This window comes from Misgurnus anguillicaudatus, chromosome 24, assembly GCF_027580225.2.
Source record: "Misgurnus anguillicaudatus chromosome 24, ASM2758022v2, whole genome shotgun sequence".
In the NCBI taxonomy this organism is placed as follows: domain Eukaryota; kingdom Metazoa; phylum Chordata; class Actinopteri; order Cypriniformes; family Cobitidae; genus Misgurnus; species Misgurnus anguillicaudatus.
The window spans coordinates 27,490,368-27,562,456 of NC_073360.2; the positions used below are offsets into that span (position 1 = coordinate 27,490,368).

General features: G+C 37.9%; 1 protein-coding gene across 1 annotated transcript; it reads left to right on the forward strand.

Moving 5' to 3' along the window:
• Positions 1-14,771: 14,771 nt before the first annotated feature.
• On the forward strand, positions 14,772-48,294 carry LOC129438873 (NXPE family member 3-like). Its single transcript, XM_073863357.1, has 8 exons — positions 14,772-14,849; positions 17,789-17,968; positions 42,616-43,047; positions 43,146-43,561; positions 43,712-43,788; positions 45,855-46,058; positions 46,200-46,537; positions 47,754-48,294. Exons 1-8 carry the CDS (start codon positions 14,772-14,774, stop codon positions 47,946-47,948), a joined length of 1,920 nt encoding a protein of 639 aa, XP_073719458.1. The 3' UTR covers positions 47,949-48,294.
• The last annotated feature ends 23,795 nt before the right edge of the window (positions 48,295-72,089 follow it).

The following is a 72,089-nucleotide window of genomic DNA, read 5'->3' on the forward strand; positions in this document are numbered from 1 at the left end:
GTTTTGTGGCAGGGGAAGGAAAGGAGGGGCAGGTAAGGGAGGGGTTAGCCTTGCTCCTAGAGTAGTTTCATTATAGCCATTATCAATCAATCAATCAATTTATTTCTAGAGCACAATTAAACACAACTGCCATTGACAAATGTGCTGTACAAAACAAACATAAAACCAATATAGGATGACATAAAACCATATATCACAATTAAGAGCAGATAAAACACATTACCAAGGAATTGAGGTCGTAAAACAAAAAACACATAAAATATTACTAAGGCAATGAGGTCACTAGTCATGTAGCGTAAGCCAACTTAAATAAATAAGTTTTCAACTTAGATTTAAAAATAGGTAGTCTCTCCTTTCTTTTCCTCTCTTTTCTACCTTCCTTGTTGCCCTCTCACACTTTTATCATACCATTATTTTGCCTTTGCTTATTCTTTCTCTACCTTTCTTCTATTTCCTGTTTTGAAAGCTGCTTTCATTTCTAACATTTCCACCAATGACCTACATTTATCTACATTCAATTTCCCTGACCACTGATATTTCTTTTTCCATTTCTTACCATACTTCACATTTTCACTTTCTTTACCACACATATACTTCTCATCTCCTAAATCTTCCTTAGCACAAACACTTCAAATAAACACAAGAAATTCAACAACAAAAATTCAACAATTTTTTTCTTTTTTTTTCTTTTTCTTCAACTTTTCTTTCCCCGGGGAATTCTAAACACAACCTTCTGTTTGTTTACACAGTGTGCTTACTTCAGCGTTTAACTGGTTGGTTGTTTTGAACCTTCAGGGTTTCTCTCCCTGTCGCTGTTTCAGTACACCGGGTAAATTCACAGTATATATATATATATATATATATATATATATATATATATATATATATATATATATATATATATATATATATATATATATATATATATATACACACAACTATAATATAATATAATACAATTGCTTTAGCACATCAAACACAAAAACCCGCATAATATACAAAGCATACACCGAATACATTTTTGGTTTCTACACAAATATAGTAAATTCTTTCGGGCGATCCCCAGGATCCCCTTCAGCTACTGGAGGACTCGAACCCTCCATACGGCCGACTGACAGTTATTGGGGAACTCAAACCCACTCAATTCAACTGTCCAACAGACATTGGGGACTCGAACCCACAATTCTGTTCTTGGGCGACACTGTAGGACTCAAACCGATTCAGCTGTCCCCTTTTCTTATGGTAAATAACAAATCAAATTACCAATCAGCAACTCACCCGATTCACTGCGTCTGAGTCGTCTTCTTAGCTTCAGATTCCGTCAATCCCAAGATCACCAGCTGAGGAGACCTAAATGCCGGCACGGCAAGGAATTTTCACCACCCAGGACTTTCTTCGAATTCCTAGAACTCGGCCGTCGACGGGCTTCGGCGTGTCTCCTCCACTGTTGATCACTGGATGTGTTGGAATCCGGCTCGAAGGACCAAAATGTCAGGTTTAAAATATTTACGAACCTTAACAAAAATACGATGCAATCAGACCAGGAATGGGGTAGTAATACTGCAGGGAGAACCCAGATTGAGATGTCTCATCAGGAAACATTCAACTGTCTCTCGACTTGAGTCTTCCTGCGGGACTGTTTTTATTTAGGTTTTAATCACTGGTTAACTTCCTTCATTCCGAAGGTCGAACCTCACAGACTTTCACAATTGTAACAACATCACACATTTAATAGGATTAAATAGGATTGATTACATTTTACCAAAGCAAGATAGTAACTTGATGATGCAGCTTGATGATGCAGTTACCAAAGGTCATATGATAACAAAAGAACATTGTATGCACTATTTTACCGTGGCAGTTTTTCTAAGTAGCTAGTCGGACTTAATATGATTCTAAGCAAATTAGTATATATATTCATAAATCTAAACCATTGATTATACATTCATAAATGGTAACATAAAACATTCAAATATGTAATAAGAAATACATTTTTTCCAACAATGACCCGAAGCACACAGCCAGGGTAACCAAATAGTGGCCTTGCCAGTCTCCAGACCTAAACCCAATAGAGAATCTTTGGAGGGAGCTCATTTTTTTTTAGATTATGTCTCTCACAGTGGACATAGCAGGGTGTTCAAATACTTATTTTCCTCACTGTAGTTCAGAACTGGTCCTGAAAGGCTGTAAACTACAACAACATGAAATTAAGTAGAAGAGGTGATGTTAACAACATGGTAATTAACAGAGGTTTTTTGTGCATAGTGAAATAAGTGGAGTGTACTTCTAGCCTCTGGTCTATGTACCTATAGGCACGTATGGACCAGCATGACAATGTCACGCTTCGCCGCATTTGAGCGTGAGCATGTCAGGCTTTTCTGTTTGTGTCACTGTCACGTATTGGTTAATCAACTTTTTTGTCCTAATTTCTTACCAATGACGCTTCGGTTTAGGGTTAGATTTACATAAAATGACATCCCTACCCAAACCCAACTCGAACCCCAACGTCAGGCGACATTTGGTTAAAGTTTAGAAAATATAAAAGAATAAGTCTTGTATTTTTTTATAAACCAGTACTTAAAGTGACATACTAACGCAAGCACCAAATCTAACCCTAAATCAAAGTGACAATGGTTTGAAAATAGGACAAAAAAGTTGATTAACCAATACGTGACAGTGACACAAACAGAAAAGCGTGACATGCTCATGCTCAAAAGCGGCGAAACGTGACATTGTCACGCTGGTCCATACGTGCCTATAGGTACAAAATTTCGTGATATAAGGTTGCTCTGTAAGCTAAGGCATGAATGAAGTCGGATTTGTTGACAGCTGACTGGCAGTTGCAAAGTTCCTCAGAGAAAGACAGGGTGTAGGTGGTGAGATGTGGATGGGTCGCACAAGTCAGTGAGCTTGTCTTGACTTGCGTTGGGTCTAAGATATGGGCGTTGTCTGTTGTAGATGACAGGAATTTACTGGAAACACAATTTATTTGTAGAGTTGTAAACAGAGTTAGAAAGAAATAAAAGTATTATTAAGTCTAAAATACTCAATTCTAAAAATTAAATATAGTTCTGCCACTCTTAAATAATGATGGATCAAGTATTTTAGCTCTTCAAACATTTATAATTTTTGTTGTTGTTGTTGTTCAAACCTTAACTACTCATGAATTGACACCTTGAATAATGCATACCATCTGCTTATTCTGGTCATTCACCGTGACATTTTAATCTTCAGTGGAGAAAGTAACAAAGTTTTGTTCAGCTTGTTTTGGCACTCCCTCCTTTTAAATCATTTTAAAAACATATTTGATCTATAACGCAATATGAGAGCAACTTTTTAGGAGTATTTTAAGTGTCCATTACTGATTTAAAATTTTTATACTGTACAGCACTTTGGTGAACACCTGTGTTTTTTAATAAGTGCTCTATAAATAAATTTTTATTTAATTTGATCTGTCAGTCATTTTCTGATGACAATAATAAACAACACAAAAAAAGGCTTAAGCATGATTTGCACATAGGACCTACGTTATAGGCAATTAGCAGTGGACTTAGACATGCTCTGTGTAATAGCCTACAGTACCTGTATATAACGTAGATCCTATGTATAAATCACGCTTTAGCCTTATTTTTTGTGTTGTTAATCATTATCATCAAATCATACGCGTCTCTCTAGCCTGGGTGCCAGCCGATCTTAGCCCCGCCCACCACATTTTGAAGAGGGGAAGATTGGTCTGGGGTTTTTCTAGCCTGACGTTGTCATACTCAATTCTTGTCAGAATTTGAGTCTGATACCGCTCCATTGAGCTATAATTATGAGGCGTGTCTCAACCGAAAAATGCCTCTGCACTCAGTTGGATAGACCTACGACCAATCAGAGCAACAGAGTGTGTAACGTATGTTGAAATGTCGTCTTTTGTAGCCTGACCGAACTGCTAGTTATTTCGCTACAATGACACTAACATTGTGATTATACTAAGTCTGAGTTAGCAACGTACATCAACACCTACTATGTTTACAACATTTAGTTTATATCACAACATTAAGTATTTACTAAGTCATACAGTAAGACTATCTCTTCCGTTGAGGAGCTACTATGCGAGTCCCAAAGCTGGTCGAACCAATCAAATTGTGAGGGCGGGCCTTATACAATGATGGACAGATGTTTAACAGTAACGTAATGAACCGCGTCACCAAAGAGCGCGTGTGTTGAATCTGTTTACAATGAAATGGCTGCCGCTGGGAATTCAGATGTGTGGATTCTGACATTGAGTCTGTTCTAAAATATATCGACAGAGCAAGAGACGCGAGCAAGGCATTTGTTTATGTTTTTGCCGTCCTTCCTATGGGATTCGGCAAAAGTTGGGCGCACTTATGGAGGACAGTTAAAGAAGCAACTGAAATGAGTGTCACGGGGATGCAACTCGGCGTGCACGACGAGATGGATATAATTAGCAGTCATTGCCAGCTTCTTTTCGGAACCCCGGAATCGTGACTGCTGAATAAATGGAGGGACCTGCTAGGCTCCGATATTTTTCAAGCCAACGTAACGTTAAAGGACAAGTTCGGTATTTTACACTTAAAGCCCTGTTTTCAGATTGTTTATGATGAAATAGAACGGTTTTGACTGAAATTTCGACATTTGCGGCTGCCCCGAGAATTTTTGGGTGTTTGTGTTTCAGCTCCTACCTTTACAATGGGTTTAATGGTGCACTGGAACAATCCTTTCTAAAATGCATTAAACTTTCGTTTAAAAAGGCGTGAAACTTATCGAGTGGTCAGGGGTGTTCAATGATATGCTCACACAAAAATCGCGTTAAAAGATGCTTTCTAACAGCTGTTTTAGCATTCGTTGTTAACTTGTGGACCTATTTTTCCAAACACCCCACCCCCGTACATTCTTCCGCTTAGAGCTTGAATAATAGACACTCCAGCCCAGTTGGTGGCGCTAATCCACCATTGCCAATTGCAAGAATACAAACAAAGTTCCCGGCGCCGAGTAATACCGTACCTCACAGCACAACTAATACAAGTCAATGGAGTTGGCAAAAACTACGATAAAACCTGTTGGAATGCGTATTTTGCAGCGATTTTTGTGTGAGCATACCAGTGAGCACCCCTGACCACTCGGTGAGTTTCACGTCTTTGTAAACTAAAGTTTAATGCATTTTGGGAAGGATTGTTCCGGTGCACCGTTGAACCCATTGTAAAGGTAGGAGCTGAAACACAAACACCCAAAAATTCTCTGGGCAGCCGCATATGTCGAAATTTTAGTCAAAACCGTTCTATTTCATCATAAACAATCTGAAAACAGGGCTTTAAGTGTAAAATACCGAACTTGTCCTTTAATGGGTATCGTCGTGGATGAAGTTCACCTAACGTACAAATGGTAAGAGATAGTCGTACTGTATGACTTAGTAAATACTTAATGTTGTGATATAAATGAAATGTTATAAACATATTGTTGATGTACGTTGCTAACTCAGACTTAGCATAATCACAATGTTAGTGTCATTGTAGCGAAATAACTAGCAGTTCGGTCAGGCTACAAAAGACGACATTTCAACATACGTTACACACTCCTTTGCTCTGATTGGTCGTAGGTCTATCCAATTGAGTGCAGAGGCATTTTTTGGTTGAGACACGCCTCATAAATATAGCTCAATGGAGCGGTATCAGACTCAAATTCTGACTAGAATTGAGTATGACAACGTCAGGCTAGTGACTCTCCTAAAAACTCTCCTAAAATATAAAAACATGCGCCTCCTATGCTGACGCATGAATACTGGAGGAAATGAAGCCCTCTGGTTGGTTTGATTACAATTATCAAAATATCTTCCTTTGTATTCATCAAAACAAAGAAATGTCTACAGGTTTGTAACAACATGAGAGTGAGTAAATGATAACAGATTTTTATTTTTGAGTGAACTATCCCTTCAATCAGAAGTACCTAATCCTGCTTTGAGAAGCTACAGTGTAAAAAAATGGTGATTAAATAATGTTACCAAAGTCAATCTCTTTTTTAGGATAAACTACCTTTCTGTAATTCACTGTATTTGCATAACAGTGCATAACATTCAAATCAGTTTTACAGTTTTTATTTTTGGGTTACATAATATTTAGACTACAGTATATAGTTTACATGATCAAACTTCTCAACTCAAGCACAGATGGCATATTAACGTAGGGGAGAGTGGGGTAAAGTGAGACTTTTTTTTACATTTGCTCCCCTCTAAGCGTGCTAAAATGATATATCAGTCAAATTTACACATTTCCCATTAATTCAGGATGTTTCCTAGCTATGGAAATTACCAGAATGTATTCAGGACGAAGAGCAGTGAAAATATGATTGTTTTAAAAAAAAGTGGTCTTGTGTCTCACTTTACCCCAGCTTAGGGGTAAACTGAGACAGACCAGAAAAATCAAGGGGGTAAAGTGAACCAGCTCGGGGTAAACTGATCCACTTACTTTTTCCACTCTGAAACTACTATAACAGCACATATTGTAACAGATAAAATCCTGACGGCTAGCTTGACAACCACACATTCCAGAACTAATGTTTGACTAGTAACAGAATCAAGGGGATTGGTCAATTAAAAACATTATTTTTCTAAACACTTGAAAATACAGTAACTCTGAACCAAAATCAAATACAACATAATATAATTCAAAAGTTATATTTTTTGGCCAGTTTTTGCCTTTATTTAACAGTGAGTTTTGGAGAGGACAGGAAAAGACAGGGAGGAGAGAAGGGTATTGGATCGGCAAATGACCACGAGCCGGGACTCGAACTCGGGTCCCAGAAAGTGTGAAAGCACCACATGTCGGAGCGCTGCCCACTATACATCATTGGCTCCGACAATTCAAATTTTTTCAATTAACATGTAAATGACATATAGAACCAGTTAGATTAGAACGCAGTCTGGGGGTCAGAACAAAGGACCCTTAGAGCCAGCTAGTGTCTGCGGGTCAGCGCAAAAGACAATCAGAACCATCTATCAATATTTCTATCCCTTGCAGCTGCTCTTACTGTGGGTTCACACCAGACATGAGTTCAACGATTTCTGCAAGTAGATTACATTCAAAGTTAATGCAAAGACACGATCAGACGCATCCTCGCCTGGGGCGATGCGAATGACGCCATATGAGCGTAGCATTTGCCGCGAAAACATGCACTATTCACCTCAAACATGTCTTCGCCCAAGTTGAAAATATTTATCTCGAGCGAAAAATTTCCATGACACAATGTTAAATCCCGTGAGTAATCTAGAGTGAGTAATGCTACGTACACACCAAATGCGGGGCATCGCGTTACTTGATCTAGATTACTCGCAGGATTTAACATTGTGTAATGCAAATTTTTCGGTCGAGTTGAATATTTTCAAATTGGGCGAAGACGTGTTTGCGGCGAATAGCGGGTGTTTTCATGGCAAACGCGCCACCCATATTACGTCATTTGCATCGCCACACGCGAGGACGTGGTCTGATCGCGTCTTTGCATTGACTTTGTATGTAATCTACTTGCGCAAATTGTTGAACTTGTGTCTGGTGTGAACCCACAGTACCATGATGCCTCGCGTTTGGTGTGTACGTAGCATTAGAGACTTCTTTCCTTCCTTGACCTAAGCGGCTGCACTTTCCATCTCCTCAAGGGGTGTTTTTCCCCAGGCTGTCTTCCTGGTGTATTGACTAGGCATAATGGTTTTTCTGCAATGTTAATAACATTAAAAATAAAACATAAGTAATGTAATATTACATTAAAATATGTTTTTGACTAAACTGAACTTGTGCCTCATGTCTCACTTTACCCCACAGCATTTGTCTCACTTTACCCCACCGCCACATTTTGGAAAAAAACTCTCTCTCTTGGAAATTCAGTCTAATCTTCAGCTAGCATCAACACAAGGTTTTATATGTTGGTAGTTCATAAACATGTGTGACATAAGTTTTTCTACCTGAATCAATTTGCTTTGGCACAACAGTTGATTAAGTTGACAGCAAGAAAATTTACTTTTACAAGCAAAAAATATATTTTTGTGAAAAAAAAAACATGCTAACCACAGCAGCATGAGGTCCTGTCCTTCATGGCCAAGAGGAAATTTGAGGGGCTTAAAAACATAATAGTCATAGGACCACAAATGTGTTCCGTTGCCTAGATACAGGGGGTGTCTCACTTTACCCGATGTCTCACTTTACCCCACTCTCCCCTACTATTCACCTTATTTTTCACGACAACAGGGGCGGCGCCATTTCGCTCATTTTGTCAACATTCTTCCGGCCGCATAGACGATGAGCAGCTGAGGCAGTGACTGAAGGCGACGCGTTAAGCTTCAAAAGCTCACTCGAGCGCCTTTATGTTTCTTTCTTACCAATTTTAAGCCAACCGAGGAACACCCTTATCCCAAGTAATGGTTCGACTACGATGTTCCGGTAACTTTAAACCACGCCGGGTGTTGAAAAGGTGGACAGTTTCAGGTAAGCTATCTTAGCTAACTTTGTGCTCGTTCGCCTAAAGTTAGATTTGTGAAGTCCGTTCCACAAATACACTTAAGATCAGTAACGTTAGTTTATAAAATGCAACTATTTTAATGGTTTTAATTGTCCACCTATATTTTTATATTTACGATAGTACAACGAGATAGTACATTGCATTCTTACAGTAGCTCACGTGATTCCTACAAGTTACTGAGATTTCAGATGCTAGAATGTCAGTTCTTTTCTCATTCAGATATTGATAATGACCTATTAAACAACGTATTATTTAACACTGAAGTTAAAGGTTGTGTGTATAATGTTACTGTCTCTAATGCATCTCTCTCTTACACACTGTTCTGTTTAAGTATGGGTGCCATTTATATATTAATTATATATTAATTCTCATGATGCAAGTTTATTTTAACAACCTGATCTCACAAATTTCCGTGGCATAGTCACGGAATTTCTTGCTAATTTTTCCGTGACATTCTCACGGATCTCCGCATATTTCCGTGGCCCTGCCACGGACTTTCTTTTCCGTGGCATTCTCACGGATTGGTTACTCAACTGTTTTGTCCTATTTTCTTACCATTGTGGCTTCGGTTTAGGGTTAGATTTACATAAAATGACATCCCTACCCAAACCCAAATCTAACCCCAATGCCAGGTGACAATTGATTAAAGTTTAGAAAATAGAATACATCAGAAAAAATTGTATAAACCAATACTTACAGTGACAAAGTAACGCAAGCACCAAATCTAACCCTAAACCGAAGCGACAATGGTTTGAAAATAGGAAAAAGCAGTTGAGTAACCAATCCGTGAGAATGCCACAGAAAAGAAATTCCGTGGCAGGGCCACGGAAATATGCGGAGATCCGTGAGAATGTCACGGAAAAATGAGCAAAAAATTCCGTGACTATCCCACGGAACTTTGTGAGATCATGTTGTCAAGAAAGAGGAATGGATCAACAGAATGGAAACTACCAGAACACCCATGAGATCAACATGTGGTATCGTTATGCGAAGTACGTCGCACGGAGTGGAAACCAAACAAACTGCTAGGTTTGTTCAAAGATGCCCAAGTCAGGAACGAATCCGCATGTGGAACCAGAACCAGTATTGAATACCAACGATTTGTTTCCTGAGTGTTTGACATCTGCATATAAACCAGTACTTCTGAATGCCACTTTAAAGTATCGCCTGCCACCTCCAGTGGATTTAAACACAGTGACTTTTAAGAACCTTAAGAACCTGCCAGAAGATGTAACTGTTAGAATGCATGGTCCTATTCATGTTTCATCAAGAACAAAGTTCATCTGTTTTGAAAATAATCTAACATTGGGTGTTGTCAATGGCTACCTTGGAAGAGTTCCGGAGCAGAACTGTCACATCATGTACACCCCTTGTACAACGAACCACAAAGGAGATTTCAATGAGTCTGAGGCTAGGAAAGGATGCACATGTACCGAATAATTCACTGCACCCGACGCCATGGGGACTAATCCCCAAACCAACTTTGTCTGGCTATGTGGAGTGATCATATACCATTATCTACCGGTCGGGTGGACAGGAAGATGTGCTCCGGTACGGCCTACAGACCATTCATTTGTCATTACTGCTACAGAGGTACATCGTGGTAAGAGAGAAACTTTCACAAAACATGATTCCATACGGGGAACGGATGTCCCCAATGACCACAAGCTATGGACCAACGGACAGAAAGTGAGCCTCGCCTTGTTCCCTTGGCTGGGGACTGGAAAGCTCATGCTAAGGATGTAGACTTTTGATTACAGGTTTGAACAGTTTGTTAATTCTACTCAAGCTGCATTGAAAGGCATTCGTGAGGAACTGACAGCCCTACGTATGATGGAACTTCAAGACCGTATGGTGCTTGACCAGTTGACCGCCTCCCTCGGAGGTGTCGGCCGGATTATCGGAGCAAGTTGTTGCAGTTTCATTCCTGCGAATGATGCAGACGGGGCAATTATTGAACAGGCCATCAACAATCTCACAAAGTTGCGCGACACCATGGATAAAGACTATGCTACAACTGAGGATATGACGCAATGGTTGTTTGGAGGATATTGGTGGGAGAAACTGTTGAAAATATTCATTCCAATATTATCTGCTCTTTTGCTGATATGCATACGTTTGATTCATGAGATACAATGCGCGTAAAAATGGAAAAAAAAATTAATTCAATATGTACTCACTGATGCATACTTCTTGGGTAATACTGCAGATGAAGAAGACTATAAATTAATTGTTCGAAAAACTACTAAAACCCATGATGATAGTGTGTAGAAGAAATTTCATTTTGATGAAGGTTTAACCCTAAAGTGCCTAAGCAGGTAACGCGTTACAACCCGAAGTAAAAAGACATTATAAATGATAAACAGGAGGGAATGTTGGAAAAAATGTATTTCTTATTACATATTTGAATGTTTTATGTTACCATTTATGAATGTATAATCAATGGTTTAGATTTATGAATATATATACTAATTTGCTTAGAATCATATTAAGTCCGACTAGCTACTTAGAAAAACTGCCACGGTAAAATAGTGCATACAATGTTCTTTTGTTATCATATGACCTTTGGTAACTGCATCATCAAGCTGCCTCATCAAGTTACTATCTTGCTTTGGTAAAATGTAATCAATCCTATTTAATCCTATTAAATGTGTGATGTTGTTACAATTGTGAAAGTCTGTGAGGTTCGACCTTCGGAATGAAGGAAGTTAACCAGTGATTAAAACCTAAATAAAAACAGTCCCGCAGGAAGACTCAAGTCGAGAGACAGTTGAATGTTTCCTGATGAGACATCTCAATCTGGGTTCTCCCTGCAGTATAACTACCCCATTCGTGGTCTGAGTGCGTCGTATTTTTGTTAAGGTTCGTAAATATTTTAAACCTGACAGTCATTGTCATGTTGGAAGACCCAGCCTCAACCCATCTTCAATGCTCTAACTGAGGGAAGGAGGTTGTTCCCCAAAATCTTGCAATCATCCTCTCCTTAATACAGTGCAGTCACCCTGTCCCATGTGCAGAAAACACCCCTGCTTCACAGTAGGGATGGTGTTCTTGGCATGGAGGGAGGCGCATGCGCACGTGGTGACTCGCAGCTACAGGCATCAGTGTGCTCGTTTGTTTGTGCTTCGTCAGTGTTTTCTTGTTTTTTATGCGTCTTAAATAACTTTTTTCCATGGTATAAAAAGTTGGTATAAGCCTAATGGTGGGAAACAACCTGCGGAATTTGTACATTCTGATTGGGGAAGTTTTTCACCTGTTGCTGTTGAACAAAAACAAAATCGCTCTCGGCAAAAAGATTCTACTTTTAAAATTAGGAAAAAAGGATGGAAAGGAGGTGTTCGTCAGAAAATGATACACCAAATTCTTTCAAAAATTCATCTCCCTACAGTTTTGCCAGCGAATGTGCAGTCTCTACGGAAAAAGACAGACGAGCTTCAAGCTACGGTGAAATTCCAGCATGACTTCAGGAACGTTTGTGTGATGGCGTTCACGGAGACTTGGCTCTCCGAGAGGGATTCTGATTCGAGCATTCGACTGGATTATTTTGGAGTGCCCGTTCGTATGGATCGGGATGAGATGGCAACCGGTAAAGCTCAAGGAGGTAGTAGAGTATGTCTGTACATTCGAGAAAGCTGGTGCAAATCTATGAACGTTAAGGTGAGAGTGTGCACGAAGGACATTGAGTTACTGACTGTGGCACTAAGACCTGTGTATTTGCCCCGGGAGTTTCCTCAGCTGTTCATTACGGTTGTTCGTTACGGTCGTCTTAGTGTATTACTATAACCTTGGAAACGGTGGTCCCAGCTCTTTTCAGGTCATTGACCAGCTCCTCCCGTGTAGTTCTGGACTGATTTCTCACCTTTCTTAGGATCATTGAGACCCCATGAGATAAGATCTTTCATGAAGCCCCAGTCCAAGGGAGATTGACAGTCTATTTTCTAATGATTGCTCCAACAGTGGACCTTTCCAGCTACTTGGCAATTTCCCCATAGCCCTTTCCAGCCTTGTGGAGGTATACAATTTTGTCTCTAGTGTCTTTGGACAGCTTATTGGTCTTAAAAAAAACATACATTGTGATGTCTGGATTTTTTTAGATTATATCTCTCACAGTGGACATGCACCTACGATGACAATTTCAGACCCCTCCATGATTTCTAAGTGGAAAAACTTGCAAAATAGCAGGGTGTTCAAATACTTATTTTCCTCACTTTATATAGAAGAGCTGGATTTGCAGCTCTTCTCTTTTCCTGAGAATGGTAGCCCTCTTATAGTACTAGGGGACTTTAACATCCACCTGTAGAAGCCCTATGCTGCAGACTTCCACACACTCACCTTCTCATTTGACCTTACTCGCCTCACCACTGCTGCCACTCACAGGTCAGAAAACCAGTTTGATCTCATCTACACCCGCAGCTGCACTATGGACATCACCAAAGTCGTACCTCTCCATCTAACTTTCAACATGCCCCTTCTACATTCTACACACCCACACTGCCTCCAGTACATTTCAGGTGTAACCTTTGCTCTCTCTCCCTTTGTACCCTCTTCGCTGAGGTGGCACCTCCTATTCACGACCTAACCATTCAACTGGGCAACACAACCATTACTCCCTCCAAAACTGCCAAAAACCTCGGTGTAGCCTTTGATGTGCTTTACTGATTAAATTGCAAAGACAACACAATCATGTCAATTTGCATTATATAATATCAGAAAGATACGGCCATTCCTTACAGAGTATGCTGCACAACTCCTGATCCAGGACCTAGTAATCTCTAGACTACTGCAATGCTCTTCTCAAAATTCCAACCTCCGCCTCTTACTTTTGTGCTGGGTGTTTAACGTTGCCTTCCATTTAAAAAAGAACAAAACCATTCACATGTATATGCATGCAATACTATCAATACACATTTGACCTGGGTTACTGTAATAATACACATTGCTCTCACTCATTTATGACATTGTTGTCTGGGTTGCGTATGTGTGGGGCGGATCTATCAAAAGAAGGTCCAGATTCTATTGGGATATGTGGGTTTTTGTTTAGGTGATTTTAAATGTCAACATTGACGTCTATTTGACAAACATTTTTCATTTAGAATGTATATAAAACACTAGAGAGTATTCCAGATCTTTAGCAGACATCAGACGTACCTGTGTTGCTAGAAAGCCTCATATTGTCTGAGTTTTTGCTGGAAATCATCAGCTGTGTCTGGCAACCCTGTGGTGTCTTTGCCTAATGCAGCTAAAGACATTGAATTAATTCAGACATGATGCAAACTGTGAACATTCTCTTTACTTGTCTCTCTATATGTAATGATGCCATTATGAGAGGGAGAAGGGGAGCAGATTTTTCAGGCTTGACCTTTTACTGCGCCGAGTCGCAGGGGGATTGTATTCCACCCGATAGCCATTTTGAAACAAATTATATGTAGGATTATAGGCTTCAAAACAATATGATTAAAGTCACAGTTTTGTGACAGGTAGGATTTGTTTACAAAATTGTTTCCCTATGTGTATGTTCCATAGTTATGTTTAATTCCTGTGTTGTCTTAGGCACAATGTGTTATTTTAACACATCTGTTTTAATGGTGTAGGATGGTGCAAGAGGCTGCTATCTGATTGCATAAGAGAAATAGTTTTCTTAATTCATGTGTCACAGGTCGGAGCGGACCACAGATGTCGTGAGTCTCACCTCTCCCTAGTTTTCACCTCGAGGAGGTCCCAAGAGCACCCCAATGACCAGACACAGAGAGCGTAAGTAAATATTAAAACAAACTTTATTAAATTATTTAAAAAGGTATTGGGGAAGGGGAAAGGGAAAGGGAGGCTAAAATCCAACTCTCCGGTTGGAGAGGCACAGTCTCGAGTCTCTCAGACTCCGACGCAGAAATCTCAGGTAGGTCCTTCCTCTTCTTGACTCCTGGTTATGCGACGACAATCAGCTTATTCACAAGATTTATCTTTGTTCTAGCTTGCAGGGGACCAATCCGGGGCCCTCTCCTTTCCTGGACGCAAGGAGTACAGAGGGTAAGTATTGGAGGTTTTAAATGTCGAATGGGTACCTGTGTCCGCATGTGATGAGCTCCAGAACGGCCCAGCGGGTTGTACTCTTGTCCGTTCAGATACCGGTGAGGCTGCACCTCAGCTGCCGGGATCCAACTCCACCCATCCTGGTGGGTATATGGAAAGTTGCCACTGTAGATGTACCACTGGTCGACGGGTAAAGGTGCAGGTCGGCGCTTCGGGAAAGAACTGTTGGATCTACAATGGAGCAGACAGGTGAGTATAATAGGGCCGGGCACTCGGTAGGCCACGAGGCCACTGGATCTTCCCTGGGGTCACAGGTAAGTATACAACACAGTAGGTGGGTGATTCTCACGAAAACTTGGTTTTAAAAATGTCAAGCATGAAAATGTAAAAATTGCTTAAATTTACTTTTTTTCCCACCAGACATTGAAAAACAAAGTCTGGAGTAAATGGGAACATTAATTTAAAAACTTTTACTTATCATTTAACACTTTTTGTAACGTAATTAAAAAAATTAGTCCTAAAAAATCTCATTACCGCAACAGTCAGAAAACATCAACACTGACATATTTTCAAAATGACATGACAAACCTGAAAGAACATAATTTGGAGATTCTGCACATGCATTTAAAATCAAAGTATTATGCTTCTATTAATTAAATTAACATTTAATAAGCATATGTTGCGGTAATGATAATCAAAATGTCATGTAAGCATTCTGACAAGACAATATTTCAAATTAACTGTAAAAAATGATCTTACCTGGTAGCCATCTTGAAGTAACTGGTCCATGTGCTTGGTCACTCAAAATCAAACTTTATTAAAATTCTGTATGTGTGCTTAAACTGTTCTCAAAAAGTGTTGCGGAGGATGAGAACATTAGGCATGGACACATCATTTTCCTAATTTTTCTTCATTATTATTATACATGAATATTCAGTAAATATATTTTCTGTCATCTAAAGTAGTCTAGCAAAACATCCATTTATTTTTTTTCTTAATATTTTTGTGTTAATTTGATTAAATTACAACATAACGCATGTTCAAACACAGCCGGACACATTGCGGTAATGATAATTTCAGCAGAAAATGAGATAAAATTTACAATTACAAATTCTTATGTTGAAATCACACATTGTGCAAGGTAGAACACAGTATTGTGTTAATTCTGATGCTTTTTAATGTTACTGTATTACACATTTTAAAGCTAAAATCATTAGTGCCGTGGTGTTTCAATGGTTTCGTGAGAATCACCCAGGTATGTGAGACGGGCAACGGGGCTCCTTCAACTAACAAGCAATTGCCCAACACAATGTGATGACTTCAGTTTTCTTGGCACAAGGTAAGTACAATGCAGGTAACTGAGGCTTCACTTGGGCTTATGGACGTACAACACAATATGCTGGCTTTAGTTGTTAGCATAAGGTTAGTACAATGCAGGTAACTGGGGCTTCACTTGGGCTTACGGATGTACAACACAATATGCTGGCTTTAGTTGTTAGCATAAGGTAAGTAAAATGCAAGCTCACCACGCCCTTTTTACGATCTCACCACACACTTGGTACGAGCTTAGTTCGTCCCCTCTATCTCCGTTGGGATCTGCCCACTTTTCTTGCATTTTTCAAATATTGCCTGTGGGTGGAGTCAGGCTCTGACCAGGGGTTTAGTAACACTTTAAACTCGAAAATAATGACTGACCCATTACAATTCTCCCTTCACGTTGGCCTTTACAGCGCCCTATATGGCGTTTAAAATTACAGTCTATCTTTCGTAATAAGCTAACTAAATTTAAACAAAACATAAACAACATTACAACAATATTCAAATCCAACAATACTCAAACATAAATATAAAACATACATTATCTATAAGGATACATGTTAAAACAATCTGATATAGCGTTTATAATAGCTGGTTGGTAGATGTTTACTATTTTTGCCAAAAGCTCCGTTACAAACCTCCATTTACCCCAATAAATAAATTTTTACTTTGAAAATGATGCGCTGTCACGTTAACATCAGCTGATCGTTTACAAAAGACTCCGTCTACGTTCATTTACACCCAGAGCAACGTCTGAGTTCTCAAACTAAAACAGGGTCTTCAGCGTTTACGAACGACTCCGTTTATGAGGGTCGAAAACGGTGGCGTAGTGTAAATGAAAGGAGTAAACGTGACAAAAGTAATGGGTTTTAAAAGGTAAACACATTAATGTAAACATAGCCTAAAACGTCTCTGCTGCTGTGCCAGCCAGCGACAAGGGAACAGTGATGCAACTCCTTCCATAGGCTAAACGTTTCATTTCAGTTCACTAGCATGGTGGACTTCGGCTGTTGCATCTATCGATGACCGAGTCCTTCTCTTTAAAATCTCTGTCCTTTTAACGATCCAGTCAGAAAACAATTTCTGTGGGTGCATCCCAATTTTTATTTAGTGCAATGAACAGGTGATAAGATACATTTAACTAACATTTTTGGGGTTATCTGTCTGATTTGAAAATACAATTTTGAGGCTTCAATGGGCGTTCTTTGGGATGCTGTCATAAAGAATGAAACTTTTCTTTAACAATAATCCACATTATGCTGAATTTAGTGTTATTCACCATTCTTACTCAAGACTTCAAAATGATGAATATAGGTGGCTGGTGTGGAAAATATACAATTGGATTACAGATTTTATGAAACATAGAAAAATCCTAGTAAGAATAGGAAATAAAGTGTTAAATATATCCAGATAGAAAATGAAACTCATAGTATTAAGCCCATTATTTTTGTTGATAATGATCAATGATGCACTTACAGAAGTGCTGGGAACAAAACAAAAGGTGTAGAACAAATTTTATTCAACTACTCAATTTGCATATAAGAGGGGGCGGGGAACGGGTGATGCAACATTGACCCTGATGAACACAGTTACCAAACACATACAGCAGCCAAAAAACTATGCAAGACTATTATTTATTGACTTCAGTTCAGCTTTTAACTGTACGCAGAAACATATTTTAGTTAAAAGACTATGTGAAATTGGCACAAATAGTTTCCTTGTGCAGTGGATAAAAGAATTCCTTACAGATCGACCACAAAGAGTTGTATTCATTGGCATTACCTCTGAGACTGTAATCTTAAATACGGGGGCACCACAAGGTTGCGTTTTTTCACCTGTCCTGTTTTCTTTGTATACCAATGAAATGCATATTATGAACTCCACCTGTCACTTGTATAAGTATGCTGATGATATGGTTGTGGTTGGTCTAATGCAGGCAGGGAATACGGTCAACCAATCTGTATATTTTAATGTTATCGAGGAGCTTATTAATTGGTGCCATGACAGTGCTCTTCTCCTTAATGAAGGGAAGACCAAAGAGATGGTGATAATGAAGCAGAAAAATTCCGGCTATGATCTTATACCTGTTGTAATCAATAATAAAAAGGTAGAGGAGGTAGAGGAGTTCAAATATTTAGGAACATTCTGTGACTCCACTCTTAGTTTTACTAAACACACTGAGTATATTTTTAAAAAGGCAATGCAGCGCCTACATTTACTTAGGAAGGTGAACTCATATGGGGTTAGAAAGAGTGTGCTGACATTCGATATGTGTACCTGGTTTGGAAACCTGGGGGTTAAGAACAGAAATAAACTATCCAGAATTGTTAAGCTGGCCAGTAAAATTGTTTGTAAAGGACAGGGACAATTGGCAGATTTATATACTACACATATGAGACGTAAGGCCCACCACATTGTGTCTGACCCAGTGCATCCTCTGTTCACAGAATTTAGGAAATTACCATCAGGAAGGAGGTACACAGCTGCATTAGCAACCAGAAATATTTACAAAAAGTCATTTATATCGAGTGCTATATCATTACTGAACTCACAATAGTCCATGATATCCATATTTATCTTTTTGATATTGGTGTGTGATGAAGGTGTTATCTATTGTTGTTTGTAAGGGGTACTGTGTTGTTTGTCTGTTGTATTTATTGTCTATTCATTGTGTATGTGTTTTAGAAATCCACCTGTGGAGCCAAAGACAAATTTCCACTTTTTGTGGACAATAAACTTGAAATTGAAATTAAATATATGCAGAAGAAATGCAGGTAATAAAAAAGAACATTTTTAATTCCAGAATATGAAATATGGGTATGTCATACCTCAAATATTTGCATTTGTTGGAAGGCAAACAAGCGTTTTCTCTTGTTTGGTGGCACTTGTTTGGTGGGTGTGTCAGAAATGTCGGCCCAATCAGTGGCAAGATGTATATAAACCACACGGTACTAAAGAGACAGCTCGCTCAATGGGTTCAAGTTGGAATGTTGTCTTTCATTCTGGACGGCAAGGTCAGTACTATAACATCGAGGGTATTTTACAGTATTAAACACACATTTATAATGATTTCATCAGGCGTCAGAAACATTAAAGGAACAGTATGTAGGATTGTGGGCAAAACTGGTATTGCAATCACAAAACTTGTGGCTAAAACTGGTACTGCAATCACACAACTGGTGGCCAATACACAAAATGACAACATAAACATCAGTTGAGAGATGCAACTCCACTTTTTAAATGATAATATCCTGGCCAGACCACTGTTGTCAGTGATATAAGTATTTGAAATGAAAATGACTTCTTAATGTCTAGTGACATGTCAGGGCCATTTTATGATTCATTGACATACATTTCTTACATACTGTTCCTTTAAGTATAAAAGCAAGTTGTCAAATTTCTTAGTTAAGAATCACTCTTAGGGGCCAATCACACCAAAAGTGTTGCAGTTGCAGGCGCCTTTTTTGAATGCTATTCTATGGGGAGGGAGCGTTTGCATGCTGTTTATGCACGCTGAATGCCTTGCGTTTTTTGCCACCAGCCGCAGCACAAGCTTTTGAAGGAACGCTGAGAGCGGAAAAGCAGCCGACATCATTTCCATCTTTCCATTGTCCAATCGAATGAGGGGTGAGGCAGGCCTTACGGTGTGGTGAAGGAAGTTTACAGCTGCTTTGAAGAACCGGACTCCACTCGCTCACTCTCTCCTGCGTGTTTGTGCACCTCTCACCCTCAAGTTTCTGCTAATATGACAGCTCACGCTTCAATATTTGATTGACAAGGCAGCTGACTCGGTGGTTGCCTAGCAATATGAAAAGCTGCGTTGTGCGCCGCGCCTTGCGTTTCCAAGCGTTTAAAGCGCATTTGGTGTGATTAGCCCCTTACTCTCCCGCTTATTTAAAACAGCTCAAGAGGTCTCTCAGGTGAGAGTTGCCAGTAGGGGCTTATGATGGCGCTGATGAGAACGACGTGCGCAAATACACGAGCTGTAGGTGTGCAGTGTTTTATTTGTATTTATTGCTAATGTTATATCATAGTTTATTTACTGACAACTTCATAACTAATATATTTACATTTAATACAGATGACTGAAAAGTAAAACAAGATGAGTATAGTTATATGATTAAAAAAACGTAACATTTGGTTGCTTATCAGTAGCATGGTTGTAGTTCATTGCGGTTACTGTTAAATAAAATAAAACTTATAATAAATTGATGTTATATTGTATTGGTTCAATGTTTTCAGTTGATAACATATGCTTTTTGATTACCGAAATTTAATTTAACTATTAAAACCAGAATCCAGAAAATGTTTGAGAATAATAAAACTGAATTTGGGATAAAAATGTAATGGATTTCATAGGGCCTGACTAGATGCTGCTTTTCCACGGCTTTAAAGAATTATTCTACAGCTCTAGAAATATGACATAAAACATGGAACAGGAAAGGAGATTCCTGTGGCAGACGCCCTCTCCAGAAAGTCCTTAGCAACAAAACATGACAATCTCAGCGAAGATATGGACATGTACCATATTTTTCAGTCTAAAAGCCGCATTTTTTTTCATAACTTGGCTAGTGCTGCGTCTTAAGGGGATCGCACACCGGCCACACAGCTCAGCGCCGCGCAGCACTGTTCTAAAAAAATTGAACACATTGTTTTCTATGAGTATACGCACACCGGCGCCGCCAGGTTGCCCCTGTCTGCGCCGCCCGGCTGTGACTCAGGAAGTTGCTCAAATCCCTGTCACGCCACACAGCGCCACTCACATAGTTTAACATTAACATCATATTTGTCCCAAATCATTCACGATTAACATTGGCTGCTAACATATATTTTGCATTTTGAAGTAGGCGCTATCTGACGAAGCTTGTGCTACTTAATGTGCACTTCCGGATTACAATACCTTTCAGATCCCCTTTACAGTCAGGTGCGCCTTGTTAGTCAGTATGAATTAATTTTGACATTTATGAGGCAAGAGACAACATCACCGTCTACAGCCGCGAGAGTCCGCTATATTCTGCTCCTGTATTTATGTAATTTAATGGATTCTTTAATGTGGAATGACGAGTATGCGAACTTCACGCTAGTTGGATTGTTCGGTTACTTTAACCTATTCAACCTTCCAGGTAAATTCTGTATGCTATGGTTTATCGTTTAAATAACTGATAATATTACTTTAACGTACAGACATCTATTCAGCCTGCTGTTCTGTCTGCTATTGTTTAGTTGAATAACTTAAGATAAGAAGAAGGCTGCACTATGCATAGTATTTATAAGTATTTATGCATAGTATTTATGCGTTTTTAAGATATTAAATAAATCTTTGATGTCCCCAGAGTACATATGTGAAGTGTTAGCTAAAAATACCATATAGGTAATTTATTGTGGCATGTTAAAATAGGCACTTTATGGGTCTGAGCAAAAATGCACCGTTTTTGGGTGTATCCCTTTAAATCCAAATGAGCTGCTCAGGTGGGCGGAGTCTCAAGCGCTCACGCTGTAGACAAGGCACTGCATTCTCTCACGAAAGAAGTTAGTAAGAGATGTTCAGCATTATATATTTGAACAAGTTTAAAAAGTCAATAATCTGTTTTATGCATACTAAATACATGTTTATCAGCAGATGGGAATAAAAATAAAGACTTTTAGGTGTCATGCTGCCAGTGTTTTAAACAGGCACAATGATTTTCAGCATGTTACAATAAAATACACGTCCACAAACACTCAGAAGTTTACTTTTTGACCAAACCACACGAGCACATTTAAATGATCTGTAATAAAACAACACGTTTAATGCTTAAACTTTAGAGAAACAGATCAAATGACATGTTTAAGTTGTGTACACATATTGAACACATTTGCGTTTCTGTCAGTCTCTCACTCTCTATCTTGTAACTCCTCGTATTCATTTGAAACTTGAGAGAAACATTAAAGTAAATAGTCTACTCATTTTCAATATTAAACTATGGTATTACCTTAACTAAGAATTGTTGATACATCCCTCTGTCATCTGTGTGCGTGCACGTAAGCGCTGGAGCGCGCTGCGACACGTTGATAGCATTTAGCTTAGCCCCATTCATTCAATGGTATCAAACAAAGATAAAGTTAGAAGTGACCAAACACATCAACGTTTTTCCTATTTAAGACCAGTAGTTATACGAGCAAGTTTGGTGGTACAAAATAAAACGTAGCGCTTTTCTAAGCGGATTTAAAAGAGGAACTATATTTTATGGCGTAATAGCACTTTTGGGAGTACTTCGACTCGCCTGAAAAGTCTGCTCCCCTTCTCCCTCTCATAATGGGAGAGGGAGGGTGTTACTGTGCCGAGTCGAAGTACTCCCATAAGTGCTATTACGCCATACAATATAGTTCCTCTTTTAAATCCGCTTAGAAAAGCGATACGTTTTATTTTATACCACCAAACTTGCTCGTATAACTACTCGTCCTAAATAGGAAAAACGCTGATGCGTTTGGTCACTTCCAACTTCACCTCTGTTTGATACCATTGAATGAATGAGGCCAAGCCAAATGCTATCGAAGTGTCGCAGCACGCTCCAGCGCTTACGTGCACGCACACAGATGGTAGAGGGATGTTTCAACAATTCTTAAGGTAATAACATAGTTTAATATTGAAAATGAGTAGACTATTCCTTTAAACAACATATTTATGATTATTGTGTATGGTAGTGAATACGCTTGTTCTCTCACTCTGTCTCGTGCAGTACTTAAAAGCGAACCATCGTGTTGCTCTCTCTCTCTCTCTCTCTCTCTCTCTCTCTCTCTCTCTCTCTCTCTCTCTCTCTCTCTCTCTCGTTCATTCGCTCACTTGCTCTCTCTCTCACTCACTCACTCGCTCTCTCTGTTGCACTAAGGTAAGGTTATTCCTTTAGAATGTTAATTCAATCTTTAGAAAGATTATTAAAACTACAAGCTATAAGATTGTATGCTCCTGTTTGTGTTTGAGGGAATACAAATGCGTAGTGCTGTCAGTCATTCTTTCTTTTTTTCTCTCTATCGCACTCGTGAGGCCGTTCTTGGTTGGATAGCGCAGTTGAAGGGGCGGTATCATTATATAATAAGAGCCCCTCAATACGTCATGGGGGAGCGAAATTCGAATGACCTATATTTACATGGTTGCAGAGAGAGCCTTACCAAAACAAAGTTACAGGGTTGCTATTTTTCATGTTTTCCGGGTTGGTAGAAGCACTGGGGACCCGATTATAGCACTTAAACATGGAAAAAGTCTGATTTTCATGGAATGTCCCCTTTAATTATAAAAACTTAACCAGTCAGTGACACAAAGCTGCAATAGATCCGTACCAATGCAGTTTTCAGCAGCTCGGATAGATGATCTTGGATGGATGGCCTGCAGAAAGGAGACAATTTCCCACATACATTATTGACTTCTAAGACAAACTTTCATTGATCAGTGAAGATAAGAAAATAGTCATATCTGTCTGACCTCACACAGAAAAGGTATGTGCAAATGCAGAGAAGTCTAAGCTAAGAGCACGAAATGTTATTCTGGCCATGAATGTGTAAGCACGCACATAGAACACATGATCGAAAGATGCAGTACTTGCCTGGTGCAACATAATTCAAATACCTCTTCACCTGGAAAAATGAAAAATACATGGTTACTGTAGATTACTATAACCATTTCTTCCAATTAGACAAACTCAACACTACTACGGCTGCCACTGTCATCAGCAAGCTTAGTCACATTCGTGAGACATGGCATACCAGCAAGGCCGCGTTATCCTAATGGGCAACATGGGCTGCAGCCCAGGGCCCCGAACACTAGGGGGCCTCCGAGACAATTCTATTTTGAGTTTTTAAAAACATGATTGACGTAATTATGCGTAAGCGCTACCTAAAGCAGAGGCCCCCAACCACTGGGTCGCAAAAATGTTCTGAAAAAATGTGCATAATAGCTACGTAATAGCTTATGGGATATTTGTCCTTAAGAGCCAACTTCAAATAACATCGATCATGTACAAGGCCGCGGTCTCTCTCTCTCTCTCTCTCTCTCTCTCTCTCTCTCTCTCTCTCTCTCTCTACCAGCGCATCGGCAATCACATTGCTGTCTTTAGAGTTTGAGCACTTCAAAACACAGAGGTATTATTTATGAATCATTTGCAAATGACTGAAAAGTAATTTCAAAATTATCCAGCGATCGTGACACCGTGATCAAAATAAACTCTTTAACTGCAGTAATAATATTTTAACGTGTACACTTTTAACGTAGGTTTAAAAGGAACCTCAACAGTGTCAATCATCATTAAAATCATATCGTAAACGGCAGTCTCTGTGCCTATACGCGCCCGGCCGCAATTCTTCTGGCATCTCTCCTCATCATCTCCTCCTTCACTTAAACTTGGGGCTCGAACCCGACCTAAGGTCGAGCTGCCTTCAAAAACAGCGAGCCAAGTTCGTTTACCGTTAATAATTATGACTAAATATAGGCAGGCAATCTCGTGAAACAATGAAAGTAGGCTAAAACAATCCGCCAAAATATGGTTTTACACACCTATAGAAAATATACAATAAATTAAGCAATTATTAATTTTCCTAATGCATGATTGTTTTATCTTTACTTCTGTTTAAAACGTTCTACATTTCGCAAAAGAGGATCTTCAGCACTTTTTCAGTTCGAACAGCAACTACAAGAGCTTGTTCAGTTTACTGCTCCAGTGTGCTTTTCCCAATGTGTAAATTGCATTATAAGAATCTTTCTCACCATCCTTGTGTCGAATGCTTCGGGAGAAAGGTCATTTTCGAAATTGGAATAAACTGAGGTTGTCAAGTGAGTAAAACATTTTGCATCAACTTGATTTTAATGATTTAATTAAGGAATTCTCTTTGAAAAAGAACAGAAAGAAGCTCTTTTAGTGGTGAGTTGTATTTAATAAATGTTATTTTCTGATTTGTAAGATTATAACTTGATACTATTGTTTAATTTAATTACATAATTTAATTACATACATTAATGTCAAGCGAGTATGACATTTTGCGTCAACTTGATTTTGATGATTTAGTCGAGGAATTCTCTTTAAAGAAGAGCAGAAAGAAGCACTTTTAGTTGCTTAATAAATGTTATTTTCTGTGCTGTTCTGATTGTAAAATTATTACTTGATAATATTGTTTAATTTGTTTAAATAATTTTAGGCTACTTTTGCATCAACTTGATTTTAATAATTTAATTGAGGAATTATATTTAAAGCAGAACAGACAGAAGCACTTTTAGTTGTGAGTTGCATTTAATAAATGTTCTTTTCTGGGCTGTTTCTGATTGTAAAATTATTACTTGATAATATTGTTTAATTTATTTAAATAATTTCAGCCTACTTTTGCGTCAACTTGATTTTAATGATTTAATTGAGGAATTATCTTTAAAGAAGAGAAGACAGAAGCATTTTTAGTTGTGAGTTTTATTGAATGAATGTTATTTTCTGGGCTATTTCTGATTGTAAAATTATTATTTGATAATATTGTTTAATTTGTTTAAATAATTTTAGCCTACTTTTGCGTCAACTTGATTTTAATAATTTAATTGAGGAATTATATTTAAAGAAGAACAGACAGAAGCACTTTTAGTTGTGAGTTGCATTTAATAAATGTTATTTTCTGGGCTGTTTTTGATTGTAAAATTATTACTTGATAATATTGTTTAATTTATTTAAATAATGTCAGCCTACTTTGCGTCAACTTGATTTTAATGATTTAATTGAGGAATTATTTTTAAAGAAGAGCAGAAAGAAGCACTTTTTGATAATATTTGATAATATTGTTTAATTTATTTAAATAATTTTAGCCATTTAATGTTGCACATACGCTGTAAAAAAACACTGGATTTACCAACAAAATATAGACAGTGCATCGTTTTTGCATCCCCTTTTTTCAGTAAGTTTTACTAAAAAAATTAAGCAATGGGGCACTATATTTTTTAGTTAATACAGCCTTTATTTTTTTCAGTGTATATTGGGGGCCTCAAACCAGCATTAGCCCAGGGCCTCACAAAGGCTTAACCCGGCACTGCATACCAGTGAAATTAAAAGGTCCACAATATCAACGCAAAGAGTTTGAAGACTTTGCAAAAACATTAAGTTTCACACACTCATGACTGATCCCTATCCCTATCTTTGATAGAGTATAGGAACACACCAGTTGACAACCTCTTCATGTCTCCCGCCCAGCTCCTCATGAGTCGCAGACCGTGATTCATACTGCCAACCACAAACCAGCAGCTCCTACCCGAGATTGTCAGTTTCACAGAGGCATGCTACAATGGAGTAAAGCAACAGCAGCATCAGAAAAAGTATTATTATCGCTCAGCTTGTCCACCGTCACAACTCCACACTGGACAGCTCATTCGCATACAATAGCATGGCCTTTGGAAACCAGCTGTTGTTGTTCACCATGCCAATACACAAAAATCCCATCATGTTTGCAGTTCAGAGGGTCAAGTGTAGTGCAGAAACTATCGCCATGTTCTTAGCACAAACGAAGAGCCCATGGAAGATGTACACACATCTGCGGCTGTAAGGCTGGAAGAACAGTACACCAATACCTCACCAATGCCTTAGGTACATGCTGAAGTACCAGCACAGCATTCAAAGGCAATGAGTTCCAGCCCATAAAATACCAGACCAGGTCATGCAGTGCGACCAAGAGTAATTCTTGATTTGTAAATTATCTAGGGCCGGTTGCTAAACTAATCTGAACTTAAAATACGCATTATGTCGAATTTACACCTGTTGCACCATCTAGGCACAGCATACGTCAGAGACTAAATCTTACGTCTAGTCAAAGGTAGGCGTAAGTATAAAGTCTTGACTTGTTTCTATGGAAAAATAGAAATAATTAAATTGAGGAGACATTGGTGCATATAATGCACACACGAGCAGTGGGCTTTCATGCATGCAGAGTGAGAGACCGCACCAATAAATTCTTATATATACAGTCTTGTTCAAAATAATAGCAGTACAATGTGACTAACCAGAATAATCAAGGTTTTTAGTATATTTTTTATTGCTACGTGGCAAACAAGTTACCAGTAGGTTCAGTAGATTCTCAGAAAACAAACAAGACCCAGCATTCATGATATGCACGCTCTTAAGGCTGTGCAATTGGGCAATTAGTTGAAAAGGGTGTGTTCAAAAAAATAGCAGTGTGGCATTCAATCACTGAGGTCATCAATTTTGTAAAGAAACAGGTGTGAATCAGGTGGCCCCTATTTAAGGATGAAGCCAACACTTGTTGAACATGCATTTGAAAGCTGAGGAAAATGGGTCGTTCAAGACATTGTTCAGAAGAACAGCGTACTTTGATTAAAAAGTTGATTGGAGAGGGGAAAACCTATAAAGAGGTGCAAAAAATGATAGGCTGTTCAGCTAAAATGATCTCCAATGCCTTAAAATGGAGAGCAAAACCAGAGAGACGTGGAAGAAAACGGAAGACAACCATCAAAATGGATGTAAGAATAACCAGAATGGCAAAGGCTCAGCCAATGATCAACTCCAGGATGATCAAAGACAGTCTGGAGTTACCTTTAAGTACTGTGACAGTTAGAAGACGTCTGTGTGAAGCTAATCTATTTTCAAGAATCCCCGCAAAGTCCCTCTGTTAAAAAAAGGCATGTGCAGAAGAGGTTACAATTTGCCAAAGAACACATCAACTGGCCTAAAGAGAAATGGAAGAACATTTTGTGGACTGATGAGATTAAAATTTTTCTTTTTGGGTCCAAGGGCCACAGGCAGTTTGTGAGACGACCCCCAAACTATGAATTCAAGCCACAGTACACAGTGAAGACAGTGAAGCATGGAGGTGCAAGCATCATGATATGGGCATGTTTCTCCTAATATGGTGTTGGGCCTATTTATCGCATACCAGGAATCATGGATCAGTTTGCATATGTTAAAATACTTGAAGAGGTCATGTTGCCCTATGCTGAAGAGGACATGCCCTTGAAATGGTCGTTTCAAAGACAAAACACACTAGTAAACGGGCAAAGTCTTGGTTCCAAACCAACAAAATTAATGTTATGGAGTGGCCAGCCCAATCTCCAGACCTTAATCCAATTGAGAACTTGTGGGGTGATATCAAAAATGCTGTAAAACCAAGAAATGTGAATGAATTGTGGAATGTTGTTAAAGAATCATGGAGTGGAATAACAGCTGAGAGGTGCCACAAGTTGGTTGACTCCATGCCACACAGATGTCAAGCAGTTTTAAAAAACTTTGGTCATACAACTAAATATTAGTTTAGTGATTCACAGGATTGCTAAATCCCAGAAAAAAAAATGTTTGTACAAAATAGTTTTGAGTTTGTACAGTCAAAGGTAGACACTGCTATTTTTTTGAACACACCCCTTTCAAATAATTGCCCAATTGCACAGCCTTAAGAGCGTGCATATCAGGAATGCTGGGTCTTGTTTGTTTTCTGAGAATCTACTGAACCTACTGGTAACTTGTTTGCCACGTAGCAATAAAAAATATACTAAAAACCTTGATTATTCTGGTTAGTCACATTGTACTGCTATTATTTTGAACAAGACTGTATCATATAATACTTAATATTTACAAAGACAGACTATAAAACCTATTAATAGCTTCATTTTATTTTGTTTTTATTCAGAATTGTTAAAATGAATCGCCAAATTATTACCTTTTGTGCAAACGAGAAAGGCTTTCCTTTAGTTAACTTGCACATTTGATGCGTCTGCACGTTTCATGTTTCAGTGATTTAAAGGAATATTTCATTTTCTTAAAAGAAAAATCCAGATAATTTACTCACCACCATGTCATCCAAAATGTTGATGTCTTTCTTTGTTCAGTCGAGAAGAAATTATGTTTTTTAAGGAAAACATTGCAGGATTTCTCTCATTTTAATGGACTTTAATAGAGCCCAACATTTAATACTTAACTCAACACTTAACAGTTTTTTTCAACGGAGTTTCAAAGGCCTATAAACGATCCCAAACGAGGCATAAGGGTCTTATCTAGCAAAACGATTGTCATTTTTGACAAGAAAAATAAAAAATATGCTCTTTTAAACCACAACTTTTCGTCTAGGTCCGGTCCAGCGCGACCTAACGTAAATGCGTAGTGACGTAGGGAGGTCACGTGTTACATATATAACATATATGACATGGTGGTGAGTAAACTATCTGGATTTTTCTTTTAAGAAAATGGAATATTCCTTTAAGTATTCATACCACTTTAACTCAAAGTGTCTACTGGCTCCTAAAGGATTATCTTATAGTTGTCTTTGCTTTATATATCTCTATGCTTTTATTGCTTTAAAACAGAAAGCAGACATAGGGCTCTATCTTACACCCGGCGCAATGCAGCGCTATGCGCGACGCAAGTGTCTTTCGCTAGTTTCCACCCTATTTTTCACGTTTAGCGCCGCGTTGTTTAAATAGCAATTGCATTTGCGACCCCTTTTGCGCCCATGGGCGTTCGGGTCTGAAAACGAGGTGTGTTCAGGCGCATTGTTGGCGCGTTGCTATTTTGAGGCAACTACGCCATTGACCAAGAAAAACCAGGGCCCGTATGTATAAAGCCGTTCAGAGTAAAATTTTAGTCTTAACTGTGTCTATATTCTAAGAATGACGTCATTTTACTCTTATTCCTAGACTTAAAAATACGTTGGATTTATAAAGCCTACTAAGTGTTAAGACTGGGTCTCAGCTCCTAAATTATTTAAGAGAGCTGGAGAGGTCTCTTAACCTAGTTAAGAGTAACAAGGGGGCAGCAGAGAGGCGGAGGATCATGCACTTTACAACAAAAAATTTGTTAGAATTACTTTAATTCAAATGTATTTCTATAGTACTTTTGAAAAAAAATATTGTTGCATTGTTGCAGAGCAGAAAATGTACAATATATACATGTTAGTAGTATATAGACAGTAGATAGAAATTAATATAACATGAAATATAAAGAGTATAAGGTTTTTATACAATGTATATTATATTACACAATATAATTACAGTATAAGATGTATATTAGTAAAAAAAAAAACATATTTAAGAATTTTTATGGGATTATTAAGAGAGCAATTGTATATACTTAAATGGTATATACATTTGAATAAAATACACTGTAAAAAGTTAAAGTTGAATCAAATTATTGATAATGCCTAAAAATGTCATGTTTTTTCAACTTAAATCTTTCAGTTTAAGTGAAATAATTAAAGTTAAAAATGTTTAAATATTAGGTGTTACCAATTGAAGGAAGTTTTTAAGTAGAGACGCTTTTACATTTTAAAGTTTATGATAGGTAAATAAAATACCATAAAAATGTAAATAAAATCTACAATAGCATTATCAACCTCAAAAATTGCGAAGTATATACAAGGTTGCAGTGACATCATTATGTAAAGTGATATTAATAGAGTATAAAACCCTGACCCAAAACATAATGTTAGCAATGTTAGCAGTGAGCAAGCCAAAGAAAGCGACAAAGATGGCAAAAATTAAAACTTTGTTTAAGTGGAGAAGTCCAACTTAACTTGATCATTTTGTTCAGGCTTGATCATCAAAGTATTTTTTTTATCTAAGTGTTTGCAAACTTTAGTCTTTTTTTATGAATAGCTTGTGAGTAAAATCAAAATGATATTATTCATCATCTTCATTTTTTTTTAAATAGTATTACGTTTGTCTATTTCATTAACATGTTCAATCTTAATCAAAATTGTTCAAAATCGTGTAAAATAAATGCATGTACTTATTTGTCATATTGTTAAACATTTCTTTAAGCAAATTAAAATTAAAATATTTAAATACTAATATAATTTGAATGTCTTCATGATTCATAAATGTATGGTGTCACATGCTGCTGTGACTGTTTAACATTGCCGGCTTTCTATTGGCTGATTCAGAGGTTAAGGGCGGCCATTTTTGGTTGAAATCATTGTAATCCTCAGTTTGCGGCACTTAAGTCAGCACTTACGAATGAGTCTTACACTTTACTGAAAGTTGCTTTTAGCTTCTTTATAAACATCTCCTATTCTCAGACTGCTCCTACTCCTTACTAAGAATTTTTTGACACTTAAGTCATAGCTTAAGACTATTTCTAAGAGCATTTCTGAGATGTTTTATACATACGGGCCCTGGTCTAAAGTCAATGGCGCAATATGTTTTTTTGTTATTTAAAGACCGCATTAGTAATATGCGCCTATAAACGGGAGGACAACGCGGGTTTGCTTATAGTACATGAATGCGCTGCAGCACAAAAATGCTTTTAAATATGAAAGATTAAAGGGTTAAATGTAAAAGATTATTATTGAGTCTCTTGGACATAAATAAGGAATAATTATGAGACGTTAGAAGGTGCAAAGAGCTGCTTCACCTGCAGCCTGGTAAGTAAATAAATGCTTTGCTTTGAACAAATGCATCTGTTTTTAAATGTTTTTTTTTTAATGCTACCTCACGGATTTATTGTATATGATGACTTTGTACCTGTGGATATGGTGAAATGAGAAACATTTTTAAGTAGGCTAATGCTTAAAAAAACTCTTAGCTTATAAAAAACCGCTGTCCAAAGTGCTGAAACGTGAGGAGAGCCGTTTGTAAATTCTTTATCTCCTGTTTGTTACAAATAAAGTATTTTTAGAGTACAAACCTTATCTTACATACTTGTAAATTATGTTTTGATGATATTGGAGTGCCATACATTTAAAGCAATTACAAGCCTGCTTTTTACTTCCATGACTAAAAGAAAACGGGTTTTAAAGGTTTTAATAAAAAAATAACAATTTCAATACAAGTGAAAAACAACACAATTATTTAACATTAATCTTAAACTGGGGATCTTCTTCCTCCGCTTAGTTTTTCAGTTTACAAAGTCCGTCATCTAAATAGGGATTAGACATAGCGCCAGCCCAACTTGCTTTTAATGGATAAGAGCTGAGTCTCTCATTGGTTTACTGCACGTTACGCCCAAAATACTCCCATTACAATAGGACCTACCCTTTTCGACCATGCGCTCGGCGCACAAACCATTTTTCCCGTTGTTAAATTAGCAAAAGTGGATTCGGACACGCCCATTTAGACGTTGCGCTGTGCGCTTTAGACAATGCGCTTAGATCATTAAAATAGGGCCCATATAGCCAGTGTCACTGTTTGATTTGTATAAATGAACTTTGTTCTGACCTCGAGCAAACTGTACATAAAGTCAAAGTAAGATCTGACTATTTCATTAGTTATAACTATTTTATTTATCATTGCATTAAAGAGACCAACATGCTATTTCCCTTTTGAGCACTTGACTCTTACACTCTGAGGCTATTTTGGGGATTTTCGCCTGGATTTGGCCTACCCAATTTCAAAAGCTTCTTATACCCACAAGCAGAGGTGCACATACAAAAGTTTGGTATCATTTTACAGGAAACCCTTTGAAATTACATAAAACACTGTTAAAAGTGCTCAACATGGTTGTATGTGTTGTCAGTCCTCTAATAAACCCAAAAATAAATAGGCGCTTTTTGGTGTTTTTTTTCTAAAGTCTGTATTTAAAAGTGTATAACTCTGGCCCTGAGTGGGAACGAAACCTGCAGACAGTTTTGTTTGATTCCAGAAATTGCCAGCTTACAGGGGAAAAAGGAATTTTTTCTCTATCATTATAAATGCAAAAGTTATTTTACTCCAACTGATGGGAGGAATAATACGCTTTTTGTATACTTTGTATATATATTTCTGCCTAAAAACATTTGAAGTGCTCCCATAACCACATACAGTGGAATAAATTCAATTGCTTTATATCATTTTAAAGAAAACCCTTTGAAGTTACATAAAAAGCTGCTGTTTGTGACAAATATTGTTATTTATGGGGTTTTTCATATGATAAAACACCAAATTTTATTTTTTTATGTCATAAATACTGTCTTTGATAGTGTATAACTCTGCTTCTGGGTGCTCTAGCAGACTGCAGACAGTTCTGGTTGTTGCCAGCAGCAGATAGTAAACACCCAAAAAAAGAATGATCTCTTTATCATGTCGCATTCAAAAGTTATTCTCATTTTACTGAAGTGTGCGAAAATACATTTTTCATATAAATATTAATTTTTTGTTTTGTACATATAATAAATAGCAAGGGATTAATTATGCACACAACCAAAGAAAATCCTGTGAATGGACTCATTTTTTAGAGTAGGACCTAAGAGAAAAGATGATGTATCATTTGTGGCTATATGTGCTATCTGAGGCAGTCCACACCCAAGTTTCCCATATGTTTACAAAAGACGATTTTTTACCTCATTATTCATTCAACGATTGTAGGATATGTGATAACAATAGGACAAAAAAAACGCTGCAGTTTTATTCCTGAGAATGAGAGCTTTCATTTGATATAAGACTTGCCCATGTTTGTAATACTTGAAAAATATGAAATATGTGAATATTAAATGATATTCAAAAATATGGGGGGGGGGGTGATAGTGTAAATTAAGTGTAACTAACTTTCTTACAGTAAAACATATCTCAAAGTGATGCATATCTGCAGAAAGTAAAGAGTCTAAGCTTTCAAACAGTATCTCATATGTGGTACTGGGTCCATGACAGACCATTAAAAATGAAAGGAATATTTTATATTAAGTCAAAATAAGATAATTCTGGACCCGGTACAGGGTCCACAGAGTCAAACAAGTCTGATTCTGGTGGCTGTGAAAATATGAACATTATGGTATGAAAATCAAACAATCATCTAACGGAAAGGCCCCAAAATTCTGTCTTGAATACCCCCCTTAAAACTGTTAATTGCGCCCCTGGCCCTGGATGTACAAAAAGCGGGAAGCTGAACAGACATCCTGAGAGGAGGAGAGGAACAGGATCAGCTGCTACACCGGCAGTCCTTTGAAGACTAGTTAGGTTAGTTTCAACGGACAGGCATATCGGAGATGTAAAGCCAATGGAAATACTGGTGAGTACTCTATTTTTTTTCTCCCTGTGTTTTCGCTTAAATCGATTATAAAGAGAGGACATTTTTGCGTGTTGGTATAATGTGCTAGTTATGTCACTTTAGATGAGAAAATAAGTGGATGTTTGTGTAGACTGGTTAAAATATTAGCTTTGTTTACACGGAAATCTTGTTTTGGGGACAACAGCAGCCTATGATTAGTGAATCGGTATGAAATCACTGTAGCCTTTTGAGTATTGTACGATCGATTGTTGTTACTATTTGTAAATTAACACTGCATAGCGCGATGATGCGGGTCATACAAAAAAAAATTCCTGGTGTAAATCGGCATAGTTTTTTTATTTACTTTAAAGCAATGGAATTGTTGTATTGAAACAGTTTCTTTACGCCCTGTAGAGATTCATTTGAATAATAAGACTAGTAAATTTGGTCTTGTTTATTCATCTTATGTGTTCTTATAGTGGATCATTTAGCTAGGCTGTATGAACGATTATTTCAATAGGGGTAATATTGAATAATCATTTAAGTCTAGGATGTTTTCTGACACTTCACATTTCTAGGAAGGTTTATTAGGATTATTTGGAATTATTATTGTCAATTTAGTAACTAATCTTCATTGTTTAAATTTTTAATACTGATTCAAATGACATCCAATGAGGAGTTTAATGTAGAATTTTCTGAAAGGTTTCTGGATAGGTGCACCAAAGAACTTCTAGAACTTTCAGAGAGTTATGCTATTGTTTTGACAAGGGACACTTGTTGCTGGCATACAACAATATTTTTTAGCAAGGACATACAAATAAGGAAAGATTACTGCTCTCTCTTTCCAGTAAGTTAGTGGATCATGAGTTCTGGACAAATACGCATCGTTGATGTATTTTTTCACTTCCACTGTGGCATCAGCTGTAGCATTGTGTATCATCTGGGTTTGATGGATACGAGTATCAAAAAGTTCCCATAAACTGTTCTGTGTTTCTACTGGTGTTGATGTTGATTATGAAGCTTGTTCACAAATGCCCTGAATCCCTCATCCTCCATGATGGTGAAGGGCTGCAGATCATTCACCACCATGTTTAGAAGAGCCTCATCTAATTCCATCTGTCTGACTTTTAAAAGAGAAGATAAAACATACTTTCAGACAAATACATTGGAAACATACAGCTTCAATTAGTGCACATCTATTAAAAGTATAGCCTACTGGTTTATTATTTGGAAACTTTTCTAAAAAAAGTCATGTTATGAATGTTTATCAGGCGCGTGCCCTTTTTGTCAAGGCCTTTTTTGTAATTAAATGCCCTTTTGTGAAGGCCTGCCCAATCTAACTATTAGTAAAATTAATAAAACATAATTTAGCCATAAATAAAATTAGTCACATAATGACGTATTGACCTTTTATTGGACAATCTTTTTCGGGACGATCACTAGGCGCGCCCACAGACATGCACGACACAGTGCGCAGTACAGGGAGGATCCCCCTCGAGCCGGCATTGAACCTAAGTGGTATGCATGTTAACCTTAATTATTATTATTATAAGAACAACGTGAGGAAAGCATGCATAGCTTTTGTTTATTGCTGTCTGTGTGTATTAACATCTCTAGAACGTTAGATGTAAACAGGGCTCTTAAGTCTCATGCATTCGGCGTGAGACACACGCATTTCAGCCAGTTCACACGCCACACCTTGTATTTCTCATGCTGAAAATAAAACATTCTTCCCATATAAAAACAATGGATGAGGCAAAGGCAGGGACATTCCGGGAGTTCATACAGGTAGCTGTCTCTAGTTTTTAGGTTTGCTCTCAACTTCACGCAGCACTGCAACCGAAACGGACATGAGATCAAAGTACCGCAAGAAATATTCAGGAAATCATACGGAGGAGTTTGATTTAAAATCACTCTCGAGCTGTTCTAATGTCATTCACCTGTCACGCGGAGTTTGTTGGAAGAGCAAGATCCAATGAGTTCGGTAAAAACTCTTAATTTTTTTATCATATTGAATTTACGAGTCCTGGACTCACCTTTGATAAAAGACAATGGGAGCTGATGTTAGGTTATATAGCCGTGCTAAATTATTACTCAGTCAAAAACTCTCCAGCTTTGTTTGGAACCAGTTTTGGTTTACCTGAAAATAAAGAAAATACTAGAGGCTTCCTGAAATGAATGAAAGGGGAGATGAATGTCATTATTATGGCCTGTCATCAAGGCATCAAAGTGTGCAAAAACACAACACAAAACACCATTCAAAACATGAAATATGTAGGCGACTCTCTTTGTACACAAATTCCGAACAGGATTAGAATAGAAAATAATTATATTTTAAATATGCCAATAAAAACACAAGCCTGTAAACGTAATAATATGTTAATGTAACAATGCAATCTATAATTAGCCTGACTACGTCAGACTTTGTACTTCTGCTAAATTTCATTACGCTTCTATGAAGCGAAGCAAAATAGCAGAGGATGGTATTACCAGGCTAATATATAATATATCATATAATTTCAAAACTGCATACTGTTGACACACACAAACACAAAATGTATACATTGTAATGCACTGTAAGTCGCTTTGGATAAAAGGATAAAAGATTACAGTGACACTATAACTGTAAAGTGATATTAATAGAGTATACAACCCTGACCCAAACCATAATGTTAGCAGTGAGCAAGCCAAAGGTGAAAGTGACATAGATGGCAAAAATTACAATTGTGTTCAAGTGGAGAAATCCAACTTAACTTGATCATCTTGTTCAGGCTTGATCACCAAAGTATTTTTTTTATCTAAGTGTTTGCAAACTTTAGTCTTTTCTTTATAAACAGCTTGTGAGTGAAATCAAATGATGTGATTCATCATCTTAATTTTTTAAATAGCACTACTTTTGTTTATTTCATTAACATGTTAAAAACTTAATCAAAATGGTGCAAAATCGTGTAAAATAAATGCATGTACTTATTTGTAATATTGTTAAACGTTTCTTGAAGCAAATTTGAATTAAAATATTTAAAGACTAATATAATTGTAATGTCTTCATGATTCATGAATGTATGGTGTCACATGCTGCTCTAAATGTACCATTGCCGGCTTTCTATTGGCTGATTCAGAGGTTAAGGGCGGCCATTTTAGGTTGAAATCATTGTAGTCCTCAGATTGCAGCACTTAAAGGAGCATTTCACCCGTGAAACATTAATCTTTATTAAAAGTGGATCATATTTGTTGTCGAAATGTAACATAAATTTCGAATTTGGTGCCTATTTGACTGAGAAAAGGTGTGTTTGTAGTCTTACCCCCTCAACAAAGATATAGACAAGTTTACGTGCCAAATCGCGGGGGGCGCCATTACTCTACACATATGCATTTCATTTCCGCCGGAAGTGGTTTGCGCAGCGTCTGCCAGTGTAAATACAGCGATTTGGGAACACGGTTCTACTACTTTGACTGGAGATTGCGTTACTCTCCCCCACTCAAATTCAGTGCAGAACTGGTAGGATAACATGAAGACGTGGCCCAGCATAACATACAGCAAGATTTGCTTCTAACTTACTTCGTGCAATCCATGGCAATAGATTGAAAAGCAATTGACAATCTGAAATCCTCCGAGGCATGAACTGGATCTGATATCATCATGAACCGAACACTTGTTTATTAATAAACAATGAAAATGTCTCATTGAAATATTTTACATATTCATTACTTTTGCTGGTTCTTTGAGACAGCTTTTAGATGCTGTTTATATGAACGTGTCACCACTGCATCAGCACCGAAAAAAATTAGTGGGAGAGAATAAGATTTGTTTGACTTATCGCGCTTTTTGCGGTTTGGAAAGAAACTGCTTGTTGCAGTACATTTTAAATATAGTGATTTGTCATAAAAAGTTGATGGAGCAGCAAAATTACATGACAAAGTCATTTTTTTAAATGGTGTTTATTGCGTTTTGGAAAAGAGCTCTTCATATATAAAATGAACGCACACATATAGAACATATTCCAATTCCAAAGATATTAAATAAGCAAATAAACAGAGGCGGACACTACTTGAGTATTATTACTTTCTACAAAAAAGTAAATTTTCATGTATTTGTATTTTATCAGTGTTTTTCTTTGGAAAACATACATTCCAAAGCATATTATCATAATTTTTACTCCACTACATTTTTATAATTTTTTTGTTTATATTTAATATTTAAGTACATTAAACATCTAGAATTATTTTTACTTTTACTTAAGTAAAAAGTACTTTTGTACTTTTACTCAAGAAAGTAAAAGTACACAATTTTTATGTAATTAGGTATTAAATTAATTTTAATATGCAATATAAAAGGACTACACAGTATGATTCTATGCTTTAGAATGTAGTGAACATTTATTAGTAAAGTAAATTTTTTCCCAAGACAAACACTCTGATAAAGCACAGATGCTTGGAAAATGTACTCAAGGTACTAAAGTAATGTCCGCCTCTGCAAATAAATAATAAACTGTTTTTACTATATCTCTCTAGGTCCGAGTCGGTATCAGGCTTGCAAAAAAATGTAAACAATGGAGCGCATGGACATTGCCTTTTCGCAGCTGGTTTGTGGTCGTAGCACTCACTATCTAACCACTCGTTCTGGTGTCTGTTTGCAACCAACTACCGCACACGTCGTTCCTGAACCACTTTTCTTCATGTTGTAATTGTTATATCCTCTTTGTCACTGTGATATCCAATACAGTCTCCTGAGGTTGCGTATAAATAGCACGAAGTGTAAAACTCGTGCAATACATACGCCAAATTCCACTTTGGCGTGCATATGATACGCAAGTCCTTCCCATTCACTTAAACGGGGCATCTTTTTTTGTCGTTTTATTTATTGGTTTCTCAAATTTTTTCTGTTTTTTAAACCATTTTCGCTTGGGTTTAGGGTTAGATTTTAGATTAGCTTAATAAGGTTATTTAATATACAGGTTTCTCAATGTTTTTGTCCATATTTAAGCCATGGTCGCTTGGAGTTGGGGTTAGAGTTGGGGTTTGGGTTAGGATGTCATTTCTATATAACAAAAAGTTGTTCTAACCCTAAACCCAAGCGAAAATGGTAAAAAATAGCAAAGAAATTGAGATACCAATAAATAAAACGACAAAAAAAGATGCCCCGTTTAAGTGAATGGGAAGGACTTGCGTATCATATGCACGCCAAAGTGGAATTTGGCGTATGTATTGCACGAGTTTTACACTTCGTGCTATTTATACGCATTTTCAGGAGACTGGGCTGTGATATCAGTGCTTTGTCAGCACAACAGAGCTAGCTAGCTAGCAAAACAAACCCAGCCCGCCAGAACGGAAGTGGGTTGCATCGATGGGAGGAGTTTAAGACGTAGAGCGGAAACGGTTCAAAAACATGTCTACTGGACTTCCTACTTCAGGGTTTCCCGCAGAAAATTTGTAGTTAAGGTGGGCGGGTCCGAGGGCGTGGCAATCAAATGGGCGGGGCGTATGCGTCATGATGAAAATTAAAATATTTTAATAAAATAAATAAATAAAATATTTCTTTTTAAAACACTCAAATAAAGCTTCATTTTGAAGAAACTATGACAAAAAATGAACACATACTAGATTATTATTGAATTAAATGTTTTTACCTCTAACAGGAATAGCTGCGTGATGAAGTGAAACTAAAGGGTTAATAAATGCAAACTAAAGCAGATGTTGTAGAACGTCTGACGAACGATGATAGCGCAAAAATGGTAAAAAATGATTATTTCCCACTATTAATTACATTATCTTAAAGGAGTGTAACTATACTGTAGCATGTAAATAATGCACATAAATAAAGTGATCAAGAGCGCTCAACAATTATATCAAATCAACAGGCACGTGAAACCCTAGAAGGTTGCTCAAACAACAAAATCACCAGTTAACTTACTTTAAAACTGCAAGAACTGTAGACTTATACACTAACAGGCTTAAATAAACCCAAAACATAAGTCCACTTACAGTTTGTTACGGACACGTGTTTTATTAACTGGCTATCCTCCAGACATGATCGGAGCACGTCTTATCTCATTTCGGCCATGTGGTGTGCATGCACGCTCGCGGTGTGTAGCGGGTCTGCACTATTCTATGAGCTGTTTTATTAACTGGCTAGTTATCCTCCAGACAGTGACAGTCCGGACCACGTCTTTCTCATTTCAGCCATGTGGCATGCGTCCCCACTCGCGGTTTGATGCGTGTACGCGCTATTCTCCGAGATGCACTTGACGCCTTTTGTGCAGCAATTTTTTTTTTTTGACGATCTAGTTAAGGCGGTAGGGTTTCAAAGCTTAGGCAGGCCGCCTTGACTGAAATATGCTGCGGGAAACCCTGTACTTTCAATGATGCAAAATTATGATTTTTACATCATTGAAAGAAGGAAGTGCAACACTGAAATCCATATTTCTCCGGTCTCAGGGGAAACTGAGGAAAGATGCACGACCATTCAAAAACATGACTGGGTTTCTAACTACTATATACAGCTTAATGCAAATGGGTGAAGTGTCCCTTTAAGACAGCACTTAAGAATGAGTCTTACACTTTACTGAAAGCTGCTTTGAGCCTCTTTATAAACGTCTCCTATTCTCAGACTGGTCCTACTCCTTACTAAGAATTTTTTGACACTTAAGTCATATAGCTTAAGACTATTCTCAAGAGCATTTCTGAGATGTTTTATACATACGGGCACAGCTAACAGAGAACACAGACAGAGCACTCCAGGCAAAGAGAACAGCAGAGCACACAGACAACAAAATAAAACTATGAAAAAAGTTGACTGAAGAACAAGAAAAGACTTGACTAGAACTAAAAGGCGAAGCACATAACATAACAAACTTGCAGGGAACAGAGGGGAGAAGAGAACTAAATAGCAAACGGAGGGAGAGAAAATGATTATCAGGTGTGGGACGCAAGTGAAATAAATTAAGCTGGAGGAGGAGCGCCCGAGTGAAAACTGTCAAAATACAAAACACACAGACACAAGACAAAGCCCAAAACAGAACGGTCGATGAGACCGAGATCATGACACACGTGATTGATTTTAATGATCAATAATGACTTAAAAAAATATGTTTAGATAAAATTATTAGAGGAACGAATTTTTGCATTGAATTTTACCTCATATGAGCATGTGTGATTCCGCGACCGCGTGAACTCTGACGAACTTTGGCGTTGTACCAAGAAGATGAATCTAGAATTCTTTACTAATATAACGTCAAGACAGTCACATTTTAAACCATACATTTTCTACACTACACAGAGGAGGTTACTACCGTTCTGGAGTTTGGAAATGTTGTGAGCGTTTTTTACACGTTTTCATTCCTCATATAGCCAAATGCAGCAGCAAAGCTTGTGAGCGCGCTCAGACGCTGATGACATCTGCGGCTGCGCTGACTGCAGCGCCTGCCTCCAGAATAAAGTAATGTAACATGATCAAAACACTATGAAAACGGCAAAAATCTCTGAAAAGTGACAAGGATGCAGCACAGCATTGATAATATTGTGCATATTAAACAGATTGAAAGAGTAACAGATTAATGGACGCTTTTTTGATTTTGAGGTTGCATACAAAATTCATTTGGCTCAAAAAACCTAGGGGCACGTGCCCCCTCAGTTTGAATGGGCATGACGCCTCTGTAACACACTGAAATACATCACTTCTGGTCGGCGTGTCACATCACATGCGGTGTAGTCGCACAAGTTTATTTTCTTTAATGCATTCAAAGGTCAAATTGGATTGATAATTACACACCAGATGGCTGGCTTCCCACGCAGCCAGTTTCTGACTCCCTTTCCGACTCCCTTTCCTTGTTTTCGGCCGTCATTTGTCATGTACAGTGGAAAGGGAAAAGTAACCGCTCTGAATTTAAATCTGACTATGGCTGTTTCTCAATCCGAAGGCCTGCAGCCTCCGGAGGTCGCATTTCCAGGCTGCGTACATCATCAAGTCTTATTTCAGAATTTTAACAATTATAATGTTGACTATAGTTAATCATAAATTGGTGTATTATACTTATGATTTGTGAATGTAATGCTCACTTAACTTAAACTTAATGATGTATGCAGTCTGCATATGCCACCTCTGGAGGCTGCAGCCTTCCGATTGAGAAACGGCCAAATGTGACTAGCCCTGTTGTAGGCTATATAAGGCTTAATATTATGTAGAGTCATATAGAAGGGGCTTAAGTTTGTGATTATTAACTTTTTTGTTTCACTTGATCACGCAGCTTTTCCTGTTAGAGGTTTCTGTTAAAAACATTTAATTCCTTAATAATCTAGTATGTGTTCATTGTTCTGTCATATTTTCTTCAAAATGAAGTTTTATTTGAGTGTTTTTCATATTTGTGTTGTTTTTCTAATTTGCAAATTTATTATTTTTGTTTTCTTTATTGTGTTTTTAATTCGTTAAAAGTATCTTAAATCTAATTTTTGTTAATGAAACTTTTTTATTGCACAGTCCACATGGAGAGAAAATATTTAAGGATGTTGTTTATTGGCCTGTGCTTTGGAATTACAGGACTTGTGGTGAGTTTAGAATTTAGTTTGTCTTTTAAATGTCCAACTTATGAAATTCATGTCTGATCATGTATGTATGTTTTATTCAGTAATTTGTTTTAGTACATACCTTTGACAAGACTCTTTGCATCTCGATCAGTGTATTCGGTAATGAGTTCATTGCTTATTCGTTTTTAAATAAAAATGCAGGGTGCGAATTGTTATTTTTAATTTTCCACTATTAATTGTTATTATTTATTCTTAAACGTGTGACGAATCAAAGCCATGAGAGCTTTCACGACACTTTTAAGAACATTATGTTAAAACTTCTGACTTTTGAATATTAACCTTGTAGGTTCTATGGGCTTACATGGGAAGTAAAGAAGAGAAACGTCCTCCAACCAGCTTTTTGTCACAACACTTTGCAAAACTTTACAATTCCAGAAACTTCTCCACCTCTCCTGCAGATGTTCTGCTAGAAATCAGTATCGAAGACTCAGAGTCAAGTTCAAGTTCATTTTACTCTGAATTTGGAATCAGTTCAGAAAGTTACTCCAGTTTACAGCAGACTCTTTACTGGGCTGGACCAGACAGATCAATCACAAATGTGTCTATGAGTACCAGTCCAGATCACTCCACTTTCATCTTTCAGAACCTGAAAGACAGCTACCAAATAGGGGAGGAGCTTTTTGTTACTATCCATGCCAGGGACTTTAATAATGAATCTAAACGTTATGGAGGGGATTTCTTTCAAGCAAAGTTGTTCTCATCCGAAAGTCCCAAAAAGGTATCTCTTACATGTCTGCTGTATCAGTGATGTTTACTGAGTTCTAATCTTTATCTAATCTTCCTGGAAATTAATTTATGAATGTTCTTCTGTTACAGGCCAGTGTGTTTGGGGAGGTGGTGGATTTGCTCAACGGCTCCTACTCTGTGCGTTTTCTTCTGCCGTGGGTTGGAGAGGCACAGGTGGCTGTGCGTATGATCCACTCCAGTGAAGCTGTGCAGGTCCTCAAGCATCACAGAGACACTGACTCTGACAGAGTTTTCTTTAATGGATATTTTGAAGGACCAGGGCCAAAAGGGACCAGGTTGAAAGAAACAGTGAAGTGTAATGTGAAGTGGGACAAAAATGGACTGGAGAGGATGGGAACTGGAGATTGTTGCTGTGATTACAAAGATTCTCACAGTGGAGAAGAATGGCGCTGTCAAAGACCCAAATCCTTGCCATGCGGCGCTCGCGTGTATCACTCTATCGGCGGGTATAACAACCGTGTGACTGTCAATGAAGCAATGTTTATGTAAGAATAAATGAACTGGTTACTTTTTTGTATTGAAAGTGCATCCTATTTAGCAATTTTCAGTAATTTATAGTTTATAGTTTGGACAATGTTTAGTTTATGAAAACCATATTGTTTGAATAAACAATTAGTAATTTAAATTTTTTACAGGAAGCAAACCAACAAAGTCATCAATGGACAAAGAACAACAATCAAGATTTTTCCTTCCAATGGAACAGTGGGAATTGGTACGCCTTTTATATCTTATGTTACACTTTACACTGCCTGCAAAATAATTTAGTTTATGTAATAAACATGTCCCCTTTAAACAGGAGATTTAAAACCGCTTCTTGTAACACCTGATCTTAAATGGATAAGCCCATATGAATCTGGTTGGATAAACTGCATCCTGTACCATTTATTCTATAGTGAGAAGTATTAGATATGGAAGTATCCTATACTCAAAGAAGAAGTGCGTTAGATAAACCAACATTTTGAGGCTGGGTGATGTGCTAAATAGCTGCCTTGACTTTGTCCGAAGCACTGACTGACCGCCAGGGCTTCTTAGGGGGAGCCTTACAGTTATCAATAATGTCCGTTCTGAGGTCAGTTTTACTGCATTAACAGTCTGCTACCTGTATGTGGCTGCTGTTTCAACCCCCTGGCTCCCTGGGTGATTCAGTTAGTTCAATGATTTTGTTGCTGCTGATAAGAGAAGCTAGTACCATATAAGAGTCATTCTAATGGGGTACTTTTTATGTCAGCTAAAAGTCAGAAAATCAATATTTTTGATAAATAAACTAGTTGGTTGAATATTATATCCCCCCTATGTGCTCATGTACACTCTTAGAAAGGATGTGTTAATTTTTTAGACATCTTTGTGCAGTAAGCCTTTAACACATTATGTGTAATTTTGTGTTAAAATATAGCACAAGTTGTGTTAAAAGTAACACAAAATGTGTTGTTTCAATAATAACAAGGAGATGGGTGGATTCTGGCACAGCGCATTTAGTGTGTTGTCCCAGAATCAACACTAGTGTTGTTTTAACACATTTGTTCTAGAGTGTATTATTTGACAAGCTTAAGCTCTAATGACTTTTTGAATATGTTAATGAAAATTAACATTTGATTCTTTATTTTGTCAACTGTGTTATGGACAAATGCTGTGTTACATAAAACATGAATTAAGTAGCACATGTTTGATAACACATTTGTTTGAAGGTTTTTCAGTCTATACACTAATGTTTGAGGTTATCTGTCTAACAGATTTGAAAAAATGATTTCATTCTTTGGGATGCTGTCATGAAGAATGAAACTTTTCGTCAACATAAATACACAATTTAGTGGTATTAAACATCCTTACTCAAGACTTCAAAATGATAAATATAGGTGGGAGAATATACAATTGGATGACAGATTTTTATGATAAGTAAGAATTTGAAATTACATGTCAAATATTTCAATTCAATTCAATTCAATTTTATTTATATAGCGCTTTTCACAAGTGTTAATTGTTGCAAAGCAGCTTTACATGAGAAGATGTAGAGGAGAACACAGAAAATCAACAGATAATATAAGAAGCAGATAGTGGTTAAACCATACAAGCGAGCATATTAATAATGTAACGTATACAGTAAAGTGCTAAGTTAAGCCAAAGTTGGCTGACTCTCCCTGGGACGAAAAAAACCCCTATGAAAAAACCCAATGGGAAAAACTCCTAGAAGGACAAAAACCCTTGGGAGGAATTAATATATATTTATATATATATAGATACGGTAGGGATAGGAGGCGGGTAAGCGAATTAAACTATTAATATATCCAGATAGAAAATTGAACTCCACAGGGGAATGTATTAGCGATTGCCTTATTTTCCCCGTGGTGACGTATATCCGAATGAAACGGCTTTTGAGATGAAATAAGGCAGGGCTGGATTTGAATTTGTCCATCGAGATCTGATTGGATCGTTTAAAGTTAGGTCGTGTTGCTAACTGCTAATCGCTGCGATCCTCTCCCGGACCCGGCCCACCTGCCATACTTTTGACCGGAAGTGAAGAGAGATCGTTTTGAGGAGGGGAGGAGATTTACATTTTTGATTAAAGATTATGAGCACACACGAATTTAAAAAAAATAATGAAGCTCACAGATAAATCATTTGTTAATAATCCCACAATATTAAAAATGTATATATAGTTTTTCATTTCAATTTCATTGCGACTTTAATCAGTTTCAATTGTAAATTGTAGATGCATTTCGACTACTAAACCCATTTAATTACAATTCCAACTTCATGTCACTATTTCACATTTTCCTGCAGATGTAACACTGAAATGTCGTCCTGGTTTGCACTCACCAGTTCCAGCTGGGTTTTACCTGAATGATGTCTGGACGTCCTTTGTGTGTAGCACCCGTCATTTTAAAACCCAAACAACAACACAGGGCCTGAAAGACAAACACATCTACATGATGGGAGACTCTACCATGAGACAGTGGTTTGAGTTCTTTATGAAAGCAGTACCAAGTGAGATTCTCCCTATAAATTGGAAGCATTGAGTGTGGTTTAACTGGTTCAGAAGGATTAGGACTTAATCAATTAATTCAATTAATTATATGCCGATATATATGTAGATACAAACATAAATGTTGGTGTTTCTCACTGCAGCTTTAAAGCAGATGAACCTGCATGTAGAATATCACGGAGGTCCACTTCTAGCAGTGGATGTGGATAACAACATTGACTTACACTGGAGGTCTCACGGTCTTCCTCTGCGCTGGCTGAAAACTGAAGTTTCTAATCTGCACTACGTCAGTAATGAGATTGATGATCTGACTGGAGGACCTCACACAGTTATTGTCTTTAATCTGGGACCACACTTCACAACATATCCTCTGGATTTCTTCACCAACAGAGTGTTAAAGATCCGCAAAGCAGTGCTAGATTTGTTACAACGTGCACCAGACACTACCGTTATAATCAAGACCGTAAACACCGGCTATAAGGTAAAAAAAGGAACTCAAGGAACTTACAAAAAATTGCACATATATATACACACAATTTAACAATTGTTATTTTATCATGGTTATAATATAATTATAGAATACGGATATAATACGTAAGGAATAATTGATGACGGGCCATTGAATTATAAGAAAATAATGCACTCCCAAAGTGCAATGCGGCATGACGCAAACATTGCTGTGGTGCCTATTTTTAAGACATTTTACAAGTTAGGTGTGCAGTTATCAGAAATGAATGCATACCCACGGAACATTTCTCAGCCAATCAGAATACAGCATTCAACAGACCCATGCATTGCACCTTGGGTGTGCATTATTTTCTTATAATTCAATGGCCCATCAATTATTTCTTACTTATACTATTTAGCCTTAAGAAGAGGTTTCTCTATTTAAGTCTAAGTTGAGGTAGTTCCAGTCTAACCAAGGCATTCTCCAGTCTAACTTTAAGTAAGGTTTCTCTGTTTCAGTTATAAAAAGTTGAGGTTTCTCCATTCAAGTCTAAGTTGAGGTAGTTACAGTGTAATTTAAACCAAGGCATTCTCCAGTCTAACTTTAACTGAGACAACTTAAGTGTAAGCATTAACATCTAATTTCAGTAATACATAATGTTTGAATTAAGAATTACTTAGAATATGCCAAAAGTAATAATTTATTATGTCAGGCAGGTTCCAGCTTAAAACCAATTAAAGAATATCATACAGAATGTGATTCAATTCCAATTATTTAAAATGATCAACAGTTGCCTGGCAATAGACACTCTGGCTACAGAGTAGCCTACTTCCGTTATGTTTTAATACACACAGTGTGGAAGCTTCTGGTTACAGAATGCCTTCCAGAGTCTCTTGCCAAGCCACCTTATATACACAAATGAGACTAAGATTCAATAAAAATGGGACTGTTAACCATCTGTAATCTAGATCTCATCATAAGGTGACTCTAAACTTTAATATACTTTCTCTTAGAATTATAGAAATTAGACCTTTTTAAGCAGCGCACAATGACACCAAACTAAGATGAAACCTAACTTCACAACATAGAATGTATATGACATTATATAGATTCAATAGACTTCAGTGAACTGGAATTTGGGAGAAGAAGACAGAAAGGTTGAGTCCTGGTTATCAGCACCACCTGGGAATTTTATGCATGATTGTGTACAGTATATTTTGCCTAAGGTGTATTTCTGTCTTTCTAACAGGATGTGTTTGGCAGTGACTGGTATTCTCTACAGTTGGACAGAATCCTACGGTGGGCTTTTCAGGATGTTGGTGTTTATATTTTGGATGTTTGGCAAATGACAGCCTGTCATTACAACATAGAGAACATTCATCCAGCTCCCGTCATTATCAAAAATGAAATGGATATATTTCTTTCGTTCATGTGCCCTGAATGATTTTGTCAGAAGCAATAAGGAGGTTAAAGCAGCAGTCATGTTTTTCCATGCACTGTTTTTATTTTATTGATTTATATATTTAATATGTTAAACATGGTAATGTGTTTTTCAAAAACATGAGAAATAGTGGCATAAACTGCTGAGGGTTGCAGATTAAACTGATTGGAATGTTATGCAAATACAGTGAATTACAGTAAAGTAGTTTATCCTACACTGATAAACTTAACTGTAATTTCTACAGTTACTTACCACAACATGCCCAGTAAAATACCATCATTTTCTTTTCCAGTTCATTACTGTAATATGCATTGCATTATGGGTATTAACATTTAATTTACAGTGATTTACTGTATGTTTTGAATTGCGGTAGACTGCTGTAAAACAACAGCAGTAGTGCTACTGTAGTTGAATAAAACAATGTTATAAAAGCATATAAAATGGAAAAATAAAATATATCTATGAAATAAAAAACATTTTATTTGTTATGCTTTTAGCAGTGAAGTAAATTTAAAAATGTGAATTGATTTTCAGCAGTGTAAATAATTGCTGCCAGTGAGTTACTGCATATATACAATAAAAAGTCTAACAGTGTAAAATTAAAGAGATTGTCTTTGGTAACATTATTTGATCACCATTTTTACAGTGTACCTTCTCAAAGCAGGGTTACCTCTGACTTACAGTTCACCCAAAAATAAAAATCTGTAATCATTTACTCACTCTCATGTTGTTACAAACCTGTATAAATTTCTTTGTTCTGATGAACACAAATGAAGATATTTTAAGAAATCTTGTAATCAAACCAATCAGAGGTCCCATTGTCTTCCAGTATTTTTTTTTTATGTGTCGGCATAATGGTGTGTTGTTATATTTTTGGAAACGTGCACGTCAGGCTTCGCAGAACTATTGTGTAAGTGCACTTATAGCCTTTAACGTATAGGTACTACGTATAAATCATGCTATAGCCTTTTTTGTGTTGTTAATCATTGTCATCAGAAAATGATTGACAGATCAAATGGTTTTAACTCAGTCCAGTGTTAAATTAACTCGGAACTCTCTATATTTCCATTAACACCGTAATTTTTTTAAACTCTGCTAAATTTACTGTGATGGTTTTGTGTGAATCAATTACTATCATTTTGATTTGTTGCAGGAGCTGGGGTCCCACGGTTGACATGATTTCACCAAGTAAGTTGTGATCCTGGATCAACATTTTTTGTTGATCCTGGATCAACGTTTTAATCAAAGATACCCAAACCTACCCTTAACTCAAACCCTAACCATTTTTGAACCCTCAAATTAGTGTGAAATAATAGTTTGAGTAGTATTTCTTAAAAGCCCCTAACCCAATTCTAAACCTAAATCTAACATACACACTAATCCTAATCCTGCAATCTGATTGGTTGATGAAAATGTTGATCCAGGACCATCTTACTTGGTGAAATCACGTTCACCGGGGTCCCACAGTTGGAGGGATCTTTCCGGTGTTAGTGCTTCCTCCTCGGTGTGTGCTGTGTAACCCTAGAAGTGTGTGGTTGTATAATCTGATTGCACAGTGAGGTGTGTGTGCCTTTTTGTAAACACGAGTCGAGATTAAGTAATTTCTTCAATTGGGAACCTCAGCCCTGCTGGTTAGTATTTGTTTGTTTTGTTCTTTGTTTTTTATTAACTCTAATTTTGATGTGTGGTGTGTTTGGTGCATTTGAAGTGGAGTGATCTTTCATGTTTTCGAGTGCTCATTTTTAAGAGTTTTGTTGTCAATAACATTTATTCTTGCATTATACCCACATCTCTTGCTCACTCTTCTTAAGAGGAACGAACCTGTGCGTTTTACCACCCTTTTTGGGTGTAATGAATATTTCCCTGGATGTAAGTTCCAGGGTGACGTAGTTGGAGTTTTATGCTAAATCTTTGCTTTCGAAACAAGGCTATCCCCGCCCCTCGTCTTGCCACACTACCACACGGATTTATTGTATATGATGACTCTGTTGATATGGTGAGATGAGAAACTATGCATTCGAAAACTCTAAATTGCTGCCTTCTGCAGCAGCTTTCAAGGCAGGAAGGCATTAAGGCATGTCTGAATCCAATGTTAGGTTTACTTCCTGACTCCTGAGATGAGGGCTGTTTGTCAATTCCAAGAACGCAAAGAACGGACTCTCATGAAGACTCGTCTTGCCCGGCGACCTTGTAAGAACGAACTCAAAAGGTTGCGAGAACACAGAACGCACTTGTGCGATCTTCCTGTTGGTCACCTGACCTGCCCAGATTTCAGCACGCAAGTCTACATTCGATGCATCCTCGATATTAAGAACACATCCGGGTATTTTTATGCGTCCTATGTACTTGTGTTCTTGAGAATTGGAATTGAACTTCGACGGTTAATGATGACGTAGGCGAGAACACAAGGACGCAAGAACGTATATTGAGAAACAGCACTTGTCCCACAATTTTACGCGTGTGCGCGGCTGCCGCATGGGGAATGTGATTGGTCGAGTTCGAAAAAATTAAATGGTGGCCAAGAAAGCGGCTGGAGCACATAGTGTAAATGTAAATTTTTACTTTACCACCTTTTAATTACATTTCTAGCGAAAAATTTGTATTGTAGTTTTCAAATATGCGACCCTGCGCCAAGATCGTTAAAATAGGGCCCATTGTGTTATTGGTATTGAGTTATATGTTTGATAATAAAAAGTCTAACTGGCAAAAACAAAAACATTTTCGTCAGGGTGGGGGGGCATCATAAAGGAATTAATGTTTAGGGCACCAAAATGGCTAGCAGCGGCACTGCTCATATTGTATGAGATTTGGTTTGGGAATTGGCAGTTTACTAATCGAGTTTTTTGATCTTTTTTTTTTCAAATTTCATTGGGTTTTGGGCTGGAAATCATCAGCTGTGTCTGGCAACCCTGGTGTCTGCCTACCGCAGCTAAATACTTTGAATTAAATCGGACATGATGCAAACCGTGAACATTCTCTTTACTTGTCACATGTAATGACGTCACACGCACCACACGAGATCAAGCATATCCTATGGGGATCACAATGAAAACATAAAAACATTAATGTATCATTAAGTATAAAATATCAAGGTGTCACCAACATACAAATAATAACTCAGAACATAGACTTTCTGGTTCTTTCCAATTAACATTTCTCTTTAACTGAAGAAATAATTGATTCCAAATACCTTTTAAATACACTTTGTCAACACAGTGGGCAATATGTACATAGCGTAATACTTCCGTATATGCACATTCTCCTATAGACGGTTTCATCGGACGCACGTGATACACGTCTGGATCCGAACTTTACTTCCGGTTTCGTTTTTTTTAATGGTCTGACTAGTTGCTAAACAAATGCCTCGTCAAAAATAACAAATGTTTTTGTTTCCTAGGTAATCTAGTATTTTTTGCTTTTTATATAAATAAACTACATTTAAATACTTTGTGGTTATTTATTATTAGCTGAGTTTACCGGAAGTTACGTGCGGACCGCGACAGCCGCTTGTTTATGTTGTTACTGCTGAAACCGTCTACAGGATAAAGGATATTACTCCACAATAAAGTCTTTTCTGGCAGTCTTGTTTGTCTCTGTGGTTTCATTAGTGAAGTAACTGCACCACATAGTGGTTCACTGGGTTAGCATTTTATCAGCAATTGCCTCTTTAGTATTTTCTGTCTTAACCAAATTGCATTTTGTATTATGTTCCCAAATACTCTACAGAATTTCCTTTTCTGGACACAACAGTGTATGGAACTTTGTTGAAGGTTGTTTTCAGTTCTTCCCACCATCTCTTTGCTCGGCGGCGATGATCGGTGAACAGCTTTTCTTTTCCCCTCGGAAGAAGAGTCACCGGCCACCACTGGTTAACATCACCATCGCGATGCATCGTAAAAACACTTATATTCAACAATACCATAAAGGAGCTCTTCAATAGTTAGAAATGAATATCGTCCCTGGCTGGATTATCTTTGTTTGCCAGCCTCATATCTAAACATAATCTAGGGGTTTTCAAACTTTATGATGCCAACTTCACACACATGAAATGGTTCCTTTGTTTCCACAAAGAACCATTTCTTAATACAGTTTTTTTATCATCTGAAGAACCTTTTTCACTTTAAAGAACTTTTTGGGAAAAAGAAAGTTTCTCCAGATGTTAAAAGCTGCTTTAAAAAAAATGTAGACAAAAATGTTCTTCCATGGCACCGTGAAGCTGAAGCATCTTTATTTTTAAGAGAGTATAGCGAGAGAAAGAGAGAGCAACTACAGAAAACACACTTGAAAGATACAAAGCAAATATGTATGTAGCAAGAAATGTGACAACCGAACCTCCTGGATGTCCCTGGGGGTCTCCGGAATCCAGACTGTAGTTTAAAACTGAACTAATGTCTTTCTCAGGTTTAGGTACTGTACTACCGGGTTTACCCATTGTGTGGCGCCAATGTCGAAGTGTGGCAGCTGTTAAATTTATGCAGATGACACAATATAAAAAATGTCACTAACTTTAAAACGAAAATTCTGTCATCATTTACTCATCCTCATGTTGTTCTAAACCTGTATGAACTTTTTTTCTGATGAACACAAAAGAAGATATTTTGAGAAATTATGGTAAACACACAGCAGTAAGTGACCATTTATTTCCATAGTAGGAATAAAAAATATGACGGAATTTAATGGGTACCGTCAACTGTTTGCTTACCATCATTTATCAAAATATGTTTTTATTCATTTATCACAATACTTACAAAATATTTTTCTCCTACTATGGAAGTCAATTGTCACTTACTGCGGTGTGTTTACCATTTCTCAAAATATCTTCTTTTGTGTTCATCAGAAAAAAGAAATTCATACAGGTTTAGAACAACATGAGGATGAGTAAATTATGACAGAATTTTCATTTTAAAGTGAACTATCCATTTAAACCAACCTAAAAAGTTCTTTTTCCGTAAAGAAAACTTTCCTGGCTAACTAAAACCTTGGAAAAAACGTTATGGGAACCAAAAACAATGTTAGGGGAACGTGAATACACAGTTACACTTTTTACATTTTACGTATTTCCAATATTCAAGTATACTGCTTCCTTGGAAACCTCTCAAAAAAGCATTTAGAGTATCTGGATGTTAAATCAAGTTTAAGACTTTTAAGACAATTAAAGGAATTGCAAATTAAAAGGTAAAATGACAGTCAAAATATGGTTTGCACAATACTGTTTTTTCCACAAAGCAAAGTACCAAAGTACAAAAAAAAAAAAACAAGGCTGAAATGGGAATTGATACACTTCCCATTCCAGCCTTGGTAAAACACACAGTATTATGCTGAATAAGAGTCATGTTGTAGCAACACTTCATAAACTGAACTTAAACATTTAGCTACAATGTAAAGACTAAATGAGGTATTTCCCACAGATCGGAAATATAATTGTGGTGGTAGCCGGTGAAAAAGGCAATCATTATTACCCACCGACAAAAAAATTGTCTACTATACGTTTGATAAACAACTAGTAGGCTATTGTGTGACCTAACCCAATGCTTTGATTTATTGGACATTTATATTAATTTAACAGTATATTTAAAATTCTACCACCCCAAACTCTCTTTGCCATGAACAAAGCTGACACTTTTTGTTAAAGCACCACAAAAACACTTTACTATTTTTGCACTGATATATGAAGCAATACTTGTGTAGATGACCCCTTTTATCAAACTCTATTGAATGACAGTGCAGGTCTATAGATTATAAATGTGACCGGTGTTATTATGGTAGCTTTCTATAGAGCAGAAGCAGTAAAAGTGCCTCTCTTTCTATCCCTCTCTTGCAGATTAAAAGAGCTTAATCCACTCATTATGTCAGATTCAAAATTCTACTTGCTGTCACTGTGACGGGTGTCTTTACAGCTTTGCGTTTTTATATCTTGAGTCAGTGTATAAGGACTGTTTGCCCATTTGAGCTATAATTGCTCGTTTGGTGCAATGGGCTTGATATTAACTTTGCTTATTTGCTACCATCTCCATCTCTTATATCTAAAATGTTTGCTCAGAAAGCAAAGATGGTTCATTAATAATATTTATAAAAATAGCAGAAAGAAAGGGCATCGTGACTTTTAAAACAAGAGCCAGTTGTTATCCATAGAAACCAGAGGCACGCTTGAGACTGCACTTGCGCTTTAACGCATTCGCGATCAGACCCACCCCAACTCTGCTCAAGTTCAGAAACATGGACACAATGTGACACTGAGCTTGCCTCGGCTCGCACTTTATCAAGAAACAGAGAGCACGCGAACACATACCAAACTCGTTGGAAGAGACACGTGCTCACACGCAAATGTCATTATCAAATAGTGTCATTATCACGGAAGAACAAAACAAAGTAATGCCAGATATACTTGGGCAGTTGTTAATATAGGCTACCTGAGCGACTTTTTCTCGCGGATCTTCTCTGCTCCCCCTTTTTATCTGTATATTTCCCCATAAACCTCGCGGCTGCTTGGACAATCCACTTGAGGGGTGGGGCAGGGGGCGCGATTGTAACACACAATGAACCTGGCATGAAGAGGCCGAAAATATTTACCTGTCACCCGCCCCCCAAGCCAAATGCAACTGCATTTATACATGACGGGCCGAAAATAAATAACTTAAACATTTTGTCATTAAAAAAAAAAAAAAATCTCGGAGGCCACCGGCCCACGTGTGGACCGGCCCATCTGGCATTTGCCCGGTTGTACAGATTACCAGTCCGAGCCTGTGTGGCTGAGATGTATCCACAAAGGTCTTTCTGCAATCTTCACTGCTGTAGGTGTAGTAATGAGGACCTGATAGGGACCGTCCAACTTCAGGCTGGACCAGGTTTTTCGTTTGATGACTTTGATAAAAATGTAATCACCTGGTTTCACAGCTGCTTCCCTTCAGTGTAATAAATGAAAATGACCATTGGCCTGAATTTTTCAGCAAATTTCTTGAAGGCCGCCGTCATGTATTTCTGCGAAAGCATAAAAACAAAACAAAAGAAAAGAAAACAAAAGAGCTCCATGGCCAAAACACAACTTTGTTTAAACAAATTTGTTAGGAAATATCTTGTTTTGAATATTGCTAGAAAATAACTAGTTTTGACTCCTATAGAAACTATAGAAACCATTAGGGGATTAAAGCATCAGAAAATGTTGTATAAAATAGTGTTATTTAAAAATAACTTGTGTATTAAAACCATTTGCCCTGGCACAGTAGCCTATTATGTTGTCGTATTAGCCATAAAGGCAGCAAAGTATTTCTTTGTGGGGAAAAACTTTACACCAAATGAAAAAATCTATTAATTAAAACATCTTAATAACCCTTGTATTTAGATGAAAGGTTATAAAGTCATACTGCAATTCACAAGCATCCCTGAGGTGTTCTGATTAGAACTGATAGAATTTGGGGGTGCCAAATTGTATTTTTTACAAGTTACGTATCTGCAAACAATTTCTTTTGCATGTTTCCTAAAACCTCTCTCCCTCATTAAAATGTAAACCATTTGAAAAACGTTTAAGCGTCCAATATTGTGTATCTGTGTGACCAAATAAGGAAAAGGCTTTTGGAGTTACAAATCAGTGTTAAAATTATTATTTTCAATCCGTTCTCATTTCTCCTTTCTGAATTTGAAAATCAGCTATGTCTGTGAGCTGTGAGAAGTTTGTCACCATAGATGACACATTTGAGCAGTAAGTTTCTCTCTGGCAACCGTAGCTGCCTGGTCAGCAAGGGTATTTCTTTTACCTCACTGGTATCTCCCTTCAGGTGGGCTTTTACCGCAACCTGTTCCCGGGACATCTCAGGAAACATCTCTGCTGCCAACCTGCTCGAGAGTTAAGCACAGCTCCACAGACATAACAAAAAATGAATATAAATGTTAGGTTTTCTGTTACTAACCAATTCACATGTTTTTTTGTGATTTCATTTGCCTTTCCCTTTTTGTCCACAAAAGATAAACATCATTGTAACAATCAAATTGGAATTTTTTAAGTGACAGATTGTCTAAGTGTTCATCAACACTTAATGTTTGTATAATATTTATACAGTCACAGTCATGACTGTTTGGAATTGCTTCAGACAAACCAAATAATTTAGCTGGATATGTTTTATACAAATGGTACATGCCCTACAAACATTTTTAAGTAAATATTGAATCTATAGGCAATGAAATGCTCTTCAATTAACTTTACCATAACCATCCCCGCTGTTGAGACATGACAAAGTCAATGGCTCAAAATCACTGCATTAAGTGCTTCTCTGGTAGGGTCATACAGTCCATGATATGGGGGAGGACCTGTTTGGGCAGGGTTATGGGCATTGATATCAGGGGCTGCTACAGGGACATTAGAGGCTGCTATGGGAACTGCAGGAATTAATTCTGGGCTTTCGTTTTGTGGCAGGGGAAGGAAAGGAGGGGCAGGTAAGGGAGGGGTTAGCCTTGCTCCTAGAGTAGTTTCATTATAGCCATTATCAATCAATCAATCAATTTATTTCTAGAGCACAATTAAACACAACTGCCATTGACAAATGTGCTGTACAAAACAAACATAAAACCAATATAGGATGACATAAAACCATATATCACAATTAAGAGCAGATAAAACACATTACCAAGGAATTGAGGTCGTAAAACAAAAAACACATAAAATATTACTAAGGCAATGAGGTCACTAGTCATGTAGCGTAAGCCAACTTAAATAAATAAGTTTTCAACTTAGATTTAAAAATAGGTAGTCTCTCCTTTCTTTTCCTCTCTTTTCTACCTTCCTTGTTGCCCTCTCACACTTTTATCATACCATTATTTTGCCTTTGCTTATTCTTTCTCTACCTTTCTTCTATTTCCTGTTTTGAATGCTGCTTTCATTTCTAACATTTCCACCAATGACCTACATTTATCTACATTCAATTTCCCTGACCACTGATATTTCTTTTTCCATTTCTTACCATACTTCACATTTTCACTTTCTTTACCACACATATACTTCTCATCTCCTAAATCTTCCTTAGCACAAACACTTCAAATAAACACAAGAAATTCAACAACAAAAATTCAACAATTTTTTTCTTTTTTTTTCTTTTTCTTCAACTTTTCTTTCCCCGGGGAATTCTAAACACAACCTTCTGTTTGTTTACACAGTGTGCTTACTTCAGCGTTTAACTGGTTGGTTGTTTTGAACCTTCAGGGTTTCTCTCCCTGTCGCTGTTTCAGTACACCGGGTAAATTCACAGTATATATATATATATATATATATATATATATATATATATATATATATATATATATATATATATATATATATATATATATATACACAACTATAATATAATATAATACAATTGCTTTAGCACATCAAACACAAAAACCCGCATAATATACAAAGCATACACCGAATACATTTTTGGTTTCTACACAAATATAGTAAATTCTTTCGGGCGATCCCCAGGATCCCCTTCAGCTACTGGAGGACTCGAACCCTCCATACGGCCGACTGACAGTTATTGGGGAACTCAAACCCACTCAATTCAACTGTCCAACAGACATTGGGGCCTCGAACCCACAATTCTGTTCTTGGGCGACACTGTAGGACTCAAACCGATTCAGCTGTCCCCTTTTCTTATGGTAAATAACAAATCAAATTACCAATCAGAAACTCACCCGATTCACTGCGTCTGAGTCGTCTTCTTAGCTTCAGATTCCGTCAATCCCAAGATCACCAGCCGAGGAGACCTAAATGCCGGCACGGCAAGGAATTTTCACCACCCAGGACTTTCTTCGAATTCCTAGAACTCGGCCGTCGACGGGCTTCGGCATGTCTCCTCCACTGTTGATCACTGGATGTGTTGGAATCCGGCTCGAAGGACCAAAATGTCAGGTTTAAAATACTTATGAACCTTAACAAAAATACGACGCCTCAGACCACGAATGGGGTAGTAATACTGCAGGGAGAACCCAGATTGAGATGTCTCATCAGGAAACATTCAACTGTCTCTCGACTTGAGTCTTCCTGCGGGACTGTTTTTATTTAGGTTTTAATCACTGGTTAACTTCCTTCATTCCGAAGGTCGAACCTCACAGACTTTCACAATTGTAACAACATCACACATTTAATAGGATTAAATAGGATTGATTACATTTTACCAAAGCAAGATAGTAACTTGATGATGCAGCTTGATGATGCAGTTACCAAAGGTCATATGATAACAAAAGAACATTGTATGCACTATTTTACCGTGGCAGTTTTTCTAAGTAGCTAGTCGGACTTAATATGATTCTAAGCAAATTAGTATATATATATTCATAAATCTAAACCATTGATTATACATTCATAAATGGTAACATAAAACATTCAAATATGTAATAAGAAATACATTTTTTCCAACAATGACCCGAAGCACACAGCCAGGGTAACCAAATAGTGGCCTTGCCAGTCTCCAGACCTAAACCCAATAGAGAATCTTTGGAGGGAGCTCATTTTTTTTTAGATTATGTCTCTCACAGTGGACATAGCAGGGTGTTCAAATACTTATTTTCCTCACTGTAGTTCAGAACTGGTCCTGAAAGGCTGTAAACTACAACAACATGAAATTAAGTAGAAGAGGTGATGTTAACAACATGGTAATTAACAGAGGTTTTTTGTGCATAGTGAAATAAGTGGAGTGTACTTCTAGCCTCTGGTCTATGTACCTATAGGCACGTATGGACCAGCATGACAATGTCACGCTTCGCCGCATTTGAGCGTGAGCATGTCAGGCTTTTCTGTTTGTGTCACTGTCACGTATTGGTTAATCAACTTTTTTGTCCTAATTTCTTACCAATGACGCTTCGGTTTAGGGTTAGATTTACATAAAATGACATCCCTACCCAAACCCAACTCGAACCCCAACGTCAGGCGACATTTGGTTAAAGTTTAGAAAATATAAAAGAATAAGTCTTGTATTTTTTTATAAACCAGTACTTAAAGTGACATACTAACGCAAGCACCAAATCTAACCCTAAATCAAAGTGACAATGGTTTGAAAATAGGACAAAAAAGTTGATTAACCAATACGTGACAGTGACACAAACAGAAAAGCGTGACATGCTCATGCTCAAAAGCGGCGAAACGTGACATTGTCACGCTGGTCCATACGTGCCTATAGGTACAAAATTTCGTGATATAAGGTTGCTCTGTAAGCTAAGGCATGAATGAAGTCGGATTTGTTGACAGCTGACTGGCAGTTGCAAAGTTCCTCAGAGAAAGACAGGGTGGTGAGATGTGGATGGGTCGCACAAGGCAGTGAGCTTGTCTTGACTTGCGTTGGGTCTAAGATATGGGCGTTGTCTGTTGTAGATGACAGGAATTTACTGGAAACACAATTTATTTGTAGAGTTGTAAACAGAGTTAGAAAGAAATAAAAGTATTATTAAGTCTAAAATACTCAATTCTAAAAATTAAATATAGTTCTGCCACTCTTAAATAATGATGGATCAAGTATTTTAGCTCTTCAAACATTTATAATTTTTGTTGTTGTTGTTGTTCAAACCTTAACTACTCATGAATTGACACCTTGAATAATGCATACCATCTGCTTATTCTGGTCATTCACCGTGACATTTTAATCTTCAGTGGAGAAAGTAACAAAGTTTTGTTCAGCTTGTTTTGGCACTCCCTCCTTTTAAATCATTTTAAAAACATATTTGATCTATAACGCAATATGAGAGCAACTTTTTAGGAGTATTTTAAGTGTCCATTACTGATTTAAAATTTTTATACTGTACAGCACTTTGGTGAACACCTGTGTTTTTTAATAAGTGCTCTATAAATAAATTTTTATTTAATTTGATCTGTCAGTCATTTTCTGATGACAATAATAAACAACACAAAAAAAGGCTTAAGCATGATTTGCACATAGGACCTACGTTATAGGCAATTAGCAGTGGACTTAGACATGCTCTGTGTAATAGCCTACAGTACCTGTATATAACGTAGATCCTATGTATAAATCACGCTTTAGCCTTATTTTTTGTGTTGTTAATCATTATCATCAAATCATGCGCGTCTCTCTAGCCTGGGTGCCAGCCGATCTTAGCCCCGCCCACCACATTTTGAAGAGGGGAAGATTGGTCTGGGGTTTTTCTAGCCTGACGTTGTCATACTCAATTCTTGTCAGAATTTGAGTCTGATACCGCTCCATTGAGCTATAATTATGAGGCGTGTCTCAACCGAAAAATGCCTCTGCACTCAGTTGGATAGACCTACGACCAATCAGAGCAACAGAGTGTGTAACGTATGTTGAAATGTCGTCTTTTGTAGCCTGACCGAACTGCTAGTTATTTCGCTACAATGACACTAACATTGTGATTATACTAAGTCTGAGTTAGCAACGTACATCAACACCTACTATGTTTACAACATTTAGTTTATATCACAACATTAAGTATTTACTAAGTCATACAGTAAGACTATCTCTTCCGTTGAGGAGCTACTATGCGAGTCCCAAAGCTGGTCGAACCAATCAAATTGTGAGGGCGGGCCTTATACAATGATGGACAGATGTTTAACAGTAACGTAATGAACCGCGTCACCAAAGAGCGCGTGTGTTGAATCTGTTTACAATGAAATGGCTGCCGCTGGGAATTCAGATGTGTGGATTCTGACATTGAGTCTGTTCTAAAATATATCGACAGAGCAAGAGACGCGAGCAAGGCATTTGTTTATGTTTTTGCCGTCCTTCCTATGGGATTCGGCAAAAGTTGGGCGCACTTATGGAGGACAGTTAAAGAAGCAACTGAAATGAGTGTCACGGGGATGCAACTCGGCGTGCACGACGAGATGGATATAATTAGCAGTCATTGCCAGCTTCTTTTCGGAACCCCGGAATCGTGACTGCTGAATAAATGGAGGGACCTGCTAGGCTCCGATATTTTTCAAGCCAACGTAACGTTAAAGGACAAGTTCGGTATTTTACACTTAAAGCCCTGTTTTCAGATTGTTTATGATGAAATAGAACGGTTTTGACTGAAATTTCGACATTTGCGGCTGCCCCGAGAATTTTTGGGTGTTTGTGTTTCAGCTCCTACCTTTACAATGGGTTTAATGGTGCACTGGAACAATCCTTTCTAAAATGCATTAAACTTTCGTTTAAAAAGACGTGAAACTTATCGAGTGGTCAGGGGTGTTCAATGATATGCTCACACAAAAATCGCGTTAAAAGATGCTTTCTAACAGCTGTTTTAGCATTCGTTGTTAACTTGTGGACCTATTTTTCCAAACACCCCACCCCCGTACATTCTTCCGCTTAGAGCTTGAATAATAGACACTCCAGCCCAGTTGGTGGCGCTAATCCACCATTGCCAATTGCAAGAATACAAACAAAGTTCCCGGCGCCGAGTAATACCGTACCTCACAGCACAACTAATACAAGTCAATGGAGTTGGCAAAAACTACGATAAAACCTGTTGGAATGCGTATTTTGCAGCGATTTTTGTGCGAGCACACCAGTGAACACCCCTGACCACTCGGCGAGTCCCACGTCCCCGCAAAGAAAGTTTAATGCATTTTAGGAAGGACTGTTCCAGTGCACCACCAAACCCATTGTAAAGGTAGGAGCTGAAACACAAACACCCAAAAATTCTCTGGGCAGCCGCATATGTCGAAATTTTAGTCAAAACCGTTCTATTTCATCATAAACAATCTGAAAACAGGGCTTTAAGTGTAAAATACCGAACTTGTCCTTTAATGGGTATCGTCGTGGATGAAGTTCACCTAACGTACAAATGGTAAGAGATAGTCGTACTGTATGACTTAGTAAATACTTAATGTTGTGATATAAATGAAATGTTATAAACATATTGTTGATGTACGTTGCTAACTCAGACTTAGCATAATCACAATGTTAGTGTCATTGTAGCGAAATAACTAGCAGTTCGGTCAGGCTACAAAAGACGACATTTCAACATACGTTACACACTCCTTTGCTCTGATTGGTCGTAGGTCTATCCAATTGAGTGCAGAGGCATTTTTTGGTTGAGACACGCCTCATAAATATAGCTCAATGGAGCGGTATCAGACTCAAATTCTGACTAGAATTGAGTATGACAACGTCAGGCTAGTGACTCTCCTAAAAACTCTCCTAAAATATAAAAACATGCCCCTCCTATGCTGACGCATGAATACTGGAGGAAATGAAGCCCTCTGGTTGGTTTGATTACAATTATCAAAATATCTTCCTTTGTATTCATCAAAACAAAGAAATGTCTACAGGTTTGTAACAACATGAGAGTGAGTAAATGATAACAGATTTTTATTTTTGAGTGAACTATCCCTTCAATCAGAAGTACCTAATCCTGCTTTGAGAAGCTACACTGTAAAAAAATGGTGATTAAATAATGTTACCAAAGTCAATCTCTTTTTTAGGATAAACTACCTTTCTGTAATTCACTGTATTTGCATAACAGTGCATAACATTCAAATCAGTTTTACAGTTTTTATTTTTGGGTTACATAATATTTAGACTACAGTATATAGTTTACATGATCAAACTTCTCAACTCAAGCACAGATGGCATATTAACGTAGGGGAGAGTGGGGTAAAGTGAGACTTTTTTTTACATTTGCTCCCCTCTAAGCGTGCTAAAATGATATATCAGTCAAATTTACACATTTCCCATTAATTCAGGATGTTTCCTAGCTATGGAAATTACCAGAATGTATTCAGGACGAAGAGCAGTGAAAATATGATTGTTTTAAAAAAAGTGGTCTTGTGTCTCACTTTACCCCAGCTTAGGGGTAAACTGAGACAGACCAGAAAAATCAAGGGGGTAAAGTGAACCAGCTCGGGGTAAACTGATCCACTTACTTTTTCCACTCTGAAACTACTATAACAGCACATATTGTAACAGATAAAATCCTGACGGCTAGCTTGACCACCACACATTCCAGAACTAATGTTGGACTAGTAACAGAATCAAGGGGATTGGTCAATTAAGAACATTATTTTTCTAAACACTTGAAAGTACAGTAACACTGAACTAAAATCAAATACAACATAATATAATTCAAAAGTTATATTTTTTGGCCAGTTTTTGCCTTTATTTAACAGTGAGTTTTGGAGAGGATAGGAAAGGACAGGGAGGAGAGAAGGGTATTGGATCGGCAAATGACCACGAGTCGGGAATCGAACTCGGGTCCCAGAAAATGTGAAAGCACCACATGTCGGAGCGCTGCCCACTATACACCATTGGCTCCGACAATTCAAATTTTTTAAATTAACATTCAAATGACATATAGAACCAGTTAGATTAGAACGCAGTCTGGGGGTCAGAACAAAGGACCCTTAGAGCCAGCTAGTGTCTGCAGGTCAGCGCAAAAGACAATTAGAACCATCTATCAATATTTCTATCCCTTGCAGCTGCTCTTACTGTGGGTTCACACCAGACATGAGTTCAACGATTTCTGCAAGTAGATTACATTCAAAGTTAATGCAAAGACACGATCAGATGCATCCTCGCCTGGGGCGATGCGAATGACGCCATATGAGCGTAGCATTTGCCGCGAAAACATGCACTATTCACCTCAAACATGTCTTCGCCCAAGTTGAAAATATTTATCTCGAGCGAAAAATTTCCATGACACAATGTTAAATCCCGTGAGTAATCTAGAGTGAGTAATGCTACGTACACACCAAATGCGGGGCATCGCGTTACTTGATCTAGATTACTCGCAGGATTTAACATTGTGTAATGCAAATTTTTCGGTCGAGTTGAATATTTTCAAATTGGGCGAAGACGTGTTTGCGGCGAATAGCGGGTGTTTTCATGGCAAACGCGCCACCCATATCACGTCATTCGCATCGCCACACGCGAGGACGTGGTCTGATCGCGTCTTTGCATTGACTTTGTATGTAATCTACTTGCGCAAATTGTTGAACTTGTGTCTGGTGTGAACCCACAGTACCATGATGCCTCGCGTTTGGTGTGTACGTAGCATTAGAGACTTCTTTCCTTCCTTGACCTAAGCGGCTGCACTTTCCATCTCCTCAAGGGGTGTTTTTCCCCAGGCTGTCTTCCTGGTGTATTGACTAGGCATAATGGTTTTTCTGCAATGTTAATAACATTAAAAATAAAACATAAGTAATGTAATATTACATTAAAATATGTTTTAGACTAAACTGAACTTGTGCCTCATGTCTCACTTTACCCCACAGCATTTGTCTCACTTTACCCCACCGCCACATTTTGGAAAAAAACTCTCTCTCTTGGAAATTCAGTCTAATCTTCAGCTAGCATCAACACAAGGTTTTATATGTTGGTAGTTCATAAACATGTGTGACATAAGTTTTTCTACCTGAATCAATTTGCTTTGGCACAACAGTTGATTAAGTTGACAGCAAGAAAATTTACTTTTACAAGCAAAAAATATATTTTTGTGAAAAAAAACATGCTAACCACAGCAGCATGAGGTCCTGTCCTTCATGGCCAAGAGGAAATTTGAGGGGCTTAAAAACATAATAGTCATTGGACCACAAATGTGTTCCGTTGCCTAGATACAGGGGGTGTCTCACTTTACCCGATGTCTCACTTTACCCCACTCTCCCCTACTATTCACCTAATTTTTCACGACCACAGGGGCGGCGCCATTTCGCTCATTATGTCAACATTCTTCCGGCCGCATAGACGATGAGCAGCTGAGGCAGTGACTGAAGGCAACGCGTTAAGCTTCAAAAGCTCACTCGAGCGCCTTTATGTTTCTTTCTTACCAATTTTAAGCCAACTGAGGAACACCCTTATCCCAAGTAATGGTTCGACTACGATGTTCCGGTAGCTTTAAACCACGCCGGGTGTTTAAAAAAGGTGGCCAGTTTCAGGTAAGCTATCTTAGCTAACTTTGTGCTCGTTCGCCTAAAGTTAGATTTGTGAAGTCCGTTCCACAAATACACTTAAGATCAGTAACGTTAGTTTATAAAATGCAACTATTTTAATGGTTTTAATTGTCCACCTATATTTTTATATTTACGATAGTACAACGAGATAGTACATTGCATTCTTACAGTAGCTCACGTGATTCCTACAAGTTACTGAGATTTCAGATGCTAGAATGTCAGTTCTTTTCTCATTCAGATATTGATAATGACCTATTAAACAACGTATTATTTAACACTGAAGTTAAAGGTTGTGTGTATAATGTTACTGTCTCTAATGCATCTCTCTCTTACACACTGTTCTGTTTAAGTATGGGTGCCATTTATATATTAATTATATATTAATTCTCATGATGCAAGTTTATTTTAACAACCTGATCTCACAAATTTCCGTGGCATAGTCACGGAATTTCTTGCTAATTTTTCCGTGACATTCTCACGGATCTCCGCATATTTCCGTGGCCCTGCCACGGACTTTCTTTTCCGTGGCATTCTCACGGATTGGTTACTCAACTGTTTTGTCCTATTTTCTTACCATTGTGGCTTCGGTTTAGGGTTAGATTTACATAAAATGACATCCCTACCCAAACCCAAATCTAACCCCAATGCCAGGTGACAATTGATTAAAGTTTAGAAAATAGAATACATCAGAAAAAATTGTATAAACCAATACTTACAGTGACAAAGTAACGCAAGCACCAAATCTAACCCTAAACCGAAGCGACAATGGTTTGAAAATAGGAAAAAGCAGTTGAGTAACCAATCCGTGAGAATGCCACAGAAAAGAAATTCCGTGGCAGGGCCACGGAAATATGCGGAGATCCGTGAGAATGTCACGGAAAAATGAGTAAAAAATTCCGTGACTATCCCACGGAACTTTGTGAGATCATGTTGTCAAGAAAGAGGAATGGATCAACAGAATGGAAACTACCAGAACACCCATGAGATCAACATGTGGTATCGTTATGCGAAGTACGTCGCACGGAGTGGAAACCAAACAAACTGCTAGGTTTGTTCAAAGATGCCCAAGTCAGGAACGAATCCGCATGTGGAACCAGAACCAGTATTGAATACCAACGATTTGTTTCCTGAGTGTTTGACATCTGCATATAAACCAGTACTTCTGAATGCCACTTTAAAGTATCGCCTGCCACCTCCAGTGGATTTAAACACAGTGACTTTTAAGAACCTTAAGAACCTGCCAGAAGATGTAACTGTTAGAATGCATGGTCCTATTCATGTTTCATCAAGAACAAAGTTCATCTGTTTTGAAAATAATCTAACATTGGGTGTTGTCAATGGCTACCTTGGAAGAGTTCCGGAGCAGAACTGTCACATCATGTACACCCCTTGTACAACGAACCACAAAGGAGATTTCAATGAGTCTGAGGCTAGGAAAGGATGCACATGTACCGAATAATTCACTGCACCCGACGCCATGGGGACTAATCCCCAAACCAACTTTGTCTGGCTATGTGGAGTGATCATATACCATTATCTACCGGTCGGGTGGACAGGAAGATGTGCTCCGGTACGGCCTACAGACCATTCATTTGTCATTACTGCTACAGAGGTACATCGTGGTAAGAGAGAAACTTTCACAAAACATGATTCCATACGGGGAACGGATGTCCCCAATGACCACAAGCTATGGACCAACGGACAGAAAGTGAGCCTCGCCTTGTTCCCTTGGCTGGGGACTGGAAAGCTCATGCTAAGGATGGAGACTTTTGATTACAGGTTGTGAACAGTTTGTTAATTCTACTCAAGCTGCATTGAAAGGCATTCGTGAGGAACTGACAGCCCTACGTATGATGGAACTTCAAGACCGTATGGTGCTTGACCAGTTGACCGCCTCCCTCGGAGGTGTCTGCCGGATTATCGGAGCAAGTTGTTGCAGTTTCATTCCTGCGAATGATGCAGACGGGGCAATTATTGAACAGGCCATCAACAATCTCACAAAGTTGCGCGACACCATGGATAAAGACTATGCTACAACTGAGGATATGACGCAATGGTTGTTTGGAGGATCTTGGTGGGAGAAACTGTTGAAAATATCCATTCCAATATTATCTGCTCTTTTGCTGATATGCATACGTTTGATTCATGAGATACAATGCGCGTAAAAATGGAAAAAAAAATTAATTCAATATGTACTCACTGATGCATACTTCTTGGGTAATACTGCAGATGAAGAAGACTATAAATTAATTGTTCGAAAAACTACTAAAACCCATGATGATAGTGTGTAGAAGAAATTTCATTTTGATGAAGGTTTAACCCTAAAGTGCCTAAGCAGGTAACGCGTTACAACCCGAAGTAAAAAGACATTATAAATGATAAACAGGAGGGAATGTTGGAAAAAATGTATTTCTTATTACATATTTGAATGTTTTATGTTACCATTTATGAATGTATAATCAATGGTTTAGATTTATGAATATATATACTAATTTGCTTAGAATCATATTAAGTCCGACTAGCTACTTAGAAAAACTGCCACGGTAAAATAGTGCATACAATGTTCTTTTGTTATCATATGACCTTTGGTAACTGCATCATCAAGCTGCCTCATCAAGTTACTATCTTGCTTTGGTAAAATGTAATCAATCCTATTTAATCCTATTAAATGTGTGATGTTGTTACAATTGTGAAAGTCTGTGAGGTTCGACCTTCGGAATGAAGGAAGTTAACCAGTGATTAAAACCTAAATAAAAACAGTCCCGCAGGAAGACTCAAGTCGAGAGACAGTTGAATGTTTCCTGATGAGACATCTCAATCTGGGTTCTCCCTGCAGTATAACTACCCCATTCGTGGTCTGAGTGCGTCGTATTTTTGTTAAGGTTCATAAGTATTTTAAACCTGACAGTCATTGTCATGTTGGAAGACCCAGCCTCAACCCATCTTCAATGCTCTAACTGAGGGAAGGAGGTTGTTCCCCAAAATCTTGCAATCATCCTCTCCTTAATACAGTGCAGTCACCATGTCCCATGTGCAGAAAACACCCCTGCTTCACAGTAGGGATGGTGTTCTTGGCATGGAGGGAGGCGCATGCGCACGTGGTGACTCGCAGCTACAGGCATCAGTGTGCTCGTTTGTTTGTGCTTCGTCAGTGTTTTCTTGTTTTTTATGCGTCTTAAATAACTTTTTTCCATGGTATAAAAAGTTGGTATAAGCCTAATGGTGGGAAACAACCTGCGGAATTTGTACATTCTGATTGGGGAAGTTTTTCACCTGTTGCTGTTGAACAAAAACAAAATCGCTCTCGGCAAAAAGATTCTACTTTTAAAATTAGGAAAAAAGGATGGAAAGGAGGTGTTCGTCAGAAAATGATACACCAAATTCTTTCAAAAATTCATCTCCCTACAGTTTTGCCAGCGAATGTGCAGTCTCTACGGAAAAAGACAGACGAGCTTCAAGCTACGGTGAAATTCCAGCATGACTTCAGGAACGTTTGTGTGATGGCGTTCACGGAGACTTGGCTCTCCGAGAGGGATTCTGATTCGAGCATTCGACTGGATTATTTTGGAGTGCCCGTTCGTATGGATCGGGATGAGATGGCAACCGGTAAAGCTCAAGGAGGTAGTAGAGTATGTCTGTACATTCGAGAAAGCTGGTGCAAATCTATGAACGTTAAGGTGAGAGTGTGCACGAAGGACATTGAGTTACTGACTGTGGCACTAAGACCTGTGTATTTGCCCCGGGAGTTTCCTCAGCTGTTCATTACGGTTGTTCGTTACGGTCGTCTTAGTGTATTACTATAACCTTGGAAACGGTGGTCCCAGCTCTTTTCAGGTCATTGACCAGCTCCTCCCGTGTAGTTCTGGACTGATTTCTCACCTTTCTTAGGATCATTGAGACCCCATGAGATAAGATCTTTCATGAAGCCCCAGTCCAAGGGAGATTGACAGTCTATTTTCTAATGATTGCTCCAACAGTGGACCTTTCCAGCTACTTGGCAATTTCCCCATAGCCCTTTCCAGCCTTGTGGAGGTATACAATTTTGTCTCTAGTGTCTTTGGACAGCTTATTGGTCTTAAAAAAACATACATTGTGATGTCTGGATTTTTTTAGATTATATCTCTCACAGTGGACATGCACCTACGATGACAATTTCAGACCCCTCCATGATTTCTAAGTGGAAGAACTTGCAAAATAGCAGGGTGTTCAAATACTTATTTTCCTCACTTTATATAGAAGAGCTGGATTTGCAGCTCTTCTCTTTTCCTGAGAATGGTAGCCCTCTTATAGTACTAGGGGACTTTAACATCCACCTGTAGAAGCCCTATGCTGCAGACTTCCACACACTCACCTTCTCATTTGACCTTACTCGCCTCACCACTGCTGCCACTCACAGGTCAGAAAACCAGTTTGATCTCATCTACACCCGCAGCTGCACTATGGACATCACCAAAGTCGTACCTCTCCATCTAACTTTCAACATGCCCCTTCTACATTCTACACACCCACACTGCCTCCAGTACATTTCAGGTGTAACCTTTGCTCTCTCTCCCTTTGTACCCTCTTCGCTGAGGTGGCACCTCCTATTCACAACCTAACCATTCAACTGGGCAACACAACCATTACTCCCTCCAAAACTGCCAAAAATCTCGGTGTAGTCTTTGATGTGCTTTACTGATTAAATTGCAAAGACAACACAATCATGTCAATTTGCATTATATAATATCAGAAAGATACGGCCATTCCTTACAGAGTATGCTGCACAACTCCTGATCCAGGACCTAGTAATCTCTAGACTACTGCAATGCTCTTCTTGCTGACCATCCTGCGTGGCTTATCAAACCACTCTAACTGGTTTAGAACACAGCAGTTCAGCTCATCTTCGAGGAGCACAAAAGGGCCTTTGGAAGAAAAATGTTTTGGAAGAGGGAGTCAAAATTCCAACCTCCGCCTCTTACTTTTGTGCTGGGTGTTTAACGTTGCCTTCCATTTAAAACAGAACAAAACCATTCACATGTATATGCATGCAATACTATCAATACACATTTGACCTGGGTTACTGTAATAATACACATTGCTCTCACTCATTTACGACATTGTTGTCTGGGTTGCGTATGTGTGGGGCGGATCTATCAAAAGAAGGTCCAGATTCTATTGGGGTATGGGCGTGTTTGTTTAGGTGATTTTAAATGTCAACATTGACGTCTATTTGACAGACATTTTTCATTTAGAATGTATATAAAACACTAGAGAGTATTCCAGATCTTTAGCAGACATCAGACGTACCTGTGCTGCTAGAAAGCCTCATATTGTCTGAGTTTTTGCTGGAAATCATCAGCTGTGTCTGGCAACCCTGTGGTGTCTTTGCCTAATGCAGCTAAAGACATTGAATTAATTCAGACATGATGCAAACTGTGAACATTCTCTTTACTTGTCTCTCTATATGTAATGATGCCATTATGAGAGGGAGAAGGGGAGCAGATTTTTCAGGCTTGACCTTTTACTGCGCCGAGTCGCAGGGGGATTGTATTCCACCCGATAGCCATTTTGAAACAAATTATATGTAGGATTATAGGCTTCAAAACAATATGATTAAAGTCACAGTTTTGTGACAGGTAGGATTTGTTTACAATCACATTGCTTGTTTCCCTATGTGTATGTTCCATAGTTATGTTTAATTCCTGTGTTGTCTTAGGCACAATGTGTTATTTTAACACATCAGTTTTAATGGTGTAGGATGGTGCAAGAGGCTGCTATCTGATTGCATAAGAGAAATAGTTTTCTTAATTCATGTGTCACAGGTCGGAGCGGACCACAGATGTCGTGAGTCTCACCTCTCCCTAGTTTCCACCTCGAGGAGGTCCCAAGAGCACCCCAATGACCAGACACAGAGAGCGTAAGTAAATATTAAAACAAACTTTATTAAATTATTTAAAAAGGTATTGGGGAAGGGGAAAGGGAAAGGGAGGCTAAAATCCAACTCTCCGGTTGGAGAGGCACAGTCTCGAGTCTCTCAGACTCCGACGCAGAAATCTCAGATAGGTCCTTCCTCTTCTTGACTCCTGGTTATGCGACGACAATCAGCTTATTCACAAGATTTCTCTCTGTTCTGGCTTGCAGGGGACCGATCCGGGGCCCTCTCCTTTCCTGGACGCAAGGAGTGCAGAGGGTAGGTATTGGAGGTTTTAAATGTCGAATGGGTACCTGTGTCCGCACGTGATGAGCTCCAGAACGGCCCAGCGGGTTGTACTCTTGTCCGTTCAGATACCGGTGAGGCTGCACCTCAGCTGCTGGGATCCAACTCCACCCGTCCTGGTGGGTATATGGAAAGTTGCCACTGTAGATGTACCACTGGTCGACGGGTAAATGTGCAGGTCGGCACTTTGGGAAAGAACTGCTGGATCTACAATGGAGCAGACAGGTGAGTATAATAGGGCCGGACACTCGGTAGGCCACGAGGCCACTGGATCTTCCCTGGGGTCACAGGTAAGTATACAACACAGTAGGTGGGTGATTCTCATGCAAACTTGGTTTTAAATATGTCAAGCATGAAAATGTAAAAATTGCTTAATACTACTTTTTTTCCCACCAGACATTGAAAAACAAAGTCTGGAGTAAATGGGAACATTAATTTAAAAACTTTTACTTATCATTTAACACTTTTTGTAACATAATTAAAAAAATGTGTCCTAAAAAATCTCATTACCACAACAGTCAGAAAACATCAACACTGACATATTTTCAAAATGACATGACAAACCTGAAAGAACATAATTTGGAGATTCTGCACATGCATTTAAAATCAAAGTATTATGCTTCTATTAATTAAATTAACATTTAATAAGCATCTGTTGCGGTAATGATAATCAAAATGTCATGTAAGCATTCTGACAAGACAATATTTCAAATTAACTGTAAAAAATGATCTTACCTGGTAGCCATCTTGAAGTAACTGGTCCATGTGCTTGGTCACTCAAAATCAAACTTTATTAAAATTCTGTATGTGTGCTTAAACTGTTCTCAAAAAGTGTTGCGGAGGATGAGAACATCAGGCATGGACACATCATTTTCCTAATTTTTCTTCATTATTATTATACATGAATATTCAGTAAATATTTTTTCTGTCATCTAAAGTAGTCTAGCAAAACATCCATTTCTTAATATTTTTGTGTTATTTTGATTAAATTACAACATAACGCATGTTCAAACACAGCCGGACACACTGCGGTAATGATAATTTCAGCAGAAAATGAGATAAAATTTACAATTACAAATTC

Bases quoted from the DNA above. Each gene is read 5' to 3' on its own strand.
- LOC129438873 (XM_073863357.1), top strand. From the start codon at position 14,772: ATGGAGCAGACAGGTGAGTATAATAGGGCCGGGCACTCGGTAGGCCAC. The intron at 43,048-43,145 runs GTATCTCTTACA...CTTCTGTTACAG, and splicing joins CATCCGAAAGTCCCAAAAAG to GCCAGTGTGTTTGGGGAGGT. The intron at 46,538-47,753 runs GTAAAAAAAGGA...TCTTTCTAACAG, and splicing joins CCGTAAACACCGGCTATAAG to GATGTGTTTGGCAGTGACTG.